This window comes from Podarcis liolepis, assembly GCF_965112155.1.
Source record: "Podarcis liolepis genome assembly, chromosome: 11".
Taxonomy (NCBI): Eukaryota; Metazoa; Chordata; class Lepidosauria; order Squamata; family Lacertidae; genus Podarcis; species Podarcis liolepis.
In genome coordinates, this window is record NC_139565.1 from 5749541 (window position 1) to 5821629 (window position 72089).

Here is a 72089-nt window from a genome sequence, read left to right on the forward strand (position 1 = left end):
CTGGCTGAGGGCAGGCTGAGGTTGGTGCGTAGTGTCCCATTTACCCTTCTGAACCAGCCCCCACTGGTTCTTGTCCATTGGAGGCTACTTTCTCAAGCCCCTGAGATAGCCTGACAGTTAGGCTTATTTTGGTCAGCAATGACTCAAAAACTCAATTGCATATGCTCAACAAATTGTGTGGCCCTCTTGATCAGAGGCTTTGCCCTCACCATATCCTGTATATTTGAAACTGTGGTCTGGCAACTATACATTTGGCATTGGTAGCATCTTAGATGAATGAGGAGTGTAGCCTGTTAAAATGCACTTTCCTTGCATATGCATAAAAAAAGAAATTGGAATTAGGTCCACATTTCCAATGACTGCCAACACATTCTGTGGATTAATTCCCACTAAACCTAATTGTTGGGCTGTTTCAAACTCATCTAGCACCATTCACACAAAGTACAATACGAGAACCTTTGCCAAGACCCTTTCAAATTTGGGCCATTCCCCAAAAAATATCTATTGTGGTGCCTTGGACAGCAAAGTATATCCAACATCCATCCCCCTGAGCTATTTTGGCTTATTTTGTTTGGCTTGGCAAGGCTAAAGTATAAATCATGAATCAGGAGAAAACTTGCCAATCTGTATTTGGAGGAAACCATAATGGCAGGCAGTAAAACTTGTTGTTTGTCACTGCTCATTCACTGAAAATGAATTTGTTCCTATGGTAACTGGTATTCCCATGTCCAATAGGATTAAGGTGCTGATGCAACATGACAATTAAGGACGTGAACAATGTTAAGGACATAAAACCAAGTGTGTATGTTACTGGATGGGACATTAAAAAGAAGATGTTATTACAATAATGGGAGACAAAGTAGACACCTTAATATTTTCTCTGTAAAAGTAGCAGCGACTGGTATACTCAAAAGTTGTTCCCTAAGAAGATCAAGAATACATTTTACTTGGCCTGTCAACATACAGAACATTGTTTCAAAATGATGACAACTGACTGCCCCTTTGCATAATAACAGCCAAGTTCTTTTAGGACAACTTTCCCCAGTCTGGTGTCCTTCCCAACCGCCTGGTGTTTCTGGACTGTGACTGACATCAATCCTGACCAATGGCAATGCTGGGTGGGAATAATGGGGACCTGGGAGTCCAAAATATATGGAGCATTCCAGGTGGAGAAAGATGGTTCAAAGCAGAGTTCCTGCAACATATTTCATGTCAGTTATGAAACAATTGTTGACAAGATGCAGTTTTCAGGTAGTGTCGTGCACATTAGTAATGAGATCCCTATTAAAAGACTTTAAACATTTCTCACTTTCAGTTGCGCCAATGGTAAAAAGCAGGCCTAGGTAAGCACAGCCACCCCAGGCATGAATTGGCAACGTGTTTAGTCACACTTTTTCAAGAGAGTGCCATTTTGGCACTACAAATATGTTGCTGCCTTGTCAAGGACTACCTTGAGTGTGGGGTGGTGGTAACACCATCTACAGTGGTACCTCGGGTTACAGATGCTTCAGGTTACAGACACTTCAGCTTACAGATTCCCCTAACCCAGAAATAGTACCTCGAGTTAAGAACTTTGCTTCAGGATGAAAACAGAAATTGTGCGGCAGCAGCAGGAGGCCCCATTAGCTAAAGTGGTACCTCAGGTTAAGAACAGTTTCAGGTTAAAAATGGACCTTCAGAAAGAATTAAGTTCTTACCCTGAGTTACCACTGTATAAGATCTCTTTAAGATTCTACATATGTGGCAATTAGGAAAGGAACAGGCTCACATTTCCATGCTTTTAAAAAGGTGATTTACACATGCACTTGCCCTTCACACCCAACGCAAAACACATAGACATTGTGCTCGGGTATCTTTGTGGCGTGAGAAACTGCCCACAATCTCTGGAAAACTCATTAAAATGGTTGCTTATGTTCCTCTCCAACTAAAAAGGAAAACTCTGTTTACTGCCAAGATTAGGTTGTTAGAAATTTCAGTGGATTTCTTCTTCCTCCTCCTGTTTTTGATTACTCGTAAGTTTTTGTAGCGTAAAAGTAAATTGCAGTAACTGCATAAATTCAAGGAGCTTTTCGTTTGGAGCACTGAAATTTTATCACAGGCCATTTACCTTCCTATCATCATTCCTGTATATGGAAATGGTTGAAAAAGATACAGTATGTTAATGAATCCTGCCAACTTTCAGCTCTTCTCTTTGTTTGTCCCAGCCTTCTCTATGCCAGCTTTACAATCACCTCCTGCCAGATTTGAGCTTTGAAAATTAACATATTTTGTATATGACATATGTTTGAAATTAGCAGGAAATGCAGCCAAGAGCTAGAAATTAACCACAAAAAAAGTTTTTATCAAACATTTGGGAGACAGAAAAGAATTTTGTTGGCTTCAAACATTAGGACACACTATTGTCTATTAAATTAATTCAATATGTATCACTTAGAAACTGACAGCATAATGTTGCCTGCCTGCCCGCCTGCATCTGTTCCTCTGTTTAAGATAAAATTATACATTTGTGTGCATGAGAGCTCTCTGTGGGTGTGTACACACACACACACACACACACACACACACACACACACACACACACACCATGCCTGGTGCATCTTTTCCATTTCTCTAATTACACGTGCCACATCTTAAGCACTGTCTCTGCTTGGTATAAAGCCATTTTGCAATGGTGATTCAGGTCTTGCTGCCCATCACGGTTGGTTCATTCATGAGGCAAGCTGAGACAATTGTCTTCGGTGGTGAGTGTGGGAGAGAGTGGTGAGTTGAGCCTCGCACCTCCTTGCCTGGGATTTGTCCACTGAACTTCATGGTTTTCAATTCATAGTTCATAATGAAATTTTCAAATGAATGTTAATGCATCATCCTAAGCCTGCACTATTGACAATGGGGAGAAAATAAATGCCAAGTGGAAAGGATTTTTGTTTTTTCTACAAATATTAAAATGCAACATTCTTTTTAATAATATTGGGGGGTGGGGGTGCAAATCCCTTATGCACCCAGTCTTGGAAGACGGGAACCGTCCTTAGTGGAAAGATCAGAGCACAATTTAGTGTGTGATACTGGCACGAATAAGTGCTGACAAGGGAATTCTCTGAATCCTCCTAGCACCTGAAATTTAAGCAGCATGTTTAGCAACAAATATATTTCTTCCCCTCCCAGAAGTATATAGCCACTCACTTTTCATTTTTGCTAATGTATCGCAGTGCTTGCTAATACATTATGCAAACTGTAGTTTACTTCCTGAACTTAAATGGCAAACTGATTTTTTGGCTTCCATTCATTCAGCTCCCTTTGCTGCTTAGGGAAAGTCATCTTTTCACACGGAGCCTCAGTCTAGGCAAATGCGACCACAACAGTTGCCACACACGTGCTGCATGATTCATTCGCCCAGAGCCTACATCAAATCGTTATAATTTCAGCATTACATCACGCCTGTCATTTCTGAAGCCTGTTTTCCTTTCTGGTTTTTCCTGCTCTTACCCCCAGCCAGCCTGCTAAAATATGCTGGAGTGCCTATGTTTCAATGCTCTGATTCCTGTCTTGCTATTACAGTAGATTCAAGATGGGTCTTAGGCAAGGTGTGAAAAGCAGAATAAAATTACAGAGGATGATAGCCCAGATTCATAAACAAGAATATTATTTACTCCTGCCCCAATATAGTTCATACTGAAATTATTTAAATTTGTGATTCAGATGCTGCAGTAAAATAGTGACAACCAGCTGAGGTTTTGCTAGAAATGAATAGTTATGTGCTCATTCTATGCTATGTCAGCCATAGAACTTCTCCAGCAGCTTACAGTAAGTATGTGCAGATCTCCATCAAATATCACTGAGTCTCACAGTCTGAAATTCAGTAAAAACGGACTTTCTTTTCCAGCATAGCTGTGAGGAGGCAACTGGAAGCTTTCAATTTAACCACAAGTTATTATTTTGACCCAAGCCGGAACTGTTGTTAATCTTCGCTATGGTTTAAGAAAATAAGCCAAGACAAACCATAGTTTAAAGTTGGCTTGCATCCCTAAACCATAATTAAGACTGACCGCAGTTTGTCTGGTTTGGGGTATAATGAGGCCAGTTGACATGCCTGAGGCTCATTCACATATTGCAAAGCCATAGTTTAGTGTTATACCTAAATGAAGCCAATCTGGTGATTTCCTTCACCTAAAGGGGATTTGCAGAGTCTCGCACATAGGAGTCAATTCATTAGAATAATTTAATTATTGCTATTATAAAGGACACATGAAGAGGTGAAAAATTATGGGACCATATGGCTTAACACAGCCCACATCACTAATGTGTCTGGCAGCCACACCCTCCCACAGTTCATCTATTTGGTGTGCATGAGAAGGGTCTCTACATGTATAGTAATGCACATGTGCAAAGCTCCTCCACACAGAGGGGGATCCTGAGCCAATCACGTATGTGGATAGAGCCCCTTCTCATGTGCACTGACTGCATGGGTGGTGGGGAACATGAGTGCCTGGTGTGTTGGTGGGAGATGGGACCCTCTCACACATTATTTGATTGCATGAGAGAATCATCTGCACTGGCTTTCACTGAACAAAATTCAAAATGTCTTAAACATGGACACCACTGAGAATGAGCTATAGACTATGGTGCAAGCCACACCAAAGCCGCCTCCATTTGTGAGACATTGCTGTGCTGGTATTTTCCTCAAATGCAATTGCCGCTCCGGGGAACTACAAGACTGTATCTCAGGCACAGGCAAACTCAGCCCTCCAGATGTTTTGGGACTACAACTCCCATCATCTTTAGCTAACAGGACCAGTGGTCAGGGATGATGGGAGTTGAAGTCTCAAAACATCTGGAGGGCTGAGCTTGCCTATGCCTGCTGTATCTCCTTGTTTATAATGCAGTTTCATACTGCAAGCCATTGGGAAATGCACTAAAGAGTGGGAGGTTCTTAAATCATATGTGTTGTCTTATCTTTCTTGATCTTGCAATGCTGTGCTACACATCCCTGTAGTTAGTTGCAAATTGGGCTGCTGGTGGGGGGATGTTTGAAAGGTCAATTCCTTTCTTTGATTTAGGTAAACATATGCCCACCTGCGCAGTCATTTGCACATAAAGTTAGTGTGCCTTCGCCCCCTTTTTCCTTAAAGCTGAACACATAACTATTATATAGTAAATACACATTAAATAAAGCTAATTGAAATCTCTGCCTTGTGCTTAATAGTAGGGTATTGATTGAAGTTGGACAGAGAGTGGTGTGTTACAGTGTTCTTATACTCACTTTTTGCAACTGCACCAGATAGATGATGCATGGTCAAAGACTGTTGCACATTAATCGCGACTCACCACAATTTGCAGAGCAGGCAGTATTTTCCATGTGTGATATATGACCGTACAGAACTGCGCAGAATAGGATGCATTTTAAAGGTGTAATGGGAATTGGGGGTTGCTCGTGCGTAAGTTGCCGCCACTCTCGGTGAGGTTGCCTGGATAAACCTTTCCCTGGCTGGACAGTCCTGATTCCGCGTCTGTCTCAGTCACTGGCAGAATCCGTCAGTGGGCGTTTCCTGAACTTCTTCCAACATAAAAGTTCCTTGACGGATAGTCTCTGCCTAGCCTCCCTGCGCGGAAGTCTTCTGCGCAGGGTGGGTGTGGGCAGTGGAGGACCAATGCTCTCCCCGCTGGTCTCTGGCGAAGAGTCCTGGAGCCATCCCTCCGAAACCCGCCTCTGCTTGCCTTTCTCCCTGGTGTAACGCTGATTTCCTTCCCCGGTCACTGAGTCCTCTCTTTTCCTGCTGGGACCTTCTCCGGCATCGCTCGGAAACCCTTCCACCACTCCTGACTGCGATGGCAGTTCCCTGACAAAAGGGGACACACATGCCCAAACAAGGAAGGAAGAAATCACCGATATCCCTCCAGCTCCATTTTGAAAAATGAAGGTTTCAGGGAAAGAACCCTCCTGCTAGGTGGCTATCCAGGGGTTGACAATAAAATGGAGGAGCAAACTTCATTCCCACAGACTCACTCCCACTCATAACAATATGCCATAGTTATTATAGCACATGGCTGGTTCACATGAAAATCACAACAGCGCAAGGACAATAAAATAAGTAAAATGAGACCAAAAAAATCAAGTGCTAAAGGGCTAGAACTAGTAACATTAATACATGTTGGGACCTACACCATGTGACTCATGGGTAGCAGTTAGGGAGAAATTGGGTTCAGTTTGCCTTTAAAGAACAGTCTACCTAATTCACATTTCCCCAAACAATACGAGAAGTAAAACAGTAATCCTTTAAAATTTGCACTTCTCCAAATTTTTCAGTGCACTTTTCCAGCATTTCGTCTACAAAAATGCATATACTGGGGTAAAGTTGGCATAAAAATGCATAAATTAATGAAAACAACATACAAAAATGCATTATATTAGGGGAAATTCCTTTGCAAAAATGCACAATTATACCAAATAACATACAAAACATAAGAAACTCACATTAATATGCTGATGAATTTTCATGAGGACTTTTTAAAAAATTGCAAACTGATGTGGAAATGTGGAGAACTGACTTTGATTGGAAAAATGAGAAACAGAGAGAAACCAAAATGGGCAGATTCTCTTATCCTTACTGATGAGCAAGAAAGAGGCTGCAGTACCATAAAATAATGCTAATGTTGATCATACTAGTATCATCAGCTTGTCCCAGAATGTCTTGGCTAAGGAGCAAATCTTGGCCAAGAAACAGAACCCAAGGAAACATTTTCTGCTGTACAGGTTACTGTAGCTCACAGAATCAAACCATAGGTGAATTGTCTATAGTTAAATGCATTGTGGTCTAGGATAAATGGCAATAATAGGGAGGTGCAATGGAAAAAGTGCAGCTAAGGAAGTCAAAGTGATTAGTAATCTAAGCAGTTTGGGAAGAGGAGTGGCATCTTCCAGGAAAAGCATTTTCAGCAGAATCATTCACTCACTGGCAGAGGTACCTCCTTCTTAGAAATACCTTCCTTCCTAAAAAAAGTGACATTTCTTGGAACAGTTTCAAAATGTGATGGATCAACACCAGTGCAGTGGTAGAGCTTGCTGATATTTAATGGCTACAGAGATTCTTTTTAGTGCCACCACTTCCCTAGCCAGAGAATCCTTTAGCCTGAGTAGAAGAATTTCTAATAAAATTAAGTTACAGATAGCTTACATGAATGTAGAGGCCTCTTTCTTTTATAAACCATTGACATTAGTGCCCTCTAATCTGGCATTTTTCCCAGCTCGAAAGCTGCTAATAGCACTTTATTTCTTTTGCTATTCCATTTTTTTTTTGTTCATAATATCTAGCACACTGATGTGTGGGGAAAACATTGTCCGATAAAAATGTCCTGATCTTATCTTAGCTAATGAATTAAATCTAGGGGTCACTGTGAGAATGCCATATTTAATAGAGGTCTTAAAGCACTGCACTAAATAAATACCTTTCATCTTGGTAACCCTATGACCTAAATTTTTAATTGCTGGAATAAGCGGCTTCTGCTTTAAATGGATTCGGCAGAGATGTGAAGCTGTTGTGAGGTTACTTAGTACAAACGCTCACTGATGTGCAGGCTGGAAGATCCTGGGTGCATACATAATCAATAATGCATCTTGCAAGTCTGGCAGAGTTCAATTGCCATATCTATTAGACCTTGACTTCTAGTATCGTCCTTTAAAATAATTAGCCAGCCTTTCTGGGGCAAAATGTATGGTACATTAACAAAGTGGTGGCATAGCATGCAAAAGCTGTTTACCACCGCTCCTCCAGAACCGTGACCCAATGGTCCATTGTTACTCATTGCTACGTGTAATTCCTTGTTCAGGGTGGGGGCAGGATGAAGAAATTGCAAAGTTTTCACTGCTAGTATCTTCTTCATATTATATTATTATTCATTTCATTTTATGAATCACTTCCCATGGAGCATCCCAAAGCAATTTCACAATACAATAAAAAGTAAAACAATTGCATATATAAAAACAATTGAAAATCGCTGCATATATAGAAGCAATTAAAAGAATTACTTATATTCAAACAACATCAGTTAGTTGTGGTGTGATATTTTATTTCCTAAAAATGTTTATCTCCCATCAATGGTTACCAGCCACTCTTCAGCAAACTTGAGCAGGCACATCAGGTGTCTTCCCAATATGGTGGGATTATTGTCTTTTGATAGTAATCATTTCAAGATTTGCAGCACAAATCTAAAATCGCCATATGCAAATGTTATATAAATCGATGACCACCTTTGTCCTCCCTTCCGGTGTTGCAAATTCTCTATTTGTGACACTGGCCACCCAGTATCTAAATCCCAAACAGTACTATCCTACTAATTAGCCTGGCATTGTGACGATCTAGAACAGCTCACTAACGGGGAAGGGGACTGCGCATGCCTGATATACACATGACCATTAGCTATGCTCCAGCTTGCACACATTTAGTATTAGTGTAAAAGGGCCCCGAACCAGTACAGGTGGATATGCTTAGGAGCACTTTGCACAACTGGGAACCTCGGCGCAAACAGGATTCCACTGGGACACAGAGACCTGATGTTGACGTGATGAAGCATGGCCTACAAATTAGAGGAATAAAATAACACAACTAAAAAAATAAATATAAAAAGCAATGTAAAACAATTAAGCAAAAAGGAACCAATATAAAACCAGAGTGAAAGATTGATGCAGAAACCCATTTAAACCAGCAGCAAGTTGAATACTCAGTAATGAGTCTCAGCTTGACAGCACAGCTAAACACAGATAAAAATAATTAACTTTCAAGCCGTTAATGATGGAGCCAAATATTTACATACATTAGGAGAGTTTCCACAAATATGAGGCCACCAACAAGAAGACCCTGCCTCTAGTGCCTGACAATATCATTGCTCTTCATTGTGGGCTGTGTACAGGGCCTCTGAGTGAGGCTGACCTTAAGGCGCAGGCAGGTTCATATTGCTGCAAGCAGTCCTTCAAATAACCTGCCCCCAAACCATTTTGCTTTTTAGCCCATGGAAGGTCTGTGGTTTGTATTAAACTTAGTTTAATACCCAGAGTAGATGCACTGAAATTAGTTCATTTCCGTTCATTTCACTTCTGGAAATTAATGGAAATGATGTAATTTGGATACAACTGTGTGCGCACCGAAGAGCATGTACATACCTCAAATTATTTTGAACCTTTTCAGCACCAAAGATGTCTTGCTGTAACCTCTGAGTCTTGCACAAACAGAAATCAAGGCAGAAGTTTCTTTGTGGAACAGAAAGGTAATTTTCCAACTGGACTTATATGGTGTACCACCAACAGCATTATCAAACCAGCTATAGTGTGTGCAGAGCTTCTCATTTTTATTCATGTACGCCAACCTCCTGCAAATATAGCAGAAACAGAATGTAAAAATAAGTTAATGCTCAAAGCCAAACCTGCTAAAATTAGTTAACCAAATTACATTAAACTCTCCATCTGCTTGTTACAGTATCCTGACAACGACAGCAGCAAAGCAAATTTGCTGACTGGTTTATTGAGTGTGCCACTTGTTCAAAATAGAAAATTAAAACAAAGTTCTCCCCTGCAGTACATATTATTTGTACCCTGATGCTACATTTATACAAATACTGTTTTCTTGGAATGGCTGCATATTTATTCATCATGTTTTTTCCCAAGCTGACTTCTAAAGCTTCCCCTACTCCCCACAGTAATGCCGCAATTATCATTTTAATCATAATAATTTATGTTGTTTATCGTGAACAACTATAAAACACAGCTTTCTTTCTATTTTACCTTTGGGCCCCATCAACTGATGCTGAGAAATTTCATTTCCCAAGCTGAATAGACCATCGCACCTTTATTTGTACTAAAAGCTCTGGCAAAAAAAGGGGGGGGCATTTCCTCATATACCTACAGAAAAATCTTACAAGAGTGAAACCATCAGTGAGAGAGTAGCACTCTTAGAGATACTGCTAGCTTTATATTTAAGCATTAAGGCTGTAAAGCTAGTCAAACTGACCTGGCGGTTTGAAGTTAATGGGACTTACTTTTGAGTAGGCCTGCACGTGCAACACTGTAATGTTGAATACATTAATCCTCATATTGTTTAAATAACCCTGGAAGACAATAGCCTGGATCCAGAAATGATCAAACACAATATGTGGTTGCGTGCAACTAGTGTCATGCTCTACACCAGGCCTGGCCAAACATGGCCCTCCAGCTGTTTTGGGACTACAATTCCCATCATCCCTGACCACTGGTCCTGTTAGCTAAGGATGATGGGAGTTGTATTCCCAAAACAGCTGGAGGGCCAAGTTTGGCCATGCCTGCTCTACACACTCACTCATTGTCACTTATATAAATTGATATTCCTGTTTGTTCAGAGGTGCTTCCACATTTCTCCAGTGTGGGGTTGCTGTGGGTTACATTGCATTCGTCTTTGCTTGCCTGGACTGTAGATGGTTTGCTGAACTTATCCACAGGCAGCGGCAGCCAATGCTGGAATGCATGCAGTAAAGGTAGAACTTAAGATTTGTTCCTTTTCTCCTAGTATATATGGGCAGGTGGAAATAATCATGCACACAAATCCTTAGCACTTGGGCAAAGCAGGTACTGGATTGAGAAGTCTCTCCTGGTTTCATGATCCTCAGTGTGCGTGCTGGTCCAGTGGGTTACTCAAGAGGCAAGGTCCAAGTCTGGTCCGTGGTCAAAGGTGCAACGTGGAGGCAGTCCATAGTAGCTGAAGCTGAGTGCAGGGCAGGGAGTCAGGTGAAGTCAGGGACAGGCATGCAAGCAGGGAGCCAGGGCAGGTCAGGAGCTCAGGTAAGCAGGACAGGGTTCAGGCAGGAACTAGCAACCAACAATGTTGCTCCTGCAACTTGGGACTGGGGCTGGCCGGCTTTTATCTGGCATAGGGAGGCCCCGATCCTCTGGTAACTCGCTTCTCCTGGCCTGGAGGCGAGCACTGCTCCTGCGGAAACTTAGTTCCCTCCGCCTCTCTGCCCTGAGCCTCTGTAGCTCAGGAGAGGCTGGAGGGTTACCGGACCCAGAGGCAACCTCAGCTTCCTCTGACGGGGCTGAGAGTGGAGCACCTGCAGGCAATGGGTTCTCCATCATCTCAGGAGCAAGAGCAGACTCAGCTGATGCTTGCACCTGAGGATCCAGCACAGGTGAGGACCCTTCAGGCTCATGCCCCAGCCCCGGCTCATCTGGTTCTGGAGGTGGGGAATCCTGTGCAGGCTGGGATCCCTCGGGTTCAGAATCCGTGTCTGAATCCCAGGCCATCACAGTGTGCTAGTAATAATAATAATTTATCTACTTCCATTCATCCAAATATCTCAGGGCAGTTCACAAGATAAAAATACAGGAATAAAGCACAAAATAAATAGTTAAACCTGGGGAAAACAAAAATCCTCTCTTCCATAAACATTTTTAAAAGACCATAGAATATTAATCAGCCAAAGGCCTGGTTGAGGAAGAACATTTTTGCCTGGCTCCTAAAGATGCATAATGAAGGCACCAGGGAACCCTCCCTGGGGAGAGAATTCCCCAGACAGGGAGCCACTGCAGAAAAGGCCTGTTCTCGTTTTTGACACCCTCCAGACCTCACGTGGAGGAGGCCCATGAAGAAGGGCCTCAGATCACAGCCTATGGTTTGGTTTATTTGGGGAGATGCAGTCCTTGAGGTATTGTGGCACACTAATAAATACATATTGTCAATGATTTCTGCTGGATTTGGGTTCATTGGGCATGTGAAGTGGCTCTAAATGCAAATAGATACATGCATATGGGGCCCTTCTGGGGGGGGGGTCATACACATAAGAGCACTTCACAGAACTGACACAATTACAGTGGGGTGGTGGTACTTTGGGATATACACAATAGGGTTTGTGTGGACCTCTCAGTTAATTGCCTGTTTGTCAGTCAATGGCTAAGCCAACTCTTTCAGCAACATATATTTCCATGGGAGTACATTATAGAGCAGGGACGCAGGTGGCACTGTGGGTTAAACCACAGAGTCTAGGACTTGCTGATCAGAAGGTCGGCGGTTCGAATCCCTGCGACGGGGTGAGCTCCTGTTGCTCGGTCCCTGCTCCTGCCAACCTAGCAGTTCCAAAGCACGTCAAAGTGCAAGTAGATAAATAGGTACCACTCCGGCGGGAAGGTAAACAGCGTTTCCGTGTGCTGCTATGGTTCGCCAGAAGCGGCTTAGTCATGCTGGCCACATGACCTGGAAGCTGTATGCCGGCTCCCTTGGACAATAAAGCAAGATGAGAGTTTTGTAATCTGGTGCTCTCCAGATGTTTTGAACTACAACTCCCATAAGACCAAACCAGAATGGCTGTGCTGACTAGAGCTGAAGACTTAAAAATAGAAATTGTAAGAGTTTCATTTCAATTGTGTAACCCTGAAGACAACAACGAAGTATTGAGTAGATGAGTTTAATATAATATATAATAAGTGCACCCTGAGAATCTTGTTGAAGAGGATTAGTCTTCAGGAGGGAAGAGGACCCTGATCTCTTCCCCTCTCTTACCTCTGCACATAATGATCAGCTACAGACCACTAATGAAGTTTATGAGGATTATTGCCTATAATCCCTAGTGTAAAATTACCGGTAGTTTGGTAAGCAGTTATCAATTTCCTTTGGAAAAAACCCATAGCTTTGTGGTAAAGTCTCACACACTAAAGGTTGGTTTCTCCAGACAGGGGTGGTGGGGGAAAACCTCTCTCCTGAAACCGCAGAGATTTACTGCCCATCAGTGCAGGCATGAACCAGCTAGGTGGATCTTTGGTCTGACTTGGTATAAGGCCAGGGTTCCAAAACTGTGGGTTTCATGGTTTGCCAGTTAAGAACAGTGGCTGTCAACAGTGGGCTCAGCATATTAAATGTTCATGTTGATTTTTTCAGCGCTTCTTTTAATTTTTATTGCTTCTTTTATTTCTTGTATGGTATTTATTCCTGATTGTGTTCAATATTGTATTTTATGGAATTCAAATTGTAGAGCAAAAAAAATGCAATATTAAAAAATAAAAGAAGCACTAAATATATAATTAAAAACCATACAGCATTTAGCACAACCCATTACAATTGCTACAACAGGCAGAAAAATCATTAAGTCTTGGCCCTCCCAGACTCTTGACAATTTTCAAGTGGTCCATGGTGGATGGGAGTTTGGGAACCCCTGGCATAAGTTATCTTCCTATAATGTTCCTAATTGTCTAGCAAGCTTTTCATAGCAGGATGTTGCATTGACATGAAACTACAAATTGGTGCTGATATGGTACTCCTTGTATATAATTTGGTAGGGGGGGATCCAGTATGCATCTGCACAAGGGGTTTATTTTGCTCATATGGGATCTGTTTTGAGTCAAGACTGTAATTATCCCTTGCTTATTTGGATGACAGCATTGGGAATGGAAGCAGAAGATAAAGACATTTTCCAGAGGAAGGTAGTCTCTTGCTGCAAAGGCAAAGAGTTTTGTGGTACTGCACCAAATTGATTATGGCACTAAGCTTTTGTGGGCTCCAGTCCACTTTATCAGATGCATGAAGTGGCCTCCTCAGTTGCAGGTGTGTGTGAATCTTCTGCTGAAAATAGTCTCATCCCACCAAAGCTAGCATTTGCCCTCCCTGGTATATAGAGCTATTCTGGGAACTGTTGGGAGGATCAAGAGAAAAATACATGAAGTTCCAAGAATCATATGTGGTTTCCCTTGTCTGTTGGAGAAGTATGCTGAAAGAGCCACAAATTATTATTCCAAAACCAAAGTGGGATTGCAAGTTACATTACGGGCTTCCACAAAATAATATACAATTCCATCTTAGTGCTTGTCAGAAAGCATACCAACATACAAAATGGTTTCTAAAATGGTTTTAAATACCTTGCTCAGATTTTGGTTGGGTAACAGGCAATTTCATACACAATTGCGTATTATAAGGTATTGGCCAAAATCCAAAGATTCACAAAACAATTTCTGCATGCCCTTATGGTTTCTTGAACAAGCTCTATGACATAAAGCAAACTGCTTTTGAAACTTTCAAGAGTTGCCATTCAAAGGGGATTGGGGTATCCATAATTCTACTGGGCATGTCCTAGCTGACCTCAAGCAACTCTTTGGATCTCTGCCATTGATTATAATCTAGATGGAGTTACTGTAGGTATAACTAAAACCACTGAGGCCAATGCACTTAGTGAGCTGAATTCTGTGCAGTGATTGTGATGACTGAATATATATCAACAGTCATAAAACCCTCATTTCTTGCAAACCATGGGAAATGTGCTTTTGTAAGAAAATGTCTTCATACAACCTGTATATTTTATTTACAAACAAGGTTTTGAGAGTATGTATGTGGCTATATTCTGTTTCAATTTCAAACTGAGTGCAGCTGCAGTAAATTTAGTTGTGTTAGAATATGCAAGTGGGCCTCTTTCCTTCTAAAGAAATGTACTGCCTGATCCTAACCATATTTAGTTGGAAGCAACTTGTATTAATTTCAGCAACATTTAAATCCCAATTAAGTAAAGTCAGAACTGTAGCCTTAATTTTACATTTGGACAGAGTTCTTTTTGGAGTAGCTTTATGGCAAAACAGATCGTGACCAACGTCATGCCACCTGCATAAACAACTTTCTCCGTACAGCTTGCCCTGAAAGATCTTTCCCAGGCTCCACAGAGGAGAACAATGTTGCTGTTTCCTTTCCAGTACAATAGAAGCCAATGCAGAACCGAGGAGTAAAACTCAAGGTGATAGTTTAAGCTGGACACTTATTACAAAGTCTTGGAAAGAACTTTTTTTTTGCAGAAAACAAGTTTGTGGATATGCATGTAATATTGGCAAGATAATAATATAGAAATCCCAGCACTGCTGTTTCTGCTTCAGATTGTATCAACAATTACATAGAACGCAGAAACGAACAATTGCCATACAGTAATACTTAAACAACAGCCAGAACTTCCTGTCTTACATTGTCTTGCAGTTACTTCCTACCAAAATAGAACTAAGCAATGTCATTGTTCCAAAAATGACAAACCCTCAACTGTTTGAGAAGACCTAAATCTTTTTTTGTTTAGTGTAAATTTCTTCCTCTACAGTAGTCACCAAATTTCCCTCATCCATTATCCCACCACTGAAGCTGCCAATTATTCCAATAGTTTAGAACAAGTATATAAGTAGCAGTTAATATGTTTCATACTAAGTTCTAGTGCTTTAAAAATAAGAAAAGAAGTAGTTTTTGGTTTAATATAATGTACTAATGGCTTGTATCAAATGTAGGACTAAATCACTCATTTTGTCACTCATTTCTACTAGCACAATGGAACTTTCCCCATCTCTCCTCTTCTCCCTCCCCCCTCTAAATCTGTTCTGGGGTTTCTCCCAACCCTTTGGAGCATATCTGGGGAGGGAAAAAGTTCCTTTGTGCAAGCATAAACCCTCATGGAAGAAGGGCAGTGGATGGCACCTGTATACAGGTAACTCTCAGCTTACATGGGTTATTTTCCGGGTATAACGCCTAAAGCCATGATTGTGTATAGTCAAAACACACTGGGTTCAATGGTGGGTGAGATTACCAGAGTATTTTTTCCTGGATGCCTACCTCCTTTCTGCTCCCTATTTAATGTTTTAAAAAACTTTTTTGCCAAGCACGTAAAGCTGAATGTACACAAGTTACATGTACATAAGACGCGAGCTACTTGTATTTTAGAAATTGGACCTACAACAAAATGTTGTGCTGTGCCTCCTATGTGCTGCGACACTCATGTTCTCCATACCCTGGTCTTCTTTCTACATTGCTCCTCCTTACCCCACCTTCTCCTGCCTCTTTGCTTCCTCTTCCCACATAAGCAACTGTTTTCTCATTAATTGTTTGCAAAGTGTTTCATAGAATCATAGACTTGGAAGGGACCATGAGCGTCATCTAGTCCAACCCTCTGCCACGCAGGAACCTTTTATCCAATGTGGGGCTTGAACTCCCCACCCTGAAAGTCTCATGCTTTACCGACTGAGCTATGTTGAGCAGGATATGCATGCTACACAACATGGATAACTCACTCCCACATTTGCACTGAGCTACTTTCCTCTCAAATGTTGCTCTACTTCTGTATTCTTGTAGTAAGACAGCTCCTTGCAGGCCTTGCACATCTATTTTGAGTTCTGAGTAGGCAACTCCTGGGCCCCATTGGGCAAGGCAAGTTCTTCTTATACTGTAAGCTATTTGTTCATGCCTAAATCAGTTTCTCTCTCTCTCTCTTTTTTTTTTTTTTTTTGCTTTTTAAAAATTTTTTTATTGGTTTTAATTCATTTTGTAACACAACACATTCACATCAAAGAAAGAAGAAAAACAAAACATAACTAAATAAAGACAAATTAAAATATATATATATACTCCTGACAAAAGGTAACAACAAATTGATTACATTAACTACATAACACACAACACTTACTGACTTCCCTTCATCTCGGTTTCGGAATGTGTTATAGAAATTTCCTACCTGCAGTTTCTTTTCCTAAAAACAATTTTTTTACATCACAAGTGTTATATCATGCCTACTGTGATTTTAAGTTTTTTGTTTTTTCTTAACTTCTGTTTCCATGTATGCCATAAATTTATTCCAATCTTTATTAAACTTTGTGTCTTTTTGATTTCTTATTTTCTGTGTCATTTTTGCCAATTCAAAATAATCAAGTAGTTTAGATTGCCATTCGTTTATAGTTGGGCCTAAATCAGTTTCTCTTTGAGCCCTGGGAGCAATTTGATCCAAGTGTGTTTTGTGGTCACTGACCAGGGCTAGAAAAGTGATGCCATCCTCTTCAGTGTTGGTGCTTGGATTGGGGTCAAAACACCTGATATAAGTGCTTATTTATGATTCTTAAAAAATCCCAATAGGGCGTTTTTTTTCATATATTAAAGGACTGTATTGGGCAAAATAAGCTGGGCTCCTGAGAACGTTGGTAAGATCATTTACCCCAAACCTCTGCAGCTATTGTTGTTGCACTTGGAACCATTAATAATAAGTGGGGAAAGTTGTGTTTCTGATTATGTTTCATCGTATGCCAAGGCAGCTGCTGGTGCGGTAGCAATCTGCAGCAAATTAGATGGCAGTTAAAGTGAGATTTTCCACAATCAAGAACAAAGCAGGGCCAGTTAGTATAAGGACAGCTTGTTCTTGTTGCTAATGTGCTTAAAAACTTGCTGTGCATAATTTGAAACAGCTCCTGTGTAAGGATGCTGACTTTGGTTTCTGTGGTCTAGAGCTAAATCAAAACCAAATGGAGGAGGTTGAAGAAGAAGATGACAAATTAGATACTGACATCTTCTGCTCTGGCTACAGGGATTATTCTTCTTTTTCATTCTGACTATTGATTTAAAAGTTAATTTCCCACAATATTAAAATACTTAATGGAAGACAGATGACTGAAACCTGGAATCCCCAGCCAGCTAGTTGCTGAAGGAAATCTCAGACAAACTACCCTGTACATCCAATACAAATTATTTAAAGATGTAATAAACTGTTATGGAAAAAGTTGTTGAGCGCCTCCTTAATGCTTGGTTGAATGAAACACTGAGAGCTTCAAGCGAAACATTTCTCCATCCACCAACTGGACATAATGAAAGCAATATGCAGCCCAAAGACTGGCACTCTTTGACCTGATACTTTTCTCACTCAACAAGGCAGTAGAGTCAATGTCAATGGTATGGAAGCATGGCTCTTTTCTGCAGGACCTACAGCTCTGTGCTGTCCTTATCTTCAAAGGTATAAGAGGAGAGATGGAGAACCTATGGTCCTCCAGATGTTGTTGGACTTCACCTCTCATCAGCCCTGGCCACCATAGTCAATGGTCAGGAAAAATGGAAGTTGCAGTTCAACATATTCTGCATCTTTTGTGTACAGAAAGATTACACAAACAAATGCACACAAACAGTCCTTCAGATGCACGCTGCAGCTGTTGGGAGCCAATTTTCTATTATACACTCCCAAGCCACCATGTTACTAGACTGATGATTGTATAAGAGTCTTATTACTGTCGTTGCATATATTGGTAATAACTTCTTGGGTTGATGGGTTGATGAAGGGCTGCCTTTTAAGCTGGTCTAGAATATCTCATCTGAATGCACCAGGTTAGCAGTTTGGCCCTCAAAATATAAGGGTTGATTTTCAGCTTATCAGTCTTATACACACAGGTTTAAAACTGTATTTGCATGCAAAAACAATATTGCCCAACTCAAGATACTTCAATAAAGCTTCATTGCTCAAAGGCAGCCTTTGCTTTTCCCATCCTGATGCCTACCAGATATTTTGGCCTACGATTCCCATTGGCTCCAGCCAGCATGACCAGGAACCTCAATGGTCATCTGCCAAGGCAGGAAATGCACTGCTGCAGAATCCCTGTTAGGTGTCTAGCCACCCCCTATGTAAAACCACTAATGAATGGAAGTCCACTGTCTTCTAAAGCACTCTGCTGCTCCACTCTCAAACAGTTTGAAACATTTTTCATATTTCTTGTAATTCGAACCATTGGCTCTGGTCCTACCTCTGGAGAAACAGGAAACACCCCCTCCCCGCCCACATCTATGTGGCAACTTTTCAAATATTTGAAGTTGGCTAGTGTATCACCTTTCACTCATTTGCTCTTCAGGCTTAAACATGCCAAACTCCCTCCTCTCACAAGAAAATTCACAAGAACTTCCTTGTCACTCTCTTATGGACACACCCCAATTTGCCAATATCTTTCTTAAGGTGAACACAGCACTCAAGCTAAGTTCTGAATAACGTAATCGAGCTTGAAGGCAGCACAGAAGACCATAATCCTTTTACTAATGCTTTTGCAATTTTGGTCACATGTTTCACTTCCCTTTTCAGAAATACACAAACCACCAACCACAAAATCTACACTTGCCTGATACAAATAACAATTTTGATGGGATCCGCTTCTTTTTTATGAAGAGGACCCAAGATCACAGATCATTTCTCTTCTCAGTGAAATGCTGCCCCTTTCTGATATACTGGACAAACCTGACAGCATCAGCTATGGAATCTGTGGCACCTGTCATCTAGAATGGAAGAAATTTCAATGCAAGTATTATTGAAAGTCTGGTGTTTGAATTCTCACTTTCCCTAAGACAAAGAACTTTTTCAAGTTTGGATAAGCTGAATGAAGTCAGAGAATTAACCACAGTATACACTTTCTTCATCCCGTTGTGGATTATCTGTCCACAGCTGTGCCACAATAATGCATCTTTTTCACTCATGAGACCTTCAGAGCAACATAACATTTGCTGGTATCATGTCTCAAGGACCAAATTAGCAAAAACGAATTCTCTGAACCACCATTAATAATTCAGAAATAAAATTTACGAGAGACTCATTACAACAGGAGTGAGGAAACATTTTCAGCCCAGTGACCACATTCCCTTCTAGGCAGCCCCCTCAAGGCCCACATGCTAATGGCGGGCAGAGCCAGAGGCCAAAATGGGTGGGGGAACAAACATAAATGTTACCTTTGTACAGTGGAATAGTTTCAACATTTGTTCACGCACCTCTTTCTACACCCCACAGAGAGGCAAGCGGGAAGTCTCACCGTGGTCCAAGGACACATTCTAGTCAAGCGAAAACACTTGTGCTGCAAAGCCTAGCCAGGAAGGGTTTTGGCCAGACGCCTTGGGGGCCACATTCACCCCCAAGTCTGATGTTCCTCACCCCCGATTTAGGAACAAAAACGGGACCTGAAGGAAAATGTTTCTGTGTTCAGTTCTCCTGTCCAGGATGCTGCAATCCCCATCCCACCCTTTTTTCCTTCTTAAGCGCAAAATATGGTCTGAAGCTCAACAACAACAAAAACGAAGATCATGGCCACTGGTCCCATCACCTCCTGGGAAATAGAAGGGGAAGAAATGGAGGCAGTGAGAGATTTTACTTTCTTGGGCTCCATGATCACTGCAGATGGTGACACCAGCCACGAAATTAAAAGATGCCTGCTTTTTCGGAGAAAAGCAATGACAAACCTAGACAGCATCTTAAAAAATAGAGACATCACCTTGCCAACAAAGGTACGTATAGTAAAGCTATGGTTTTCCCAGTCGTGATGTATGGAAGTGAGAGCTGGACCATAAAGAAGGCTGATCGCCGAATAATTGATGCTTTTGAATTATGGTGCTGGAGGAGACTCTTGAGAGTCCCATGGACTGCAAGAAGATCAAGCCTCTCCATTCTTAAGGAAACCAGCCCTGAGGGCTCACTGGAAGGACAGATCGTGAAGCTGAGGCTCCAATACTTTGGCCACCTCATGAGAAGAGAAGACTCCCTGGAAAAGACCCTGATGTTGGGAAAGATGGAGGGCACAAGGAGAAGGGGATGACAGAGGACGAGATGGTTGGACAGTGTTCTCGAAGCTACTAACATGAGTTTGACCAAACTGCGGGAGGCAGTGGAAGACAGTAGTTCCCGGCATGCTCTGGTCCCTGGGGTCACAAAGAGTCGGACACGACTAAAAGACTAAACACAACAAAGCACTGAACATTCTCAGTGTTTTTAAGGTTTAAGGTTTTAGGGTTCTCCCTGAGCATAATCAAGCCTCAAATTTTCTCCTAATTGATTCATTTACTGTAAGCTTTTCTCCCTCTCTCATAGCACTAGAGCTCATGCTCTTTAAAGAAGAGCAATTTGCCATTTCTCTAAAGTGATGGTCACTTTGGTATCAGATATAAAAAGTGTCATGGCTATGGTGGGAGCTGAGATTACACATGCAGAATCAATTTCCAAAAAGCTCTTGTTCGTGGTTCTTCCTGTTTTAGCCATGTGCTTATGAAAGATAACAGCTTCTAAAGAAGTGTGACACTTTAGTACAGTTCTTAATACTTCATAAATATTATGGTGCAATTAGCTGGCATTTAAAAGACTGTATGGTGTCAAGTTGGATCTCAATGAAGGCTAGTGTTAAGCATATGTGATACAACTTAACTTTTCACTCTTTGAATTCTTTCTCAGTCCAGGATGAGCGGTTGGCTGAAAGTGCTTTCATCATATTATTACTGCAGTGCTGTGGCATAAAACATTAATTGTGTAATAGCACTATAAATTATTGAAAACTGACCCCCTTTCCCCCAAACCTGAAAAACTATGAATGAATACTGAATGACGGCAGTGTCTCCAAAACCAAGGGAGAGGAGAGACTTAGGGATTGAATGTCTCGCCGAGTGAAATTGACTTTGCCAGCATGAGTCTTAAGAGCCACACCAGCCAAACTAAGCAAAAGCAACCCATTAACATTGAGAGAGACCCTGGAGTGGATACAAAAGAGCACCACATTTATTCCACCTCTCAAAAGATTAGCACAGCAGTCACTGTAGCTACAGTGTGGTTTTGTGGTTACGCTTGCCCTGCACTCCAGTACACAGCAGGGTGTTCAAAGAACTCCTGCCCACCCTGGTTTTTAACATACCAACTTCTACCCTATTTCTGACATCTTGGCAACCTTATGTCAAGTTCAGTGTGGAATGGCCTATCACTGAGAGTGTAGAGCCACGGAGCAGTTAGAGAGCTGAGGAGAGAAAGGTTCGGTGCCCTGGCAGTCAAAGCTACTTGTCATTTACCTGTCCCAGAAACTTTCTAAAATCTCGGTACAGTGGTACCTCAGGTTAAGAACTTAATTTGTTCTGGAGGTCCGTTCTTAACCTGAAACTGTTCTTAACGTGAGGTACCACTTTAGCTAATGAGGCCTCCCATTGCTGCTGCGCCACCGCCACACAATTTCTGTTCTCATCCTGAAGCAAAGTTCTTAACCCGAGGTACTATTTCTGGGTCAGTGGAGTCTGCAACCTGAAGTGTCTGTAACCTGAAGCATATGTAATCAGAGGTAACACTGTAATTGTGTGTGTGTGTGAGAGAGAGAGAGAGAGAGAGAGAGGGAGGGAAGGAGAGAGGGAGAGAGAAGGCAAGTTTAAATGAAATCTCCCACAAATTCAGAATTTAAATTGGAATTAGCTTTCCGATATTTGTTGTGGAGCTAAAGGTACAAAAATGACAATTACATTGCATAGGGTGAAATGTATAAGAGCCCCAAGTTATTGGGAATGGGAAGGCAGATCCCTGGGTGTTCAGCTTAGCAGCAATGTAGCTAGCTTGCATTGAGCATGGGCAGATAGGAGGGCTTCAGGGAGGAGAAAGAGCTTGCCCACTAACTTCTGCAAAGGTCATGTGAATCCAACCTCATGCACTAGTGGAATGGGTCTTTCCTGTCCTCTCCTTCCTCCCAACTACCAGAATATATTGGGGGGGGGGGGTATGTGGAGTGGCCAACGGAAGATGTGGTCCCATTCCATGCGCACATACTATGTTTCCCTCCCCCCCCAAAAAAAAATCCTTTCACTGTCACTAATGAGAGGACCAATGTTGGAAAATCCTGTGAGAAGCTGTTTATATGATCACTTTTGTCCATGAGATTTTCTCATGTCTGAGATAGAAAGAGGTGCTATGAAGCAGAAAGTAGCAGACTTTTCCAGCTCTGGATAAGCTGTGGACAAGTATGTGGCCTGCTCAGCTGAACTGAGGCTACAGAAATGACTTTCCTGCAATCATTTCAAGCCCAGCATGATGGCCTCTTCCAGGAGTGAGGACCCCCCCTTCCTTCTATGGAAACTTCTGCTGGTACATCCAACATTCCTCAGATGAAAAATAGGGACTTTTCTCACCCCCACTAGGGCTGCCATATTTTGCCGTATTTTCCCGGACATTACCGGGATCTCAAAGGCGGAACTGACATCTGGGGAGACAAAGGTGGCATCTTTGTCAAGTCAATTGGAAAATCACGGGGTTTGGGGGCATTTTTGAAGAAGAAGAAAAAAGGCTCAACAACTTTGGGTTTTCCTAAAAAAAAAAGAAAAAAAAAGAAAAAAAAAGGTCAACCACCTTTAGGCTGTCCTGGCAACAAATAAGTGAAACTCCCCAGCCATTGGATGGGGCTGAGGTTTAATATGCCAATTATTGCAGCGGAAGCAGGAGGAGAGCGAGAAGAGACTCTGATGCTTGGGCTAAATGGAGAATAAGGCACTAAGTGGGATATCAAAAGCCATCTAATTACAAGTTATTAAATTGCAGTTAAATCAGAAAGTAATTATTCTTTTTTTAAAAAAATAATAATCTGAGCTTCATTATATTTGTGACATAGCTGTATCGTGTTCCCAGTCTTTGCAAGTCCTTCATTTTCCTACTTTGCATCGGCCCTTTAATGAAACCCACATCAGTTGCATTTGAAACATGAAATGTAAAAGAAGCATCCAAATTAATTATGCAGCTCTCGGCTCTGTACCAGACAGTGAGCTGCAATCATTCTTTGACTTCTAGAAAGGACAGGGACATATAATACCTTTTAAAATGCTTTCCAAAGAAAAAAGAGAGAGAAGTCCTGTTACAAAACATTATTGTACCTCAGCAGATGGTTTGAAGAGATGCCTTTTTTATTTAAAAATGGGGGGGGGGGGAGACTGTTTCCTTTCATATGCTGACTTGAGTGATTTTAGTTCTTATTACTGTCATCTGTTAGCGGCAGGGGAAAAAATTGAAAGCATGTGATTTTCCATACGGCAGGAACATCAGCACGAAGCCAATCTCAGAGGCACACAAGTTTAATTTACTGTGTAAAAATATGCAGTAGAATGAAGCCCGCTGACTCTTAGGCTCCTCATTTCAAACGACTTCATTTCTGTGCTGAAATCCTCTATGGCTCTTAGTCATATTGTGCCTCAAATAAATAAAGCCACGAATTGAAGAGTTGATCAAAGGTGGGCTGATTGAAAGGCCTGCCTGGAAAGTCAGATGTAGCGCCGGTGCTCTGCTAGCTCCACTTGAAGGTTCAAAAGGCTCTTCCTTCCTCGCAGGGCTGCAGTAATATTTTGCTTCTGTCCTAGGGCACGGACATTTATCTCAGTGGGTGGGAACTAGCAAATTGTCTTCATTCGCCGCTTGAAAGGTGTGCTGAAGCTTGATGAAGAACCAATGCCCTTTTGCCCCAAAGATTTTGTTCCAGCTGTCCTGGCCTTATTTAGGACCCTAGTACGCCCTCACTCACTTGGCAGAGCCAGTTAACCACATTCTTTTGATCTGCACAATTGGCACCTACAGATCTAAAGCAGTGTGGATCCCAATTCCGAAAAAATGAAACAAAACCAGATACTTGCAAATCTAGGGGTAGAGCTGTCGAGGTGCAAGTGCTGAATTTGATTTGGTTTAATATTAACAATAACAACAAACATCACCAGTCCAGCCATGAGGCTGGTGAGACTACTGTTTTAGGTGGCAGAAGCTGCTTGGCAGCACCCGCATTGTCCCACCTGCCCCGACACCTCCACCAACAACGTAGAAGCACTGCTACTATTGGTGCCAATTTTGGGCACCCCAACTTGGTGTGATCTTGCCCCAAACCAGCACTGGTGGGAGTGCTGCTTCTCCACCAGTGGCAGATGAGACAGGGTATGTGGTGGTGGCAGAACAGGAGGCAGCAGGAGCCAGAGAGGGGGTGGAAGGAGTGGCGGTCACAGTAGGCCAAGGCTGACAGCAAAACATTAAAAACAACATTCCCACCAATGTAATAATATTTTTTAAAAAACCCACAATAACATTTAAGTACCTAAAAAGTACCTTACAAATTGCTACAGAGCCTACTTATCCAACAGATCACTGAGTTCTGCAGGAGAGGGCATCATCATCAGATCACAGATCACATTTGTCTCCACTGACTGAACTCCAAAACGTATGTAAGCCATGATTTCCAGACTGCCTGAGGTTCATAGTTTTGTCTCATGGAAGTCTTGGAATGAACAGGATACATTATTTTTGCAGTTCAGTCAGCAGATCCCTTCAAAAACCATGATCAAATTTGTGTACACAGATGTACTCTCTGAATTTTTAATTGTTTTGTTGTCATTCCATTTTGAAATCCCCAAGACCCACAAGGATCTAGGACTGGGATCAATGTTTCCATGTTGCTGGTAAGTCCCAATTATTTGATTTTGTGCAGCCTATCAACATAAACTTTACTTTGATGCTTATTTTGCAGGAGCCCATGCAAAATCATGCAACTTGAGAATGAAACATTTTCATTTGACTGAATTTGACTTTTGCACAGACACCATGGAAAAACAGAGTGTGAGTGTGTGCACGTCTGCATCTGAACCACAGGCTGAAAGAGGTTGACGACCAAGGATCTTACATCCAGCAAAGCTGAATGTTGGAAGATTCAGGGCAGAGAAGAGAAACTACCGTATTTTTCGCTCTATAACACGCACCCGACCATAACACGCACATAGTTTTTAGAGGAGGAAAATCCGTAGGCATGCCACCTGTAGGCATTCCCTCCATAACACGCACAGACATTTCCCCTTACTTTTTAGGAGGAAAAAAGTGAGTGTTATGGTGCAAAAAATACGGTACTTCTTCACGCAGTCCATAGTTAAACTATGGAACTCACTCACACGAGAAAGCAGTCGTGGCCACAATCCTGGATGGCTTTAAAAGAGGATTAGACAAATACTGTGCAGGGAGGAGAAGGCTAACAGTGGCTATCAGCTATGAAAACTAAGGTCTGCCTCCCACCACCGTAGGCAGAAATGTTTCTGAGTACCAGTTTCTGGAAGCTGCAGGAGAGGAAAGTGCTTTTGCACTCCAGTACTTCTTACAGACTTCCCACAGGCCGCTGAGAGAACAAGATGCTGGACTAAATTAAGGTCACCAGATTTTTTAAAAAAGAATCCAGGGACACTTCTTTTTGTTTTGGAAAAGAGAAAAGAAAAGTTCTTTTTTTAAAAAAATTAAAAAATTAAGAAGTAATGTCTTCTCTTTTGTGGTCTCCTCTGTTGCGTGGCCTTCCTCTGGGCCCCAACCTGCTCTCTTGGAGCGCTGGCTGCCGTGGAGTAATAATAATAATAATAATAATAATAATAAATTTTATTTATATCCCGCCCTCCCCAGCCGAAGCCGGGCTCAGGGCAGCTAACAACAATAAAACAGTACAAAAGTACAACATAAACAACATTCTAAAATCATTCATTATAAAAATTAATTAATTCAAGCCACTAGCAACCATTGGGCCAGAGCTCTGCGAAGATTGCCGAGGGAGGGAGTCAGGCTGTGCCCTGGCCAAAGGCCTGGTGGAACAGCTCTGTCTTGCAGGCCCTGCGGAAGGATGTCAAATCCCGCAGGGCCCTGGTCTCTTGTGACAGAGTGTTCCACCAGATCGGAGCCACAGCCGAAAAAGCCCTGGCTCTAGTTGAGGCCAGCCTAACTTCTCTGTGGCCTGGGACCTTCAAGATGTTTTTATTTGAAGACCGTAGGTTCCTCTGTGGGGCATACCAGGAGAGGCGGTCCCGTAGGTACGAGGGTCCTAGGCCATATAGGGCTTTAAAGGTTAAAACCAGCACCTTAAACCTGATCCTGTACTCCACCAGGAGCCAGTGCAGCTGGTATAGCACCGGGTGAATGTGATCTCACAGCGAAGACCTCGTAAGGAGTCTCGCTGCAGCATTCTGCACCCGCTGGAGTTTCTGGGTCAGTCTCAAGGGCAGCCCCACGTAGAGCGAGTTACAATAATCCAGTCTGGAGGTGACCGTCGCGTGGATCACAGTGGCTAGGTCAGGGCGAGAGAGGTAAGGAGCCAACTGCTTAGCTTGGCGGAGATGGAAAAATGCCGCCTTTGTTATAGCTGCAATCTGCGCCTCCATGGAAAGGGAGGTGTCGAAGATTACACCCAAACTCTTAACGGACGGTGCTGGCACTAATTGCGCCCCCGCAAGATATGGGAGTTGCCCCCCCAATCCCATATCGCCCCGTCCCAGCCACAGGACCTCTGTCTTCGAAGGATTTAGCTTCAACCGGCTCCCACGTAACCATCCAGCCACAGCTTCCAAACATCTGGTCAGTGTGTCTGGGGCCGAGTCAGGATGGCCATCCATCAACAGATAGAGTTGGGTGTCATCGGCATACTGATGACAACCCAGCCCAAAACTCCGAACAAGCTGGGCGAGGGGGCGCATAAAGATGTTGAAAAGCATCGGGGAGAGTATCGCACCCTGAGGTACTCCACACACCAAGGAGTGGCGCGATGACAATTCCCCCCCAAGCGCCACCCTCTGTCCCCGACCAGAGAGAAACGAGCGCAGCCATTGAAGGACTGTGCCCTGGATCCCCACGTCGGCAAGGCGGTGGTTCAGAACTTCGTGATCGACCATGTCGAAAGCTGCTGATAGATCTAGAAGAATCAGCAGCCCCGACGCGCCTCGATCCAGCTGTCTACGAAGGTCATCTGTTAGGGCGACCAGAGCCGTCTCGGTCCCATGACCAGCGCGGAAGCCGGACTGGAATGGATCCAGAGCCGATGTTTCATCCAGAAACCCACCAAGCTGTTCAGCAACCGCTCTCTCAATCACCTTACCCAGGAACGGAAGATTCGAAACCGGGCGGTAATTGGATAGATCTAAAGGATCTAATGATGTTTTCTTTAAGAGCGGGCGCACCACTGCCTCCTTCAGTTCCCCTGGGAATGTCCCCGTGCCAAGGGACAAATTGATGATATCCCCCAGGAGGGCCCGCACCTCGTCTGGACACGCTCTAATCAGCCAAGACGGGCATGGGTCGAGAGGACAGGTGGTGGGCTTTCCAGCTCGGAGGAGTCTGTCCACATCGGCTGGGGATATCTGGTCGAAGTGGTCCAATACTGGACCCGAGGACAGTCGAGGGGCCTCCAGTTCCTTTATTGTATCCAAATTGGCAGGGAGGTCATGGCGGAGCGACAAGACCTTCTCCGCAAAAAAGCTCGCAAATGCCTCACAGCCGTGTGTCAATTTGTTATTTAAATTTGGCTGTCCCTCAAGGGACGTTAAAGACCTGATTATACTAAATAATTGCGCTGGGCGAGAGCTAGCGGATGCAATGGAGGCCGAGAAGTATGACTTCTTAGCAGCCTTCACCGCCATCTCATAGGTTTTCATAAAAGCCCTAAAAGATGTTCTTGAGGCTCCGTCACGGGCACCCCGCCATACTCGCTCTAGCCGTCTGAGGTCCCGCTTCATTTTCCGGAGCTCCTCGGTAAACCAGGGAGCCCGGTTTCTGCGGGGTCGCAGAGGGCGCTTAGGTGCGATCTCATCGATGGCTGCCAGGAGCTGGGCATTCCAGCCCTCAACAAGCTCAGTCAATGAGTCGCCAGGGGGAGCAAGGTCCCGCAAGGCTTGGCGGAATCTCTCAGGGTCCATCAGCCTCTGCGGGCGAGCCCAAATTGGCTCGCCACCTAAGCAGGGTGGGGGTGGAAAGTCAATCCTGGCTTTCAGAGCGTAGTGATCAGACCATGGCACCTTCGTCGAAGGAGACATGATCACATCTATACCGACGCCAAAGATCAAATCCAGCGTGTGGCCTGCTTGATGTGTGGGGCCCGAAACAAACTGGGAGAGCCCTAGTGTCGCCATGGAAGACACCAGGTCCAGAGCCTGTGAGGAGGGAGTGGCATCAGCATGGATGTTGAAGTCCCCCAATACCAATAGGTTAGGGAACTCCAAGGCCCAGCCGGCCACCGCCTCCAATAGGGCTGACAGGGTGGCTGCTGGTGCGCTAGGTGGCTGGTACACCAGCCAGACAGCCAAGCTCTCCTCGGAGCCCCACACTAGGCCAACACATTCGATGCCGGGGATCGATGGCGATGGTAGAGCCCTGAAAGGACAATCTTCCCGGATTAATAATGCCACCCCTCCCCCCGGCCCACAGTCCGCGACTGGTGGAGGACAGAGAAACCCGGGGGCGACATCTCTCGTAAGGTAACTGTTGCCCCTTCGCGCACCCAGGTCTCCGTCACACAAGCCAGGTCGACCCCCTGCGAGATAAAGAAATCTCGCAGGGTGGCGGTTTTATTGCCTATAGACCTGGCATTGCACAGCACCAGTGACGGAGGTGAGTAATCCTTGCTCACCCTACCCTCGTCCCTCGGGATGGGGCGCAGATTGGAAAGGGTACGAGCATATCCATATCTCGATCCCCTTCGCCTGATACCCTTCCGAGTAGGCTCGGATCAGGCCTGGGCTCAGCCATGTGTCCTTGCCCTCCCAGTGCTCTTCTCCCTCTCGTATTCAAATGGCACGGCAAGGTCAGGGCTCCCTTCTTTTTTCTCCTTCCTCTCTCTCTCTCTCTCTTCCTTCTCCTCTCCTCCTCCCTGCGTCGGCCCTGGAGCGCCACTGGGCAGTCAGCTGGGTGGCTGGGTGCTCTTGCTCCCAGCTCGATTTGGGTCACAGGGGGGTCAGCGGTTCCCCCAGTTGACACGGTGGGTGTCCCCAGTTCCCCCTTGGCAGTGACGGCGGTGGCAGCAGTCTCAGCAGCCCAGAGCCAGCCTGGTAGCGCAGTTGGCTCTGGCTGGCTTCAGGAGCTGCTCGCTGCCATGGCATCCACCATTTTGCCTCACCAGTAGTCCCCATACGATGTGTCTTGTGCCGTTGAACCAATCACACAACATTCATTCCCTACTAATAAATCTACAGCACTTAAAATATACATCTGGGGACTGTAAATCTGATTTGTAAATCTGGGGACTGTCCCCGGGAAATGGGGACGTCTGGTAACCATAGAGAAAATGGGCCATTTACCTGGTCCAGCACAATCATCTTATGTTCTATTTTGTCATACCCTGACTGTGGACTTCCTGTATGCATCTTGTTGGCTACTGTGGGAAAGATGCTGGTCTGATCCAGCACAGCAATTACAAAGCAGAGTTAAAGGGAAGAGCGTATTTTCATTTACACTGCAATAGGCTAGCTGTAGGTTGGAACTAACATGAGCCAACAAAGGTGGAAGAACTCTAGAGCTGCCAACTGGACACTGGCAAAATAAGGAACACGCTGTTAGAGGATGCAAAAGAGTCTTGCAATTAAATCAGATCTTTTGAAGGCACTTGCCTTTTATTACTCAAGCACTTAAGCTTTCCTTTCAGGGATTAATTTTTTCCCCCTGGTTTTAGTAGAGCCAAATTAATTATTTTACTGCTTATCTTCAATCTACACCTCAAGGTCAGTGAATGTCTGTCAGCATTCAGCTGGGTAAATGATCCTTTATTCATAAGACTGCAACCCTGCTGAAGCCTTTTCTTAGGATGTCTAGTCTATTAATCCGGTTGCTAATTGACTCTTTAATGATGCAGTGAGAAAGCAAAGAAAATCTGAAGTTCTGAAAGGACACTGAGAAAAGCACGGCGGCTAAGCCAGCCTCACTACACAGTGATGGAATAGATTTCTATAAAAAGAAAATCAAGAGGCTCAAAGCGGATGGAAAGCTTCTAAGCAAGTGTGCATTCTTCTCAGCTCTCAGAGCCAGTTTCCACATCTGATTTTTGAAGACTCAGGGAAATGTTCTGTGTTTACAGGGTTAAATGCGATGTGATCAAATGGTAACACCTTTTGTCACCTCTTATGGAACTAGACAAGAGAATTAGAGCTGCACATTACTCAGTTACTCAATGCATGGACCAGGGTATGCAAAGTCAGAAACAGCATCGGTCTGCAAAATGTGCCGTGTGGCCCAACCTCAACCCAGCTCTTAAAACTATAATAGGAAAATGACCTTTTTTGCTTCAATTAAGTATTTGAAACATACAACATGCAGACATAAACATAGTTTATAGGGGGTGTAATATATTTGATACTGATGAACCCTCAAGAATACAAGCAACAATGTGAGCCGTAGTTTTAATTGCAGAGATGTATAACCAATATAGGGACGCGGGTGGCGCTGTGGGTTAAACCACAGAGCCTAGGACTTGCCGATCAGAAGGTCGGTGGTTTGAATCCCCGCGACGGGGTGAGCTCCCGTTGCTCGGTCCCTGCTCCTGCCAACCTAGCAGTTCGAAAGCAACTCAAAGTGCGAGTAGATAAATAGGTACCACTCTGGCGGGAAGGTAAACGGCGTTTCCAAGCGCTGCTCTGGTTCGCCAGAAGCGGCTCAGTCATGCTGGCCACATGACCTGGAAGCTGTACGCCGGCTCTCTCAGCCAATAAAGCGAGATGAGCGTCGCAACCCCAGAGTCGGCCACGACTTATCTCTATTCACTTTTTTCATGCCACACATAATTTTATAAGCTTCTCTCGTGCTGCCTCTTACTTGCCTTTTCTCTAAACTAAAAAACTTCATCTCTATCATTTTGGTGTCCCTTTTCTGAACCTTTCCCAACTCTTCAAAATCCTTTTTGAGGTGAGGCAGTATCACTAGGATATGCCTAAGTTATTCCGTACGTTAAGAGTAGTGCCTTTGGCTTCTTGAACTACATGATTTGTTCAGTTAAAGGGTTGAGCTGACATGCTTCTGTTTGAAAACACAATTAATTCAGAGCAACAAGTTGGATATTCCGGTTGCTTTTGACTACTTTTATAGAAGTGCTATCTAATTTATTCCTCCACTTCTGGAAATTTACATTGATTAGAATGCCCATTTGATTTAAAAAGATTCCCCTCTTCTACTTTCTCACTTGCATGAATGACATTCACAAGTGACACATTCCAGGCTAAAAGGAAGTTTTGACAGTCAGTTGGGAGGGGAGGGGGCCTTTTAATGTGACTTAAAACCTGGGAGTGCTAACATGCCATGTTATGCGACAAAGGCATTCTTTGTACAGTTGGCCATTCATTTGCTAGAGCTATGACACACTATGAGGATTGTGTTATAAACGATGCTGAAGAATCTATGGAAGGATTAAACAGCGTTCCTTCCATACCACCCACAGTTTCCACCACTCATTGTTGCACAGAAGAAAGGGAAAGGAAACCAACAGAAACCAATTATATGTCTGGGACAGATCAAACTGGTCCTTCCTTTGAATCCAGCTTGCTAGCTTCTACTGCCTACTATTTGTTCCTGCGTCCGCTTCTGTAGTGCCATTCTATTAAAACCCAGACCGCTGCCACCACCCCACCCCATAAGTGACTACTATTACTTCCATTTTAAAAGCCAGAGCCCACACAGTTGCTTCCCCCCCCTTGCAGGATGCTAGTAATGGTAAGGCACTGACACAGTTAAACCACCCGCAAACACTCCACAAATATTTGTTTATTGGAAAGTAAAATGTGGAGAGGGCTCCAGGACTGAAATGTGTCTCATTAACAAGAGGCTTGAAAGTGCTGTGGTTGAACTCTGGCAAAGGCTCCTAGTAGTACAATACTGAAGTGTTTGGGAAGTCATCAACCAGTCCTTTTAAGATCAAAAACACATGATATAACCACAAGCTGCACTTTATGAAATCTGAAACTGTAGCATGAAGAGTGGCCTAATTTAATCCATGTGGTCCTCTGCGTTTGAAGTTAATAGACCTATTCTTGCTGTGTGGGAATGCAATATGGCCTTTAATGAAATGATAGCCATGCCTTGCCAAATCATTTATCCTTGGGGACTAATTCTATTTGTACTTACGCTAGAGATAATTCATGGATTCCATAAGGTCTTCTTGTCTCTCTCACACACATTATGAAGAGATAATGAATTTCAGTCTTCAAAAATTTTCCTACCTTCAGGGGTAATGGTAAGAGCAGAATCTGATTGGGCCCACATGTGTACCACAGTTCTTAGCAAAGAGGGGCAAAACAAAGTCACAGGCCAGGAGAGAACCTTGCATTTCAGCCACACCACCAGCTTTTTGTTCCTCTACTACTATTCAAGTAAGCAACCTCATAAAAGTGTTTATAAATTCTGTTTAATTGGCTGGCTTTATGTTGTTTTCTCATCCCCCACCACCCCCGCAATCCCAGTATCTTTTCCCCTTGAGAATCTCATGGCTCAGGAACACAGCAGATAATTAGATTACCAGCTCAGGTATTTGAGCTTTACAGCAGACCTCACAAACCATATACTGTGGCTTTTTAAGAGACCTAATTCAAACAGTAAAAAGCCTCTGCACAGTCTGTTTCTTTTACCCATCCATAACCAGACTTTTATTTAGATAAGCCAGACCTGCATAACATGTGACCCATTGTGCTGAAACACGTCCTGTATGACGGCTTCTGGTTCATTGCATCAGAAGCGGTTTAGCCCTGCTGGCCCCATGACCCGGAAAGCTGTCTGTGGGCAAATGCTGGCTTCCTTGGCCAGAAAGTGAGATGAGCGCCGCAACCCCATAGTCGCCTTTGACTGGACTTAACCATCAGGGGTCCTTTACCTTTACCTTAACTTATGACAGCTCACCATACATGACCTCTCCTTTTTGCTTCTGGCCTGGCCGTGTCTTCCTGGTCACATTGCTTCAGCACTTTCAAGATATTTACGTCTCTTTTCAAGCCTTTATTCATGCCCTCTAGACATCATATGGGTACATGTGATTAAAGATGGAATAAAATTTCATACTCCAACAGATGTTCAAAGAAACATAATCAGTGTGATCACTCACGAAAGATGCGGCTAAGAGACTGACACCTTTATCCAGCAAATGCAGATCAGGTGCAGAGTTACAGGTGGTGTACATCCATATGGAAAGCATCTGGGGCCTGATTCAAATAAGTTGTGCTAGCAGAAACCAGTGCAACAAGTCCTGCTAGTGTAATGGGACTTCCCCTCCTCTTCTCCCACTGTGTAAATCTGGTTGGGAGAGCCACTGGAACAGGGCAAGAAGAATTGCTTACACTAATGCAATGAAGGCTTTTGTACAACGCTGATTTCCACCTCCAGTGTGATCATCCATATTCACTCTTTTGAATTCCTAATCATGCCTAGAGTGTTCTTTAGATGCCTATATCTGGATCATATGCAAGTCAATCACTCTAAGATATATGGAAGTGAGTTCCTCAAGAAGCAATGGAACTCACTTCTGACTGAATATACTTAGGAACTGATTGTTAATCTCTTACAAAAGGCTTCTCAGACCAGTGACTTTTACTCAGAGTATATCCATTGCAATTCATGGACTTGAGTTCATTATGCCCATTAATTTCAATTGGTCTACTCTGGGTACAAGTTCACTGACTACAACTCCAGGTGCGTTTTGGTTTTGTGGCCCACGTTGCCTTAAAAAGACAAATTTTACTTGCAGCCAAGAGAATTGTTTGCAGAGTTGTTTTGTTGTATCATGCACATAGTATCCTAAGATGGCACTGCAGTAAAAAAATGAAAACAAACCCTGATAATATACTGTACAATGCGATCAGTGGTGATGACATACATAGCCAGATGCTCAACACCTACAACTTCAATTTCACACTGATTCAGATTGCAGTGTAGCATAAGAAAATAAGAGGAACCTGTCTTGATCAGACCAAACCCGCACCTAGTCTAGTATTCCATTTCCAACAGGTGCCAACCAAATGCTCAAAAGCAGGAAATGAGGGCAATATACGTAGATCCCCCCCCCACTGTTGTTGTCCAGTGACTCCACTACAATTCTATTCAATATTTTCATATGGCTCAAGTGGAAAATTCATACAAAGGAAATCAAAATGCAATAATAATTAGGAAATGTCCAGCAAATAGCAATCTTGAGTCCTTGCTATGTAAATATTCTTGTATGTTTTCTCCACTTTTTCAGAGAGAAAAAGTTAAGACTGAGGTTAATTAACACTTCCTCACGTACACTTTCTAGCCTTCTCTACTGAAAACTTCCTGTCATGTTTCCACTAGTTCCTAGGCCATTAATTGGCTGGGGATTTTCCCCCCTTTAGTTAAGTCAAAATCAACATCCTTTCATACTGACTGTCAACATATAACAGCCTTTGGCCTGCAGTGAATCCAACCTGAAGGACACAAATGCAAATATTTCTGGTAGGGTGTTACCTAAAGTCCACTCTCAGCTAATATAATAAATAAAACCAGGATTTTCTACATCCTTGTTCCCTTCCTAAAGCCACATTTCTTTGAAATCTTGTAAATATTAGAACATATGAAATCACTAAATTCAGCTTTCGCTGCAGGAAATCTACCCTTCATTAGATATTATGGCCTCTACATAATGACTTGCCCCCATCACAGCCAAGAGAGCATTGTGGGACCCAAAACACAGTGTTTTCATGCCAGTGCATGAACTCTTCCAGGAACAAACTGATGCTAGCATGAAAGCTGTCTATACTGGCACCCGAGTGTGATGTCTGGCACAAGATAAAATTGTTCTAATTTTGACATAGTTGTGCACAAGCCAGTCTTGTTGGCTTCAAGTAAAACCTCTCTGAAAGTACGGTAATTGTGCATAAGATTGCTGTAATTACCCTGTACCCTGAGAAAAAAAATGGGGACAAACTATGTACTTCCACATACACACTCCCTTTGTGTGTGTATGTGAACACATGAGGTTCGTTTTTAAACATAATTCAAACCTTGTATTTGATACACTGCATGCATACAACTGAATTTGTGTTTTGGATCATTATTCATTACACAGGAAGTCCTCAACTTATGTGGTTGTTACGTTCTCAGGATCATGCCTAAAGCCAAAATTGCATATAGACAAAACACATTAGGTGCAATGGTGAGTTGGATTGCCAAAATATTTTCTCCCAGATGCCCACCCACTTTCTGCCTCCTTTCTTTTTAATTTTTGCTCAGTGCGCACAATTTAAATGCACACAAATTGTGGGCTTATTGCACAGATTTATGGCGTGACCACATTTTGGGACAATTTGTACTGTTCTGGTCACCACACTTCAAAAAAGAGGCTATTATAGAGCTGAAATGGTGTAGAAAAGGACAAACAAATTTGCCAAAGAGCTAGACCAACTCCTCTATGAGGAAAAGTTACATTGTTTTGGGCTTTATAGTTTAGGAAAATGGTAAAGGGGGACATGACAGGAGTGAATACAATTAAGTTTAGTGTGGAGAAGAGATGGGGAAGTTTTTCTCCCTTTCTCTCATAATCCTAGAACCTGGGGTCATCCAATGCAATGGAATGGTGGGAGATTTAGGACAGGTGAGAAGAAGAACCTCTCTGTGAAGGCATAGCTAAATTCTCCACCACAAGGAGAAGTGGTGGTCTCCACTTTGGATCGTTTAAGAATGAGATTAGACCAATTCATGGAAGATAAACTACTAGTCATAAAGGATATAGCTGTGAACATGAGCAGAGTAGTTGTTGTTGCTTTCATGTTCCGCTTGTGGCAGGCTTCCCATAGGCATCTTGCTTGGCCACTGTGAAATCACAATGTTGGACTAGATAGGCCCTTGATCTCAACCAGCGGGGCTTTTCTTGTGTCCTTATGCCAGCACTTTCCCATTAGGAGCTGTGCAAGTACTGTAAAGCCAATCTAGCAGCGTCTGCTAGTTCAGGCATGTCCAAAGCCCATTTAGGAGGCCTAATCCAGGCCACCAATTGATTTAATCCTTCCCAGGGTAAAATCCTAAAAAAGGTCAGCAACTTTGGTCGGCCCTCACGCATGTTCACTTCATCAAATCTGGCCCTCTTTGAAAAAAGTTTGGGCACCCCTGTGCTAGTTAGTTAATTAGCAGCGCCATTTTTTACCCCGCATTTCCTCCAATGACTGCAAAGTTCTCAATCTCTACATTTTATCATCACAGCCATTTTCAGAAGTAGGCACAATGATTTGCCCAAAGGTACTCAGTGAGCTGGGTACACACACTGGCTTCCACATTTTTATATCTGAGTCAATTGAATACTGGGTGGGGGTGCCATGAATGACAAATACAATAAAGCTAAAGAAAATTACCAAAGGCAGCAATTCTATACAGTCCTACACCCCATGGAAGTCAGTGGGACTTTCTTCTGAGTGGAAAACTATAGATCACACTATTATTCCCTCAAGCAATGTGTCTTCAAACAGCCTAGCTGTATGTATAAATTGCTTTGAAGAGGGGCATGTAAGTGAGGTGGCAAAAGGTGCTTAAGAGTAGTACTGAGTGCCCAGGATCCTAGTACTTGAGAACAATTCAACATTGAAAATAGGCTCTTGTGTCCCTCCAAGTCCCTTAATATGTCTGCAATACATAATCAGCTGTACAAGTTAAAACTGAAGGATATTTGCAGTTGTTAAATGGAAACAAGGTATGACAACATGACTTAAAAAAAAAAAAGTATTGCTCAATTTATAGAGCAACTGTAGACCTCTTCAGTTAATAGGAGGTTTTTTTAATAGTAATATGGGAAAGAGACTACAGATATTTAAGAGAAAGAAATTTAGAATCAAAGGAAGTAAACTGTAATGAGACATTCTGCATTTCACTTAAACATCTGTAAAATTACCTAAAGGAATGGATTGAGCTGAAAAAGAAACTTTAACTGATGTTAAATCTAGGAAACCAGTGGCCCTCCAGATATTCTTGAATTATAACTCCCTTAACCCCTCACCCTTTGGCCTGCTGGCTGGCACTGATGGATCCCTCAACATCTCAAGGGCATCAAATTGGTGATTCTTCCTCTACACCAGTGTTCCCCAACCTTGGGCCTCCAGCTGTTTTTGGACTACAACTCCCATCATCCCTCGCTAGCAAGACCAGTGGTCAAGGATGATGGGAATTGTAGTCCAAAAACAGCTGGAGGCCCAAGGTTGGGGAACACTGCTCTACACCATGAGACAATTGTTATCAACCCATAAAGCACTATTTAGCTGGTGGCCATGCTGTTCTTAGCAGGAATGAGAGCCATTATTGCCTCTGGGCAACACCCAGGGATGCATGAGCCCACGAGTCCCCTTACCCTTCTCTCCTCTGCAGCCCCTGTACGACCCACCCAAATTTGCTCCAGAAGGGCTGCAGCGTGGACGGGGAATCCCTTCCACCAAAGTGCCTATTCCAGTGCTGGATTTTACCCTCTGTTATGAGAATGTGGAAGTGGAACCTAAATGCCAAATCGTAAACATACAGGAGATGTCAAAGCAGGCCCTGATCCAACTCATGTGAGGTGCCCTTTATTTCCTGCTGGCTTCTCATAATAAGAGAGCCCTGTTGGCACTGGCAGCTTCAAAAGTTCAAGCCAATTTTAAACCTTTTCAGTTGCATGATGAATCATTTTGATTTTATTGTTATTGTGTATATATTACTTTGCTGCTGCTGTTGTTATTTATACCCCACTTTCCCCCCCGACAGTAACTCAAGGCAGCTTACAGATAAAAATATAGAAAAAATTCCAATATTTAAGAAAACAATTAAATATTGATTAAATTAAAAGTACACGTGCATCTATTAAAAGCATATAGATAATTACAATAAAAGCAGCACAGTACCCCAAAGCAAAAAAAAACCAAACCTATTACCACTCCTTTAATTATTTGTTCTCCATTGTGACCCATGGTTGAAACAGTAAAGATTAATTGACAGACTGACTTTGCTCACTTACACAAGAGTAAGCTTGATCAATCTCAGCAGGAGTTATTTCAGGGTAAACATTAGATAACCAATTACAAAGCATGTTTACACTTTAGGCTTCCACAGTCCTATGAACCTGATGCTATTATCACACATGCATATCACAAATCAATCCTGCAAATGATTTCCCATCATACACAGAAACGGCATTCTAATTGAAGAAGAAGGTATGGTTTTGTGCTCTTTTCAGATGAAATTTAGCTGAGATTCCTGCATTGCAAGGGTTTGGACTACATGACCCTCGGGGTGCCTTGCAACTCCACAATTCTATGATATTATTATATTATTGGAGTTTCTGCAAATGAACTGCATGATCTGGACCTTGTGTAGAGTAGAAATGAATTTGCTCTCCACCAAAAGAATGAGTTTCAAAGCTTTACTGCAAAACAGTCTAAAAATAGTTACAAATAAACATTACAGAATGTTTGTTTGGCTCCCTTCTTGACACTTAACACTGAATCACAAAATACAAAGTAAGACATTGCTCTCAGACAGCAATAGGGTTCCCATAGTTCAAAAAGTAAAAACCAGGACACCCCAAAGTTGTTGAGCTTTTCTTTTTCTTACAAAAAACGCCCAGATTTCCTATGGAAACATATGGAGCTTCAAGGACTGTCAACGATTCTGAGTTCCTGCTTGGGTTTCTGGGATGAGTCATCAATTAGTCTAAACCCTCAAATGGAAGCACCCAACATTTCTTTGCCACGATTGCTAGAGACAAACCTCTCTTGCCTAATGCAAACATATCTGCATAGCATTTTAAATACAATGCAATGTAACCAAATCATTTTATGGATATTAAACATATATCTTTATCACATTATAGCACATTATTTCATACTGACTCCTTGTGGGTCATCATTCAGTGTTAAGTGTCAAGAGGTGAACCAAACAAACATATGACCAGAATTATGTATCAGAGGCAATCTAGAGCTTTATTTGATGGTGGAGACGTGTGTGTGTGTGTGTGCGTGCATATTAAAATAAAATAGAAAATTAGCTTCCAGTTTTATTTACAAGTATTCCAATCATTTTCTGTTCACCCACACAAATAAAGGCTTAACTACGGAGACCCCAAGATTTTAATAACCGCATGCCACAGGAGCTGCTTTTAAAATAAGTGTGCATCCCTTCCTCCCCCACAACAAAGACTCTGTGAGGTGAGTGAGGCTGAGAGACTTCAGAGAAGTGTGACTGGCCCAAGGTCACCCAGCAGCTGCATGTGGAGGAGCAGAGAAGCGAACCTAGTTCCCCAGATTATGAGACTACCGCTCTTAACCACTACACCACGCTGACAGAGGAAGGAGGGAGAAGAGGAAGGAGGGGGTTTCTGGACCAATCCAGGCAGCACAATGCTTTGGACAAGCCATGGTCAAAGTGATTAGAATTACAGCTTAAGACAATGAAATGAGCCACCAGTAATGAACACTTATAAAAGGCCCAACATAATGTAATGTTGGCTGTTTTGCAATGCTATGACAGCAGGGTTTATAGGCCCTGCTTGGCCCAAGTGCCATGAAGCTTCTGCCCTCTCAGAATTCATCAGTGGCCAGCAATACTAAAATATGTTTTGTTTATTTTATTTGTAATTTTTTTAAAAAAATTAAAAAATCAATAAAGGAAGCATTTTATTAAAAAAAAACCCTATAACCCCAAAATGTTATTTCCTTCCTTTTTACACAACAGTTCTACCCCAACCTCAGCTTACTTAAAGAGTATGGTAGCAGGAATCTGCCTTTGATTCTACTTATGGGTGTTCCTGCCGCTTGCTTTTGTGAGAGCTGGAACGTGCAATCTATTTCAATTTGTACAGATTTGCTAAAATGCCTTTAAAGGTTTCCATGAACAAGTAGATTGTCTGGACTTTGTTCTATACGCCTGCTTTAACATTCACTTCTATATCTGAGTATTTTCTTTCTTACTTTTCAGCCCAATTTCCGCGACTCAAAACCCTGAAAATGGTAATAGTGGCAATTATGTCATTGAGAATGTGGCTCAGCTCTCAGGTTACGGTTTCACACCTGGGTGTCATTATTCTCTTCCATATCAATTCATTATTTAAGGACTTATTATTTGAAAGGACTCACCATGCTCTGGCAATTAGAGTCACAGAGATTCAGTCTGCATTAAGCGTATTTATTTTGCTTTCCTAGCTTATCATGCCAGAATCATTAATGCCATTTAGTGTAATGGTCACCGACCACTTCTGAACTGCCAATACTGTCCACTTTCCATATAAACCACAATTTTAAAAAGCATACGATTAAGTGCATATGTGTTTCTCACAGGTACCAAACACAAAAGGTGCAATACAGCTCAGTTGAAATGCATGGGACTTATGCCATTGTCCTCAATGGGATGCAGATTGCATCAGGAAAAGGTTGTGTAGGAACAATGTAATAAAAGAGTTCTGAAGAATATTGCCTTATTAATACGTGGCACATATTTTCCTTTCTTTCTTTCCTTTCTTCCTTATTGAAGTAAACATGGTGCAATCTGAAAATGGATGGGCTTTCATTGTTGTATGAAGCATTGGAAATAGATCCATGCTGTTTTTTTAAAAAAAGGAATCATGTTCTTTCAGTCTTCATAAAACAGAATAAAGTGATTTAATTAGGATAGCTGTATATCCTCTCAAACCATAGATATCCTAATAAGGGCTGGACAAAATTGACAAGGGTCGTTTCTCAGGCGTTCCAGCCAACTTGAAATTAGCTGTTTCATTTCAGAAATATTTATCTTTGGTGAGGTAAAATGACTTTAGGACCCAAAGAACTGGGGGTGGCCACCATTTTGCTTCTCAAAGAAAGTCCTCTTCTACAGTGCCTTTTGAATTTTGAGGAATTGGCTGCTTCTTTTGCCATTGACTGGAGAGACTGCTGCTATTCTGGACAGCAGTTGAATGTCTACAGGAAAAACAAAACACTTTTACAGAGTGGGTGGATCATTCCTGCGCCAGCTCATTTTATTTGAGAAGCACGGCGCTTAATCACCCTTACAAAAGAAAAGTAGTGACTGATGGAGGCTTGTACAAAATGTAAAGAACCAAAGTTCCATTTTATGCAACCCCATTTTTGATTATTTTAAACAAATATTAAACAATGTCTTGAAAAAATCCTTCAAATTATATATTCAAAAGTTTAAAAAACATCCCACACAGGTGTGTTTTCTTGGGGGGGGGACATTGAGTGCAGCCCTTGCATATCTAATCAAACATAAGCCCCATGAGTACAGTGGCATTTACATCCAAGTAAACCTATTGCAAAATTGGTGGAAAGGTCTCGAGAAAAGAAGTCAGGATAAGGTGATTTCACAGAATGATTTATTCTTGAATTACCGAGTCAATTTCTTGATTTAGTTATTGGTCATGTCACTAATGCTAATCCTAATTAGGTATCTGAAGAAGTGTGCATGCACACGAAAGCTCATACCAAGAACTAACTTAGTTGGTCTTTAAGGTGCTACTGGAAGGAATTTTTTTATTTATCCTAATTAGATAAGTTAGTTCAAAAATTATTTAGTACTTATGCCAGCAGCACAGAGCAATGACACAGCTTCTGGGAGCCAGAACTATGCCTAGGCTGAGTACACAAAGTTTTGCAGGAATCCCTCCATTGTCTACCTGGTCTGCTGGCTGATGCAACCATTTCATCTCACTTGCTGGGATAATGTTGATGGGAGTAGCAGGCAGATCATACATGCTGTGACTCTGACCTGCATATGTCAGAGCATTCCAGCTCCTGAGCTGGGCTGGGGCCAAGCAGTGACCATTTCACTTTCTTCATTCTGTTTTCCCAGAAATGATTTCTTGTTCACACAGACATTCACTCCACAAATTACTGGTTTGTACAACAGGTGGGAGAGGGAGAAGTTAGCTGTCAGATGTCATTCAATAGCAGGGAGGAAAATAGAAAAGCAAATTAGTGGTAGAGTACCAGTTTTGCATGCAGGAAAAAATGTCCTTTTTAAAAATTAGCCCGGCACTCAGACAAGAAGAACCACTGCAAGCTTCTGCAGGAGCCTCTGCCATCCTTACTATTCCAGAATACCTCAGGCCATGGCGTATGCTGCTTTTGGGCCTAGAAAAATTAAGATGGAGGCTACAGCTGCTTCGCTCAGTACTTCTCTGCTTTGTTGAGTGTCACCCACCCCTTGGTTATGCCATTGAACCTGCTATTGCTGCTGCCTGGCCTATTAAAACTCACGGGGGGGTTTACAGACAGTGAAGATGGGGTGCAACACTTAGAGATGGGAGGAAAAATTGATTCAGGTAGCATTTAAAGGCAAATCTACTTAAAACACAGTGCAAACCGAAACACAGCCATCCATAGAAATTTGCACTTCTCTAGGTTTTGCAATGCAGTTCTACAGTCAAATAATGTATACTGCGATGTGTGCATAAAAAAAAATGTACTGTATATATAAGTGATAAACTACCAAAATGCCTTATACTGAGGAAACTTGATTTACAAAAATGTGTGTGTTGGTCCAAATTGCATAAACCAATGTGTATATCAGGAGAAATTTGCACTAGAATGCGGGTGGGTTTTCCTAAGGCCTTAAAAAAAAATCACAAACTGATGTGGAAATGTGGAAAACTGGCCTTAAGATTAAAAAAAAGAGAAACTGAGTAAAACCAAAACAGATAGATACACTCTTCCCTAACAACACTCTCCCTAGTGTTTAGCAAAAAGATTTTTTTAGAGAGGTGTCTTATCATGTGTTGTTGTTGCTGCTGCTGCTGCTGCTGCTAATTGAATTTACACACCACCCTATACTCAGAGGTCTCAGGGCGGTTCACAGAACAAAATCAAAATATAAAACCACAAAATATATAATCAAAATAAAAACAACCCCTCAATAACTTCCCTCCCAGAAAAAGCCACCAACATTTTGAAAGGGCATAGTATGTTGTTGTTTGAATAATTGTGTACAACTTATAAAAGAAATGGCTAGAAAAAATGTCTAAATCTTCACATTTCAAGTGGGAAGCTACGTTTATTCACTAAAGATATTCAAGAATCCCCCCCCCCCGATGTGTTGGGGTTTTTTTGTAATTTGTTTGTTTTGCCCATAATTATTTGAAGTATTTAGATTAAGTTAATTGCACTTGAACATCTAGCTGAATTTTGTGGGATTTCTTTCCGTAAATAAGCATGGTTACATTAATTAAATATAAGCAGCTGTCTTTAGTTTTCAAACCAAAAACTGAGTACTACTTTAAAAATTAGGAATACATGATAGCTACAGTTACAGTGCTTCAATTCTGTTTATTATTATAATTCAATCACCCCAATTCATTTTTTTTCTGAAGAAAAGATGCGTTCTTGAATTTCTAAGGTGACGATTCCACAGGCTGAATAAGAAAGTTGGAGAAGAATGTATCAAATCATCTCTGCCAGGCAAGGGACTATGCCCTTCTTTCAGTATGGTAGGCAGAGACCCCAAAAATCTTGCAGGTAACACCCGCGTATCTTGACTTAAAGTCCCCCATGATATTCTTGCGAGGAAGCCGGTAAAATGTGCATTGAACAAGGTAACGGTTAGGTGGATTTGTGGTTGGTTGACTGACTGAACCCGAAGAGTACTCATTAATGGTTCCTCGTCATCCTGGGGGAAAAGTGACAAATGGGGTGCTGCAGGGTTCTGTTCTGGCCCCATTGTTGTTCAACGTCTTTATAAATTACTTGGACAAAGGAACTGAGGGGATGCACATCAAATTTGCAGATGACACTAAACTGGGAGGGGTAGCTAATGCTGCAGACGATAGAATTGGGATTCAGGACGACCTTAACAGATTGGAGAACTAGGCACAAACTCACAAAATGAATTTCAATTGGGACAAATGTAAGGTTCTGCACTTAGGCAGGAAGAACCAGATGCACTAATAGAAGATGGAGGGCATCTGGCTTACTAGTAAAGGTAAAGGTAAAGGGACCATTAGGTCCAGTCGCGGACGACTCTGGGGTTGCGGCGCTCATCTCGCTTTATTGGCCAAGGGAGCCGGCGTACAGCTTCCGGGTCGTGTGGCCAGCATGACTAAGCCGCCTCTGGCGAACCAGAGCAGCACACGAAAACACTGTTTACCTTCCCGCTGAAGTGGTACCTATTTATCTACTTGCACTTGGGGGTGCTTTCGAACTGCTAGGTTGGCAGGAGGCCACCACATGCAGCTGCTGGGTGACCTTGGGCCAGTCACACTTCTTTGAAGTCTCTCAGCCCCACTCACCTCACAGAGTGTTTGTTGTGGGGGAGGAAGGGAAAGGAGAATGTTAGCCGCTTTGAGACTCCTTAAAAGGGAGTGAAAGGCGGGATATCAAATCCAAACTCTTCTTCTTCTTCTACATGCAAAAAGGATCTAGGGGTCTTAGTGGACCACGAGCTTAACATGGGTAACGCAGCAGCAAAAATAGCTAATGCAACAGAAGTATAGTGTCAAGATCAAGGGAAGCTATTTCACAGTGGAACGGACTCCTTCGGGAGGTGGGGGACTCTCCTTCATTGGAGGGTTCTAAGCAGAGGTTGATTCACCATCTGTCATGGATACTTTAGTTGAGATTCCTGCATTGCAGAGGGTTGAAGACCTTTCGGGGTCCATTCCAACTCTCCGATTCTATGATAAAAGAGGATTCGGGTCCTGACAAGAATGCAGCATGATTGGCTGTGACCCACCCACCTCGTCTAATAAGCAGAACCTAGGACACGGGTGGCGCTGTGGGTTAAACCACTGAGCGTCTTGGGCTTGCTGATCAGAAGGTCAGTGGTTCGAATCCCTGTGACGGGGTGAGCTCCCGTTGCTCGGTCCCAGCTCCTGCCAACCTAGCAGTTCGAAAGCACGTCAAAGTGCAAGTAGATAAATAGGTACCACTCTGGCAGGAAGGTAAACGGTGTTTCCGTGCGCTGCTCTGGTTCGCCAGAAGCGGCTTAGTCCTGCTGGCCACATGACTGGCTGTACGCTGGCTCCCTCGGCCTGTAAAGCGAGATGAGCGCTGCAACCCCAGAGTCATTCGTGACTGGACCTAACGGTCAGGGGTCCCTTTACCTAGGACCAGCTGGTGCAGGGTTCCATTTATTAGATGAGGTGGGTAGCCATAGAAAGACTCACCTCCTTCCATGCCCTAGGAAGAGCAAGGCAAGAAGCTGATGCTGTCTGTATTCTTATGATGGCAGAATGTAAATGCAGTTATTTGTCAAAGGATTTGTGCTATTTTGCAAGCCATTCCACCTGCCGAACTATTGCTAATTGTGACACAGATCACTGAAAACACCAAATCCTTATTATTTATTGTTGTTTGTCATTTGTTGTCTAGTCTTGATAAGGAAAAGAAATGAAAAAGATGGTATAAATGAAGTTATCTAAAAGTAGCAAATCTTACCTAGCTGAATGGGTTTTGCCGTTCTGAAAGGGATTAAATGTTAGCTGATTTGGGCGCACTCTTCTGAATGATTGTTCAGTGGCAACTGAGATCAAAGTATCTTGAAAACAACGCTGCTTCTTTTAAATCAAGCAGTAAACATGGGAGAGATGGAGAGAAGGCCCACGTGTTTTGACGCAAGGAAAGCACAGACTCCAAGCTATTAATAAAACATTGGACAGCACCTATAAATAATTGACATTGTCATCTAGCTGTTTCTTGGTTATTCGTTGGTTGAGAGTTGGTCTTTTATATTGGTGCTATCTAATCTTGTTACATCACTTGCACTTCTCAACTCAAACATTAATATGTTTGCTTCTGACATGTGATACAGCCTGACTTCTCAGAGATATCACACACCGCTGAACTGCTCCAGTCAAGAGCAATGTAATTGTCATTGGCAGACAGAAATATTACAGCCAGACAGAAGAGTGTAAATAATGAAAAGGCGAATCTTCAATAAAGCACAAAGAAATCACCATAATTAGAGAGAGATCTTTTCAACCACAGCCACTGTACATCATTCCTGAATTAGAACAGCAATACACTAAATGGAAAGGCCCTGTTCATTACGCCAGCACCTGCACTCTTTTGATTATATATCGCAAAGCTCCAGAGCAGGTGTGTGGGTCACCGAGAAGAAATTTGGTAGATTACATATATGCATTTTAGTATTCTCCTTTTAATGCTAGTTTTAAACACCTGTAGAGGTGGGTGGCACTGCAATTTAGCTGAGAGTATAATACAGTCATATATAGCAAGACTAAGCACACCTAATTGCCATATTTTAATGATGTACAGACAATCTAAGGGCACAATTAACCAGCAGGATGCAGTCATAAAAAGGAAAGCTGAAAAGAGGTGATGAAATATAAATGCTTGGAGATTAAACCTACAATAAATTTGTGATAAAAAATGATTGTGCATCAACTGACAACACAAGCGTATATAACACTAACAAGCCTTAATAGCAGGGAAATTAAAATCTCAAATGCTACATTCGCTGGTCTCTCAAAGCATACAACAGCAAAAGGCATACAATCTATCACTGGTAATGGTTTGGAACCATTTATAACTAGCATTTGGGAGAATATACCCAACTTCTAACATCTAACCACTCAGCTGATTGCAAGTTTTCAGCATGACTTGTAAATTGGCAAGGGGCAGAAAGTGACAAACGAAAATACTTGTTAAAAAAGGCAATGGTAAAATATATATTTTTTTAAAAATGAGGAGGCGAGGGAGGAGTAAGGAAAAGGTTATTCCTAGCAGGTGGTGGTTCATATTCTTGCTCTTTGGTTGCTCAATCCACTAATTATGACTGAGGAAGTCCTGCCATTTTAAATTATTATTTCTAGAGATTTATAGCTTTACTTTCAAACTTGCCTCTTGGATAAAAAAAACAAAACAAAAAAAACCCTCTTTCACATTCTCAGTGAAAGGCAAGTGAGCTCTCTCTTTATGAGGACTAGTTTGAAGAGGCATTTGAGGAGATGCCATAGGAATGAAAAGGGGGGCATTATTAATTTCACCTGTCTTAAATGTTGCTAATCTCTCTCTTGGCTGGAGGGCAGGGTATGGTTGTCTGATAAAAGAATCTTGCCTGAGAAAAATTGGACCACAATGATTATATTCCAGTCAATTCTGCCACGAAGGGTTTGGAGGAGATGGAAAACCCAGAAGAGCTTTGAGGATAGGGTCTGGGAATCAGCAGCCTGGGATCCATTGATCAGTTTGGTAAGTACATATTGCTTGCACTGGTCTCAAGTCTTCCCATTCCCATCTCTCAAAAGACAATTCTCAGACATCATTGTATTGTAATCTATCTTGTTGTTGAGAATAATCTGTGAGGGGATCAACTGTCAAATCAAGTGGAACTTGAAATGGTGCTTCCAGTATTTTCCAGGTGTTAAAATGCTATGGATGGAGATTGTTGAAAGGGATGTATAGGAAGAACCAATAGGTCACACAGAAAGAGCCAGCAAGACACTGTAGTTGTCCATGGATACAGCTGGGAATGCATGTGTCTAATACATCACCATCACAAGCAACTAATCAGAGCTGTATTCAGATAATGGATTTCACTTCCCCAAGCTGGAAGTGACAAGGGGACCCTTTTGGCTACAGGTCATTAAAGCCACTTTGAAGGTGCACTTGAACATCCTTCCAGGTTGTCAATAGTGCCGGACGATCCTCGTGCTGTCACTTTTGCATTTGGTAAGGAATCGGGTTTAGAAGTAGTCAGAAGGGGTTCCAGTGCTCCTGAAAAACGGAAGAGCTTCAGAAGAGCTTATTTTCTGGCTTTGCACATCCAAAACAAGTCCTGCAATGGGCAAAGAGAGCTTGCAATGCTGTGGCTGGGCAGATTTTGCCGATATTTGTGCTGTTATCACCTGGAAGATCAAGGTCATCTGAATAATTGATCAAATTTGCAGTCGGTACTTATGCTATAGAGCATGGGTCGGCAAACTAAGGTCCGTGGGCTGGATCAGGCCCAATTGCCTTCGGGATCCGGCCCACAGACGGTCCAGGAAATTGCCACGTGAATCACCAGCACGCGTGTTCCTTCCCTCTCCCTCACACGATGACGGTGCCTCCACCCTCCCTCCTCCTGGCTTCTCCCCGCCCTGCCTAGAGGAGGAAGGGGGCTAGGCTTTGTTGGTGCCAGCAGCAGCAGTACTTGAGTGGCCGCCATTTTAAGCAGCCCCTCTCTTTGGTGCCCTTTCGCGCACTAATCGTTCCTCCACTGCCGCCAGCCCCTGCTGCTTGCAAGACACAGGTAAGCAGCCATCAGGGCTCCTGGTGCTCTTGCATCATTCCCCCCTCCCCCCAAAAAATATAGTCCAGCCCCCCACAAGGTCCAAGGGACAGTGGACTGACCCCCCTGCTGAAAAAGTTTGCTGACCCCTGCTATAGAGGAACTATTTCAAAGGATCCAAGGGGAAATCCCTGGTGCTTTCTTGAGTAGAAATTCCTTGCAGGGAAGTTAAAAGGAAACAAAGCCTGAGGAACTCAGGGGAAATTTACAGGGCAGGAGTGAATGGGAAAAGCATGAAAATAAGGAGAATTCTGATTACGCACATGCTCAGATCTTTGAAAAGCAAACCCTTTCCCTCCCTAAATCCCTCAAAGACTGATTCCCAAACTCAATTTCATATTAGCCTCTTATACCATGTGGCTGAACCACAAGAACTTGAGGGTGGGTAGGATGATACTGAGGCAGAGTGTCGGTGTGCATTCAGTGGAGAGAAATCCTCACCCTGGCTCTAGATTAAAAAAAGAACTGCTTTCCTACAATATGCAACATGCTTTACACTGGAAGTTGCTATATTATCTAATTATCACATGTTTTAACTTAGGGTTACCAGAGGTCCCCAGTTCCTGGGCACAGTCCCCGGATTTGCAAATCTGTCCCCGGGAAACGTGGCGGCGGCAGCCTCAGCAGTCCGGAGCCAGCCTGGTAGCGCAGTTGGCTCTGGCTGGCTTCAGGAGCTGCTCGCTGCCATAGTGCCCGCCATTTTCCTCGCCGGAAGTCCCCATCTGCTGTGTCTTGGGCGATCTCCTGCCCCCTTCCCCCTTTGTTTTGACTGATTGGGGGAGGCTCAGGAGTCACGGGCGAAAGAAGGGCTTTGAACCTTTATACAATATGCATGTGTGCTTGGGCCCAGGGTCTTTTACCTCACCATCCCCACTACTGACTCCCTGGTGCTACTCAGCTTCCCCCCCCCCAAAAAAAAAGGGAAAAAAAGGTGTCCCCAGATCCAGATTCATTGAAAAAAATCTGGTAACCATATTTTAACTCCCACCTTTCCCCAACATACTCAAGAGTGGCACTCAACATTTCCCTGTTTCTGTCACAAGAGTCATGTAAAGTAGGTTAAAATGAGAGACACAAGTTACCCGGTAAGCTTCACGAGGGTTCAAACTTGGGGATTTGAATCTGGGTCCCAGATTAACTCTTTTAGCTAAAAACACCATGGAACTCCTAAGTTTTGCCACCACGTCACAAGGCTCATCTGTCAAATGTGAGCTGTCCCTACAGTCTGTCAGGATGCCGCCAGCGGCTCACGGCTGGCTGCCCAGGAAAGTATAAAGAGAAGGAATTTTTTCTTAGTGTCCTTTTTTATTTCATTATTTACAGAGATAGCTTATAGAACCTAGCCTCTTGGATAATGGCATTGTCCCGAGTGAATCTCCACCCTGCTCCCGTCTCTCCCACTTCCTCATTTGCCACTTCTGCAGGTGCTGCTATGTGCCCTCTCTGTCTTTGAGCTCTTTGCTCTCCTACTTTTAAGGCTTGCCGGGTTCTGGGAGATGGAGGGTCTTGGATGCTTTCTAATGACAATGCGGCAGCTAGGTGTTGCCCTGGCTCTCCCATGATTTCCCAGCTTTCCCCTTCATCTACCTCTGAGCTGCAACCTCTCTCAAAGCCCTGTTGTAAATCTATACTGTCTTCCTCTTCCTCCTCCCAGCCCAGTCCCTGACACAGCCTCTGAGGAATGATGGACATGAAAGTGAAATGTAGAATGGGTGTGTGTCAGAAGGTACATGGAATTTCTCAAGTTACCCCCTTACGTTATAAAGTTTCTTCTTTTAGTATTTCACTCAGGTCATGGTAAATGTTGCAGCTACTTATGCCCCTCCAAAAAGCTTATCCAGGGGTTCAGGGAGCCCTCGTGAACAAAACTTTCAGTTTGTACACTTTATTTAAGGACCAAAGCTATGAACGTAACCCAGCATTCTGGGTCATGCACACTCCCTTTCCCCTCATCAAATGCTTTTGCCTGGCTCTGAAGTGTCCTTGAGTTGTAATAATGCCCCCTTGCTTTCCTGGATTTCTGCAGAATGGGAGTGTGTGTGTACTTTTGCATTGCCTGAAAGGTAGGTCTGGATACAACCACTTCTATCTCTGGCCCAGTCCATCAGTGGCATGTGGTCCCCACAAGAGATTGGATAGCTTGGACTGGAAAAGGTTCCAAATCTTTGCCTTATTAGACATTTTTGTTGTTAAATATACAAAAATCCATTTTCAACTCTTTGTTAAGAAATTCAGCAAAACAGTACAGTATACTTCTTATTCAATAAACCCAACTTCCTCACTTTTTAAAGCATGCTTTTTAAACAGTAAAGCATTCTTGGCACACTGCATTTGTCTGCACTTTGAATCAAACTAACAGTATCAAACAAGTACTTAGCAGATATTTTTATGGACAAACGATAACCACTAATGGGTTGTACCTGGTGTTACTTTATTTTAATACACTATTGAATCTTTTAGAATATATTATATGGTTGCTGGTCATGATACTACACTCTAGAATACTCCACATCACCCTAAAAGCTCATAACATGTCATGTTTCCAGAGACACCCATATCTTACAGTTTATGCAAAATACTATTTTAATGCAACAGGTTTTTATTTTTTAATAAATCTCTGCCACAACCAGGAAATTGGAATACAATGCAGCCTCAGTAGAAGCTTTTCTGCCTGGCCTTTTACAACTGATTTCATTCTCATTCTGCAAACATAGAAGAGGAGCGCTCTCTCTTTCATACATCTCATGATGTAGAAATTATCTATAGTTTTTAAAGATCTCTTTCAGTACACAGCAACCAGCCATGACCAGCCTATCCAGTTGATGAATGAGATGTTTGTGCTAATAATCAGCACTGAGGAGGCTTAGCCAACAGCCTGCTACTAGTCATTCCCTACATAGGGGAGGCACTTTAGCTGTGGACCCAAAAGCCATTTCCCCAAATCTGAGAAATGTATTGTGGTGGCTAAGTAGCAGGAAAATGCACGGGCAGGGCCAAGACTCAGGTACTCTAATGACTTGGACTGCCTTCGGACAGGGAAAATGGCCACAATCTACAGATGTAATCCATTGCTTCCTAAATCATCCAGTTTATGCGATAGAGACTTAATTCAGCTGGATTTGTATTTTCAAAACTGCAACCCATCCTCGACTTAAGTGCACAGGAGCACCATTTACATTCCTTAGGATAAAGGTAAAGGTACTCCTGACCGTCAGGTCCAGTCGCGGATGACTCGGGGGTTGCGCGCTCATCTCGCTCTATAGGCCGAGGGAGCCGGTGTTTGTCCGCAGACAGCTTCCGGGTCATGTGGCCAGCATGACTAAGCCGCTTTTGGCGAACCAGAGCAGCGCACGGAAACGCTGTTTACCGTCCCTTCCGGAGTGGTACCTATTTATCTACTTGCACTTTGATGTGCTTTCGAACTGCTAGGTTGGCAGGAGCAGGGACCGAGCAACGGGAGCTCACCCTGTCGTGGGGATTCGAGCCGCAGACCTTCTGATCAGCAAGCCCTAGGCTCTGTGGTTTAGACCACAGCACCACCCATGTCCCATTCCTTAGGATACTCTGGAATAAATAGGTTGTTCATTGCAGCCAAGACTTATATGCTTAAATATAACTGACATTTGTTCCTTTATGGCAGGAGTAGCTTAGCTGTGGCCCTCTAGATGTCACTGGGCTCTGAATCCCATCAGCTCCAGCCAGCATAGCCAATGGTCAGAGTTGATGCGAGTTGTAGCCTGGCAACATCTGGAGGACCACAGGTTACCCAGTTCTGCTTTCTACACGCACGCACACACACACACACACACACACACACACGCCTATAAACATGGCATGAGTTTGTGAATTAGATAATGACCACAATCCAGACCATACAACAAACTCCATATGCCCAATGGAGCATCTGATTTAATTTCTTTCTCGTCAGCAGCTAGGTTTGCACCACATGGGAAGCCAATTTTTGACAAACTTTGAGTGCAATTTCCATTGCAACAAGGAGTGAGGCTCTTTGTTCAAGAAGAAATTTCAAAGTCTCCCTGTGTGCCCAAGGAACCACTGCTGTCTCTAAAGTTGCTCTCTGGTTTGTGGCCCAAACCTACAATCCTGCCATAGTGCCATGCAGTTCCTAAGACTTTCGTGTAAAGTTTCTCACCACGTTTATTCTTACACACCAACATACTGCAAATTTTAAAATGTGAAAACTATTCAGTGAGAAAGAGCAGTTTGCACAAATGCTAAATAGATAACATGCAAATATATGCAAATAATATTTTGGGAAGCTGGATCTGACAGCCCAATATGGAAAATATAGCTTGTCACAGCCTCTCTGCATATGCAGCAAGAACAGAGCTTATTATGAACCATATCATCACTAGAATGTTTCCTTGAAGGATTTGATTATACCGTATTACCAATTATCATAGTGATTACCATAGCAAGGACTGCTTCTCATCTTGCTTTTGACAGAAATAGTGTGTTAAAACATCTAGTTCTATATTGAAGAGAAGAGATGTTATCGCCAAAGCCGTATCTTAGATTTTACACCCCGCCCCCAATATGGCCCACAGCCTTAAGACCAATGCTTTTTTCTAGGGGTAATCAAGGGTACATAGTACTGACATATATTTTTTTCTAGAAGAAAAGCACTAGTTAAAAGTGTGGCACTTACTCTAACAATTTCATGGTGAGTACCAGCGAGTACCAGCCCAGCTTCAGCTGGGGAGGGCGGGATATAAATAAAATATTGTTGTTGTTGTTGTTGTTGAAGAAAAGCACTGCTTCAGACATAAGACAGTCTTCCCCACTCTCCCCCAAACTCCAAATAGCTTCTGCATCCCAATGCCAAATAGTCATAGAATCCTAGAGTTGGAAGAGACCACAAGGGCCATCGAGTCCAACCCCCTGCCAAGCAGGAAACACCATCAGAGCACTCCTGACATATGGTTGTCAAGCCTCTGCTTAAAGACCTCCAAAGTAGGAGACTCCACCACACTCCTTGGCAGAAAATTCCACTGTCGAACAGCTCTTACTGTCAGGAAGTTCTTCCTAATGTTTAGGTGGAATCTTCTTTCTTGTAGTTTGAATCCATTGCTCCGTGTCCGCTTCTCTGGAGCAGCAGAAAACAACCTTTCTCCCTCCTCTATGTGACATCATTTTATATATTTGAACATGGCTATCATATCACCCCTAAACCTCCTCTTCTCCAGGCTAAACATGCCCAGCTCCCTTAGCCGTTCCTCATAAGGCATCGTTTCCAAGCCTTTGACCATTTTGGTTGCCCTCCTCTGGACACGTTCCAGTTTGTCAGTGTCCTTCTTGAACTGTGGTGCCCAGAACTGGACACAGTACTCCAGGTGAGGTCTGACCAGAGCAGAATACAGTGGCACTATTACTTCCCTTGATCTAGATGCTATACTCCTATTGATGCAGCCCAGAATTGCATTGGCTTTTTTAGCTGCCGCGTCACACTGTTGGCTCATGTCAAGTTTGTGGTCAACCAAGACTCCTAGATCCTTTTCACATGTACTTCTCTCAAGCCAGGTGTCACCCATCTTGTATTTGTGCCTCTCATTTTTTTTGCCCAAGTGCAATACTTTACATTTCTCCCTGTTAAAATTCATCTTGTTTGTCAAGAGATACCACTGTGCCTGAACTTAAAGGAGAGATGGGGAATTGGGTCCATCCAGCAGGCTGAGTCCTTACTCCACAGGCCGACTTTGGCAGGAGAGTGGGGCTGCCCACCTGTCTATCGCCTGACGTCATAAGCCTTAAAGAATAGTTGCCCAAAACAGATGGAAATGAGAAGTCTGAAGACATTCAGCAGGGCAAGCAAGCACACCAGAGAGTGCACCAGGCAAGTAAGCTCAAAGCTCACAACTACCAGATAGAGTTCCTGACAAAGAACTGCCCAATAGTTACACTATCCAGTAAGAACAGGCATGGGGGCACTTCCTATTAACGGGGAATCGAGACATATTGAAGCACATCCACACAGCTGGCCATGATTATCTAGGGAATCCTTAACTGGCAGATATTTTTTTTATCTCCTTTTTTGTATTCAGCTTAATTAAAATGTCCTCAGTTCTCTGCTCCCAAATCACATGCTCCCAGGTACAAAGTAGCTTCAAATAAAGAGTACAGAGTAGCTTAAGAGCGGTATAGCATGCTTTTAAAGTCTTCTGCATTGCCACATCCCTATCACAGACTTAGAATTAGGAACTGAGGCACAGAAAAAGACACACAAACACACACACTCAAAAGCAAAGACAGCCTGCTGTCAGCATTTCCCAGGAAGACGTACATTCACAAGGGTCCTGGAACAGTCTCAAAATTAGACACCAAGGCTCAGTATAAGCAGACTTCTGGAGGGCAGGGGTGAAGCCGAACATGCCTACCAATGTGGCATTTGAAGCCCTGGTTTCATGTTTCAACTGAGCCCCCAGATGTTACACACATTAGGATACCAGCAGGTATCTCCCCAGGCCCACAGTTCTTTGTCCTGCTATTAGTGTAGCTAGCACCCAAGAGCCCCATTTAAATGGGAAGTCAGCCACATGGTGCAGCCTGTGAGGTTGGCATTTTTCACTTGCCCAGGTGGAGCATTGATATGGGGCACCAAAACCTTGACTGGACACATCCAGGTGGTGGACCTGTAAGAAAGTGAGGGTATTTTGGGATATGATATATGGTGAGATAAAAAAGATGTTCAAAGTGATTATACAAAAACACTGTGAAGCTTTTCTCTTAGGGATTATAGGGACAGAAGTTCTAAAAATATGATTAAACAGTTTATGTATGTAATGACAGCAGCTAGGATTCTCTATGCACAAAAATGGAAGGAAGAATGGATAAATAAAGTGATGGACTATGTGGAATTGGCAAAACAACAGCAAAAATAAGAGAACCTATCAAGGATTGCTTTGTGGAACAATGGAAACCTTTTTCTAAATATTTAAAGAAATATTATAATATGATGAATTTGTGAGCAGGATTTGAACTATGAGCAACGGAAGGAATTAGAGATTATTGTATGGTGGTTATGATAAAAGAGAGAGAAGATAAGGTGCAGCCAGGGGGAGAAATTAAAAACACCATGGAAAATGGGGGGGGGGGGAGAGAGAGAGAGTTGAAGAAATCCAAAGAAAAATTATGATGTTTTGCAGTGTACATGTGAAATGTAATAAAATATAATAAATGGAAGATTGGACCATCCAGGTTCTCTGGATGCCAGAGTAAGGGGCCAAGGGCTTCTTCCATTTAGGGGGATATTCTTTCTAAAAAGCTGTTGACTTTTCAATTTCTCAGGGCTGATTAAGTTTCCCAGTCAGCAACTGTTCATCCAGCAGCTTTGTGCAACGCGAGCAGAAGCATGGAGTCTTCTAAAAACACCTGGGATGGTATCACCCATAGGCCATTGCATTTTGCAGTGTGGAGTGGGGTGGAGAGAGAGAGAGAGAGAGAGAGCTCTTGCTTCTCGTTTTTCTCTCTTCTTTATGTTCCATCTTCCCCTTTTGACCTCTACCTTTTCTAAAGATCACAACTCTTGTTACCTTTTTATAGCATGTGAACACTCCCCCGCTCCTCCAAAGCAAACCCAAGAGAGGAAACACGACTTGACCCCGGAGCTGATTTAGAGCTGTGCTTCAGGCATCACAGCTGGCTTGGTCCTCCAGCTTCAGACACAGGTCTGGAATACTTTACCCTTTGATAGGCTCTTTGCTTTTGACTTCACAGAACAAAGGGAGCACAACTGAAAGCTTCCCTTTACCCATAAGCCCTGCTACTACCCTGACAATGTTCAATGGGAAATAAGTTTCTTTCTTTCTTTCTTGATAAAGAGGGGGAATAGGAAATGTCCCATGAGGCAGCGGGTGGTGGTAGGGAGGTTTCAGGTAACAATGATATTGTTTCTATGGTAAACTAAGAAAATAACAGGCTGTAACACAGCTTAAAACCAACAGTTTCCTGGCAATTTACTGGGTTAATCAGGTCAAAGTAGCCCATCACCCAGAACTTCATTAAATAGCATCTTTACCATTAAAAAACAAAACCAAACTCAATTGGAGGCAGAGTCAGGGAAGATGACTCTGGCACAAGCAAGCAGCCACAGCAACCTACTTTGTGTGTTGACTTTCTGTTTGCGAGATATATAGTCAGCATTTCTAATGAATCTGCTGGAAGCGGCTGGAATATTATGATTTATAGCACCTTCCCACTCTCTATCATAGCATTTTATTAGATGGATGGGAAGCCAGTAGTAATGAGGTTAGGAATGAGAAAACATCCATCAAGCTCAGCTACGTCTTCTCTGGAAAGGCAACACGCTATCTCGTATGTCACAGGCAGTGATCTGGGTCACGATGATATAAAATGCGTGATTAAAACCAAGCATTTGACACCAGATAATAGGCATCTAGTTAAAAAATAGCTCCAGTGTTCCCGACTTTTAATTAAGCCCCACTCGTAAATATGCGCCATGGTAAATATACAGCAGAATGGGGCTTGTTTATATTCCCCCACATAACAATTACCTCCAGAACGGACCCTTTATTTTACTACATGATGTTATTAGGCAGGAGAGGGTCGAAAATGCAAACGTTAAGTCAGTGATGTCAAGCAAGCACACACAATGATTCCCTGCTCTCCCTCCCACTCCTGAGCCCCATCTTTACAGTTATCAATCTAAAATAAAACACCCTTAATCATCCTCAACAATCCTTCACTTTGCTTCTGATTGCATCTGTAATGACAAGAAGAACGCAGGCCTCTTAAAGGCCTCGCAGTCGAGTGCTATAAATATATTCATGTAATATGCGGTTCGGTTTCCCTCTCCCCCTTTTTCCACGGGATTCATTTCCATGTTTCTTTTAAAAGGGTTAACACTCTGTACGTGTTTGCAGAAATGTCAAGGCCTCAGTCTAAGTGGGCTTAATTGCTTTCAATAGGATTTACTCACAGATGAGATTTTGAGGTTGGGTTCCACCAGTTTCCATTGCCTTCAATGGGCTGGTATAGAGGTATGGTTGAGAGTGTGTGCTAGAAACCAGAGTGTCCCCAATTAAATCACACTTTAGCCACAAACTTGCTGGCTGGCCATTATTTATGTATTTGCTCCTTTTCCTCTTCTTCCCCCGGTTGCTTTACTGCAGGACTATTATATGATCACCTATGTAAGATTACTGAGACAATATAGGGAATGTTTTGAGCACTCAGGGAAAAAGTGGTGGGTGGGTGGATGGGTATAGCAAGTGCTTCAGAGTGTAAATAATTTCCCTGCCCTCTGCCCAGTTTTCTCATTTTAGCTATTCTCTGCTATTCAATTTTAAAAAATAAAAATTATTTCCCCCCAAAACTCTCCTCCAAAATGCACCAATATTTGGAATCCAGTGCCCAGATTTGGAATTTAGTGAATGTGCCATGGGTCCCACTCACAAAATGCCTGTTGTGGGGGGCAAGCCATAAATCAAAATAGTTGCCATTCCCAAAAGAGCAGAAAGAGAGATAGCACCACAAAAAGGTGCAAGCATGTCCCCAGGACCACATCAGTGGAAGCAAAATGCCATAGCTTGCAAGTGTCCTGGAAAAACTAGGACATCCCATTTTTATTGTGAGAGAACAGTGGCCATTTTGGTTGCTGTGATCTTGTGCTATTTCATGGCATGATTTCCCCCTGAAAAGCACTTTTTTTCAGGGCCGCGATCTTGCACAGAGCCCCCAAAACATGCATTTTGGGGCACTGTGCCTAAAAAAAAGCATGGGGGGTGGAGAACCATGATGTGAAATCGTATGAGGTCATGGCAGCCCAAGTGGCCTCCGCGCTCTCCCAATAAAATTTGGAAGGTGGTTTCCAAGAAGATGGCATTCCATATTTTGGCTTCAAAGTGTTGCAGGGTATGAAATGCACCAACCCTTTAGCAGCTCTCCTCTGTTCAGAACGAAATGGATGGAGGGTATCGGGTCCTGGTAGCCAATGAAATGTGGACATACCTGAGGGTTCAGTCAGGGCCAGATTTAGGTTTGATGAGGCCCTAAGCTACTGAAGGTAATGGGGCCCTTTATATGTCCAGCTGTCCTTTGTCAACAACAAATTGTCGCTGTTTTTTGTGTTGAATATATGCTATATAGTAATTTATGGACCTAATAGGTATCTAAAGCTATTTGCACATGTTGCCGTGCAACCAGTCCATGCAGAATGTATTACGTACCGCTCTGGATACGTAACTTTCTGGTTACGAACCCGGGCAAACCCGGAAGTGTATACTTCTGGGCTTTGCCCCGCGCGTATGTGCAGAAGTGCTCAATTACATGTGCAGAAGTGGTGCCTCTGCCTACCAACTTTTCAGGGTGCAGATGGCCCTCTGGAACGAATTTAATTCATATCCGGAGGGTCCACTGTATATAGAAATGAGCAAACCAGTGATATTTTAGGGAGCAGGCTAGCAGGTGGGGCCCATTACTTACATCGTAGGAGCCTACACAACACAAAACACTGTTGCTGTATGTTGGTTTAGTTTTATTTTTTTTTATCTTATATTTTGGAAATGTACATCCAGGTTTTTTCCTTAATTTTTTTTGGGGGGGGGCAAGAGAGTGGGGCTGTAATTTATAGCTTGTGTAGCTTATAAGTAAATCCAGCATTGGGTTCAATGTAGGAGAGGGCAAATCAGTGTAAACAGGAACTGAGGAGGAAGAACGGTCCCTTGTGCACTGAGGATTTTGAGGAGACCTTTTGAGGGCACCACAGGAGGCATGCTGGCACCAAGGTGATCACAGTGATGACTCCAAGGCTTCAGATGGAACCCACTGACTAAAAGCAGCAAAGATGGCGCCTTCTTAGGCCTCACTCCCTAACAAACTACTGATGCCAATTACTGATTTTATTGGCCATAAGGAATAAATTTTGACTAAGTGTTGCCAAATTGCATATAGTAGCTGTCTCTGTGTATTTTTAAATTGCTTTGGTGTTATCCAGTTTGTTATTTGTTAAGTGCTTTTCTCTAGCAGAAAAGGAGGGAAGTGGTGAGAAGATATCTGTTAGAGGAAATGTACTTTAAAAAACAACTAGAGAAGACTATACACACATACACACACACTCACATGTTATATTGTAATTTAATGATGATAGACTAACAAAAATGAAATCCACCGGCAAGCATATACTTGTCGTGTTGCCAGGTGCTAGTTGCAAGTCCTTCAGTGCAATTATTTTAAATACCTATTTTAAATTATAGTAATAACTGTAACTGACAACTGAACAGTTGAACAAGTTACAGCAGTGCCTGATTATTATGCTTTCCGTTGCTTAGACAAGAGGCAAAAGCAGCCGCTGGCCTGATGGATATGTTACAGTGGGTGAATACTCTGACCTCGTCTCATCAGTCATTTCCAGGGTAAACTAGGCTGTGTTTATCATGTCAGACTCACAGGAGTCCTCAATGTCACTTCCAACAGCCACGCAAAAGGAAATGCTGCTGTCTGTGAAACAGGAGGTGGGGAGGAATCAAGAAGAAAGAAAGCCAATGTCATCGTGGACTTATTAGCTCTGCAGAAAAGGAATTTGATTCATAAATACAAGGAAACATCATAGGGAGTTTCACAGAGCAACCTCCACATCCAGTGGCCTGTGCCAAATTGCTGTGGCCGGAACATAACATGGGAGGAGCAGCTTTTAATAAAACCTCCCTGCCCCTCCCATTGACAACGACAGCTACAGGGCTGCAGTAGCTCCAGGCCTATTTGGGGAAGGTTATGCGGGACTGAGGCATTTAGCATCTCGCAGATCCACGGCTTCCCACAACGAACCACTGACATGCCCCAGTTCTACCTTCACTGCCAGACCAGCTGTGGTGGCAGAACTTGCCAACGATGAACTTGTTTACTATTTACTTGTTAAGAAGTAACTCAGCTGAGGCAAATAAGATTGCCATTTGGTCCAACACCACTTCTGAGATATGGACATTTGCCCCATGTATATCTCAAGGTATGCGTGACATTCACAAGTGCAACATTATGCCTAATAACACTAGACTTAGTTCTTCTTCCTCAGTTCTACTGTTAAACCATAGGTTTTGCAGATTAAATACTGTGATTTACGGTATTAAAAACTATGACTTGCAGTTTTCTAGGTGTCTTATTAGAAGTGGTTTATTACATTCATATTCGTCTAGGGTTTATAGACTTACTGAAGGGCTTTTCTCCAGCCAGTTAGCCAAATAGATCACTGACCTTCTAAGAGGAGCTAGATATACAATCTCTATGCATGTTGAAACCAACTAACCTGTTCACAAGACAAGCTGGGCAGGGGGATTTCTTCATTCATCTAAGGAGGAGGCCTCTAGCCCAGGACATCACTCTGTTCCCATGGATATCTGGCTGGCCACTGTGGGAACAGAATGGTGAACTAAATAGGCCTTTGGTTGAATCCAGCTGAGCTATTGTGTCTCCCATGCTACTTAAACATCCATAGTGAAAGAGGTCACTTGGAAATTTGGAATGTATTGTCCCTACCATGTGGATGACAGAGAGCTGTATTTCTCTATTTCATCCCAGTCCAGGGAGGCTGGGGATATTCTCAGCTGATGATCTGAATCACTAAAGCACTGAATATACAGTACTAGCATGGAAGGCATTGCTGTACGTAACCTGAGTAGGGGCTGCACTCCTCCAATGGCTGCATGTGTGCAGGGGCTCCATGTACTCAAGACACTCAGCTGCAACCAGGGCACTCAGTGGCATAAGTGTCGTGGTCGTATGGTGCCCCTACACATGAGCAGCTGCTCATATATTAAAAGTGTGGGGGTGGGAGAAGAGTTGGTGGAAGAAGATTGGAGGAAATTTAAAACTTATTTGCAGAAATATTGTAAAATTTTTGAATGCTGATGACATTGAAATGAATTGAAGGGGTTCTAGCAACAAGGTAAAATGTAAGATGGGATTAATAATAGATAAACTAATAGGACATGAATTTGCTGAACCAACTTCTAAAAGGGATACAAAAATGGGAGACGTGAGGAAGTCAGGAAAATAAGTTAACTAAAGATGAGAAATTAAGAAAGAGGGAATTTTTGTTTTTCTTTTGTATGTGTTTTTTCTTTTTCTTTCTTTGTGTTTAATGTCTGTATTTTTGTATTTTGTAATTTTGTATCTTTTTCGTTTTTGTATTTTTCTAAACTTTTCTATTGATAAAACCTAATAAAATATTATAATAAATAAATAAATAAAAGTGTGGGGGTGCCTGCAAAAAAACCAAACACATATAACAGACAAGCTGGAAGAAGGAGACACGAAACTGGGGACTAGGTAAAAGCATGGTCCTGTTTCAATGGCCTACATAAGACTATTCAGTGCTTTTTTCCTAAAAAAAATGTTTAGGAATACTCTCAGTTTTCCTACTCATATTGAAATACTGCCCCTCAGTGAGGCCAAACTTAGATTCACAAAATGTTTAGGGGTATACGTATCCCAGCGTCCCCCCAGAAAAAAGCACTGAGAATACTGAATGAATAGGGTTTCATAATTGGTTTGATGTGGTCAAGTAAAAGGAAGTTTAGACAAGACCAAAGTATTTTTAGTCAGCAATGGTGATCTGCCAATGGGAATACAATGTTTTGGGCAGGACTGCACTCCTACGATCCAGGGGCTCCTGGAACCAGCTTTGCTCCTGAGTTTTCAGGATCAGCTGTGGTCAAGAGTGCCTTTGCCAGCTGTGACTGGTGTGCCAAGTGCCTGAAGAAAGCAAATCTGGCCATGGTTACTCATCCCTTCATTACATCAAGCTGAGACCCTAGGATTGCATTGTTTGCACTGGCTTTTAATGCGTTTCTGGGCTCAATTCAAAGTCCTGGTTGTTCTGAATAGCTTAGGATCAGGATGTCTAAAGAACTGCCTCCTATTCCTACCACATGAGTCTGCTTTTGACTTGAGGTCATCTGGAGAGGTCCTGTTATGTGGCTGGCAGGAGCAACTGGACTCTGCAGTGCCTCCCAAGCAGCTGGCCCTTTGGCTGCCTCACAGATGTAGTTCCAAGTAAGGCTAAAAACACTTCTGCCCTGAGAACCATTTTGACTTGGGTGATATGTGAGGGCAAATCTTGATGTTTTAAAAATTGCTGCTTTGCATGTCTTAGATAAACAGATTTATTTTAGTTGTGTTTTACTTATTTGTTGTGTGTTGATTGTTGACTTGAACAGTTTGTGAGGGACTCATGTGCAGTCAAAAAGGCAAGATATAAAATACTTTAAATAAATAAGTAATTCAAATGGATGGCCCATTTATAACAAATGATAATTGCCCTTTTATTATCACCTCATTTCCTGCAGTTACACCTCCCTGAGGAGAAAATTACTTTTCATCTCCCATTTATTTTCCAGAACAAAATTTGCTTACAAGAATGGACAATTGAAGAGCCCAAGAAATTTTCCACTGAGAAAGCAGAACAAGAGCCGAAGCATCATTGACTGTTGCCTTTAATTCAATACTACCAGAAAGCAAGATATGTATTTTGCACACTCAGGACTTAATTTTATACAGTGTGTTTTGTGAGCTGCTGTATATTAAATTATGGTTATTTTTTACCAAATAAAACATGTTCCAAGACATATAAAACTTTTTTGCTGTAATGTAAGAGATTCATTTTTGATTATCTAAAAGTTTCCAGTCCAGCTCTCAGAACTGGAGAGGTGTGTTAAGATTTGTAATTATTACTTTTTATGTAATTGTGTGATTTCTGTAAATATAGTCAACACAGCTGCTTGCATCTTGGGGCCCTCTTTGAGAATAACTCTTGGAAGCTGCTAAGATGAGCTCCTGCACATCAACATTCACCACTGAGCTTATTTCTGTTATGATGGCAATTGCTGCAAATAAAGACTAATCAGCCATTTATTTTTATTTTTTGGGGAAAGTTGAACAGGAAGGTCTATCTTTTTCCACAAAGAGGTTTGGATACCAGAGGGAGATTGGTTTAATGGCTTCAGGCATTTCTGTGGAATGAGAATAGTTTCTCTTGGGTTGCAATATAAGACTGCATACTTGCGGTCACCTTGACCCTTGAAATGAGTGATTTACTATGTTGGCGTTTATTACACAACCATTTCAGGGGAATAAATTACAGGCTCCTATGCTGTATTAATATTATTGTGACATAGCTACTGTTGCAGCCCTTTTGTCAACATCTTCTGCACAATGCCTGCCAGGCTAGATATGGGGATACTGGCTAAATGTGCACTGATGCCATCATGAAAGGTCATCACCACCACCAGCAATTTTTACTAGTAATAGGCTGTTTACTTAGCACCAGTGTTAAGCTCAGCTCCTGCTGGGAATATGAATATGTAGGCTTTTGAATGAGAACAGGTGCTAGCAAGGAAAGATCCATATCAGCATTCATGTACAATCAAAAATAGCTATAAAGCATGTCCGTGACCTCATTTCACCGACCCGGTTTGCTTGCCAGGTTTTTCTGGGTGTGAATCTAATCTACTCATATTATGATGGCAAAAGCTGAAAATAAAGACTGACTGACTTCTGGGTGGTGTTAATGCTTTGGCATTTAAGCAACGATAATTTATAGACAGGCGCTCTGTCATCATCACTGTAGAGTAGACAGTCTATATTCAGCAACCGGTTGGCTTTTCCCTGTTCTAAATTTTTCTAACATGGCAAGAAGGGACCAGTCTAGGAGGGTGGATCAGTTTTAGCTATGATGGCATGGACTCTGCCCATAAACACGAAGGAGCAGCTCACCCACTGGAAGGGGCACTGCTGTTGTCCCTGCACAGCCCTGACCTCGCCACTACCTCACCCTTCGCCCTCCTGGTACACAGCGGCAATGCCCCCGGCAGCAGACTAGCTGCCTCACTGGGCAAGCGACTTCTGCACTTACACAGCAATAGAACTGTTAGCTTTTCTTTCATTTGCTTACAACATTTTTATGCCACCCAATTACAGTACGCTCCCTGGGAGGTGCAAAACTTTTTTTTTTTTTAGAAAACAGCAACAGTGAACCATAAAATATATAATATATAACATCAAATTTAAAACCAGCTTAAACAACATCAGAATAAACCAGGCTGCAACCAGCAGTGCCCAAGGTCTAAAGCACAGACATGTTTTTAAAATTGAAAAGCTGGGGGAAATCACAGAATTGCGGAGTTGGAAGGGCCAGGCATTGAAAACACCACAAGGTAAACCACTTAGAGGTTTTATTATGATCAAGCAATATATAGATTTTGATAAATAAATAACTAGGTGCTGTGTGAGCTTCTCAGGAGGGCGTTCCACATCTGGGACACCCATACTGCTCTTTAATAGCCACCTGCCTCAACAAATCTGGTGGGGCACCTAGAGAGCCTCTGAAGATGACCTTTGGGTTTGTCACAGGATTCCTGCTTATTCATATTTGCCTTAAAATGTGACAATTACTTTAAAGAGGTATCTACCATACTCCCTTGCCCTAGTTCTCTTCCCGCTTCTAAGCCAATAGCCAGCAACCCTGATCTTATCCTTCCCATTTATTTGAAGGCTTTATAGATGACTTAATCCAAAACCTTCTCTCCTCATCAGGACCTCCCTGCTTCTTGTGGGCAACTACAGAGCTGCTGTGTTCTTTCCATGTCTTCTACGGCTGTGCTTAAGCCTGTCTTCCAATTTCCCAAAACTCTTCTTCCCCTGCTAAAGAAACTTCAATTTTTCTGCCACTTTCTGTAACAATTTATTTGTAATTTTGGTGGGTGCTGGTTTCAACTTACCTTATTGTTGTGAGGTATATGTGGGTGATGTGTCTGTGCAGTTTACTCAGATGTCTGCACTTCCTGATTTGAAAAGCCCTCATGATGTCTTCCCCTGAGTGTGTTTTTTCAAAAAAATGTATTATTTTCCATTTATATAAGCAAACAAACAAACAAACAAACAAACAAACATAAATCTTAAGTATAATAGTTCCATTCTTCTTTACATTGTTGGGTGACTTCCTCGACTCCCCCAGGCTGAGTTTCAATGTATATCATTGTAACAATTTTCCAAAACTATTTTCACATGTAATTTACTTCATCCGTTAACATCTTTCTTTCCTTCCATTTTAACTTTAAACATATTATTCAATAACATCACTTACGGTATTTAAATCCTAGGCCAATCTGGTACTTGCAAGTATTTCTATTTAAATTATCTTAGCATATTTAGTTAAATAGTCTTTAAATTTCTTCCATTCCTCCTGGTACTCCTCCTCCTTCTGGTCACGGACTCTTCCGGTCAGGTCGGCTAGCTCCAAAAAATCCATCATCTTCATCTGCCATTCCTCCACTGTTGGTACTTCTTGTGATTTCCAATTTTTGGCCAGCAAAATTCTAGCAGCAGTTGTGGCATACAAAAACAATCTAGCATCTTTATTGGGCAGTTCCAAACCTAGTCTTCCTCTGAGTTTTAAATGAAGTACAAGAAGCCAAGGAAGACAGCTACAGATTGCCTGTGATTGGTTTACTCACAGAAGTTCTTCCTTTTACTATCTATCTATATCTATCTATCTATCTATCTATCTATCTATCTATCTATCATCTATCTATATCTATCTATCTATCTATCTATCTATCTATCATCTATCATCTATCATCTATCTATATCTATCATCTATCTATCTATCATCTATATCTATCTATCTATCTATCTATCTATCTATCTATCTATCTATCTATCTATCTGTATATCATCATCTATCTCCATATCCATACTGATTTCTTTAAAATTAAAAGAACACTCCATTTTTACAAAAAAAATGAGAAACAGCTATCCGGCACACTATGGGCAGCCTCTCATAGCATAACCTCTTCTTTTGCTTTCCAGAAATCCAGCCCAAGATCTCCCCCATTTGAAAATGTTTGAATACAATCGCTTTTCTCACTAATTACTGGATAATGTTGCTGTTGTCTTTAAAAAGAGGAGACATTTTTAGGCACAGCACTACTACAGAGCAAATCTGCCTCCTGTAATTTCAGGTTTGTTGACCTGTCTACTTACTCTGTTTGCAGGGCTGTGCTTACCATTTTATTTTCTTTACAAATGACCCTTTAACCAATCAAAAATCCAGGGGTGAGGGGAGCTCAATCTTCACCGATGGTTGTTGGAGCCACATATGTCAGTTTGGCAACTTTTTCTTTACCTTCAGCACTTTGCTCTTCTCCTCTGAGTATGCTTTGTTTCCTGTTGGGGAATCATGACTCTCCAACTTCCATCATTCCTGACTATTACATATGCTTCAGTTTATATATATTGGAGGATGGAGAACTTGTGGCCTTCTGCATGTTGTTGGACTCCAACTTCCATCATCTTTGACCATCAGCCATACTAACTTAGGCTGATGGGACTTGAATTGCAGGCAGTTGGACTAGATGACCCTCAATATACCTTCCATCTCTATGATTTCATGTAGGTGGGTTGGTTATAAGAAAACAATGTTAGATCAGACTAGTGGTCCTTCAACTCCAACCTGCGATTTCCTACAGTATCCTGCTATATGGGAAGCCGGGAAGCTGTTGCTCCAAAGCAACGGGCAATTGCAGCCTTTTGGCTTCTGAGCCTGAAGGCTGCATGTGGCCATCATGTGGAGTAGTCATCAAAGGAAGGGGTGCTACTTCCACACCTAACATTTCTTGTAGCATGTCTGTGCAGAACTGTGGCCACATTCACAACAATGCAGATGACAGTACAACCTCTTCTTTTGTCGTTCATCACCACTTCAGTTAAGTGTTACTGTCCTGACAAAACTTCTCTCAGTGCCACGGCATTCACTTCCTCAGCACAGAAAAGTTAAACAGTGGAGTACGTTGGGGCATAAGCTCTTCAACCATTGAGATATTGAATTCTGATCTTTAATAAACCAACACTGATTTGCCGCACTGCTCCTGTTTGCTTAGTTAAGCTCCACTGGCATAAGAAAAGGTTCACATAATTTAATCAGATTGCCTTTTTCATTTTATTTTTATTAATGCAGAAAGCAGGCGCTGAGCACCATGATTACTTGCTGTTCTCACAACTAGAACATTCTTTCCCTATCAAACTAGCGATGGATGGGGCGGGGAGCAACGAAGTGCACAGGGCTTTAAATAAATAGTTGAAGTTGCATCTCCTCCCACACAGACCTGCCCTGGGTGTTAAGATTTGCAAGGAAAGCCCTGCTGGCAATACTCCTGAAATGTGAAGTTTGTGGGGTTGTTGTATGGAAGAGGGCCTTCTCTGTGGTGGGCCCCAGGTTGTGAAAATAACTCCCTTCTGAGATGCACTTGGCTCTATCTATGCATGCTTCTTGACAATGGTCAATATGTATCTTTTTTGCCATGCAAAAAGCCAGAGGCTTTTATTTATTTATTTAGAAGCACTACATCCTCCAACCATAGAGGTACAGCATAGCAGACATGGCTAGTAGCCATGAGTAGTCCTCTCCTCATAGAATCATAGAATCATAGAGTTGGAAGAGACTACAAGGGCCATCGTGACCAACCCCCTGCCAAGCAGGAAACACCATCAGAGCACTCCTGACATATGGTTGTCAAGCCTCTGCTTAAAGACCTCCAAAGAAGGAGACTCCACCACACTCCTTGGCAGCAAATTCCACTGTCAAACAGCTCTTACTGTCAGGAAGTTCTTCCTAATGTTTAGGTGGAATCTTCTTTCTTGTAGTTTGGATCCATTGCTCCGTCTCCGCTTCTCTGGAGCAGCAGAAAACAACCTTTCTCCCTCCTCTATGTGACATCCTTTTATATATTTGAACATGGCTATCATATCACCCCTTAACCTCCTCTTCTCCAGGCTAAACATGCCCAGCTCCCTTAGCCGTTCCTCATAAGGCATCGTTTCCAGGCCTTTGACCATTTTGGTTGCCCTCCTCTGGACATGTTCCAGTTTGTCAGTGTCCTTCTTGAACTGTGGTGCCCAGAACTGGACACAGTACTCCAGGTGAGGTCTGACCAGAGCAGAATACAGTGGCACTATTACTTCCCTTGATCTAGATGCTATACTCCTATTGATGCAGCCCAGAATTGCATTGGCTTTTTTAGCTGCCGCGTCACACTGTTGGCTCATGTCAAGTTTGTGGTGAACCAAGACTCCTAGATCCTTTTCACATGTACTGCTCTCAAGCCAGGTGTCACCCATCTTGTATTTGTGCCTCTCATTTTTTTTGCCCAAGTGCAATACTTTACATTTCTCCCTGTTAAAATTCATCTTGTTTGTTTTTGCCCAGTTCTCTAATCTGTCAAGGTCGTTTTGAAGTGTGATCCTGTCCTCTGGGGTGTTAGCCACCCCTCCCAGTTTGGTGTCATCTGCAAATTTGATCAGGATGCCCTTGAGTCCATCATCCAAGTCGTTGATAAAGATGTTGAATAAGACCGGGCCCAAGACAGAACCCTGTGGCACCCCACTAGTCACTCTTCTCCATGATGTCTTGTGCCCTACCTTGGAGCTATGACCTGTCTCTTAAAGTTGGCATTGATAGAATAGGATCTGTCTGGAAGGGAGCAGGGAAATGAGCTCTAGGCAGGGGCAATGTGCAGAGAGAGGTGAGCAGAGGTTTGGGAGGGGAGTTGGGGAGGGGAAGTCAGGGCAAAGGGTTTCTTCCCCTCTGCCCACTGAGCTTCTTCAGCTTTTCCCAAGCAGAGTTCTCCAGATGTCTCTCCCCCCTTATCTCCCCCCATTTCACTGAGTCTGCACAAGACGTACTGCTCTCTGTCTCAAGTCGTTAATGACATTTTACAGAGTCGCTGTAAATAATTCAGTTCCAACGTTAATAATGCACACCAGCGGAAGAAAGGAATTAAAAGGGATAGCCAAAAGGGAGAAGGTAAGTGTTCAATGAGGATAAGAAACAAAGCTGAGAGATAAAGGAAAGCTTCCCCCTGACAGCAGGATCACCAAAGAAACAGAATCAAGAGAATGAAACTGCCAGATGGAGGGGGAAAGTGCCATTGCTTTCTCTATGGAAGAAAATCCAAGAGAGATTGCATAGCCTTAAGTTCATTCATTCAGTGTGGGCTGTATGCCTATATGCATGTGTGGGTGTGTGGGTGTGCACAGTGGGTGTGGGTAAAAAAGGTATCAAGAAAGCATACCTGGAAATGAAGTAGTTGGCCAGTGGATTACGGATACAGAATCATCTGTGGGCTAAACTGGGGCCCTTTTTAGTGACAATGCTTTAAGTTGTGTGAATATTTCACAATGGCAAGTAGAAGCCGTTGGGATGGACAGAACTGGGACGATGCAGTGCAATGAGGAGGAGTTTATCCCCACCCCACAGTCCTGGCAAAAATTCACCCAAAGCTACCATTTGCATTAGGGACGCGGGTGGCGCTGTGGGTTAAACCACAGAGCCTAGGACTTGCCGATCAGAAGGTCGGCGGTTCGAATCCCCGTGACGGGGTGAGCTCCCGTTGCTCGGTCCCTGCTCCTGCCAACCTAGCAGTTCGAAAGCCCATCAAACTGCAAGTAGATAAATAGGTACCGCTCTGGCGGGAAGGTAAACGGCGTTTCCATGTGCTGCTCTGGTTCTCCAGAAGTGGCTTAGTCATGCTGGCCACATGACCCAGAAGCTGTACTCCGGCTCCCTCGGCCAATAAAGTGAGATGAGCGTCGCAACCCCAGAGTCGGTCACAACTGGACCTAATGGTCAGGGGTCCCTTTACCTTTACCTACCATTTGCATTAGGAGAGAGTCTCCCACTGATGCCCGTGGGAGCTTCCGTTCTGATGCAAATAAGAACTCTGGAAAATGGGATTTCCACTGAGAATTACGATAAGCGCTAGAGGAAAAGGTTTGACCCTACTTCTCCACCTCCAGCAGATCCAGCCCTGAACAGCCCCCCACTCTCCATGACTGCTGTTTGTGACTGTAAAACCATTCACTCAATTTAAAGCAACGCATTTCACAACACATGTAGCTGAGCCCTCTCTGTGATCCCAGTTCTAATACATCGAAAGTATTTCTGCTCCTTAGAAAATATTTTGAACTCTTACATGCACTCTAGTCAACCCCAACATAAATGCCTTCATTTAGAAATACAGTGTATAAATTGGTAACATCAAATAGTTTCATACCACTGTAAGGGTAGTTTGCAAACTGACATTGCACACATAAAATATAAATACAGTGGTACCTTGGTTTTCGAACATCTCCGTTGACAAACGTTTCAGTTTTCGAACGCTGTAAACCCAGAAGTAAATGCTTCGGCTTTCAAACAAACCTCAGAAGATGAACATGCCACATGGCTTCCGTATTGAGTTTTCCACATTGAGTTTTCTGTATTAAGGCTTATGTTTTGAGTTTTCGAACGCTTCAGTACTTGAACGGTCTTCAGGAATGGATTATGTTTGAAAACCAAGGTACCACTATATTAGTTTGTTTAAGGAAATAATTTCCAGCCAGTATGAGCATATCTATCAGCAGACATAGGTCTCGTTTGCCCATAATGCTAAGTCATGGTTTATCTAACAAATCATGAGTTAACCATGAGTTATCCCAGAAATGATCAAATCATGCCTTGTTTCTTTAAAATTTGGTTTGCTTTCCAACTCCTCTTGCCTCCTGCTTTTGTGGCTTGGTGAGTGGTCTGAGGTGGGATGGCCAAGCAAACCATGGTTAACGAAAAGTGATTGGTTCACACATGACACCAAGCCATAGTAAAAACAAAGCAAGGTTTGTAAGCCAACAATAACCCATCGTTGCAGATAATGGTTTGTTGGCAGGAAACAAGCCATAGTTAAGCTGCTAAACAGGGTTCATGCATAAGTCAATTAATCCACAGTTTAATAAAGCATGTATTAGCATTATATGTGAACCAGTCCACATACTAATGCCATTACTTAGATGTGTTTGTTTTTAAGTAACCTGTACCTTAATGGCTTCTTAGATGTTATTCCCATGGATTTCAATGGGACTCGCTCCCAGAAAAGTGTACATAGGATCATTGTATTAAAGCAGCTGCGTAATTTCTTTATTGCTACTTTATGTGACTCAGTAGGACACAGTCAGTGCATTTGTGCTTATAGGCTCAATTCATTTTCCCAAACAGAACAGTATTGAGTTTTCTCCAAACTCTGCTCTGAACATCCATTAGCAATTAGCATAAGCCATTATGTCAAACAAATATTTAATTTAGCATCCTTCCTGTTGGATAGCTCTTTTTCCCACACACACGAAGCCTTCTTTAAACATCCTAGGCACAAATATTCTTTGTTGGGAATTTTTAGATGTCACTGCCTTTTCCCCCCTGAGGAAAATTTCTGTACTGCATCACATGTGAACTCATGACAATATGATGTGAAATGATCTAGTCCCTTAATTCCTCAGTTGTCTGGCTGGAGAAGCTGATTCCTCAGTTGCATATGTTTCTGGCGAATAAAACTTAGAGCAGGAATGAGGGATCTCTGGCCCTACAGATGTTTTTTGGATAACTCCCATCAGCCTCAGCCACCCAGGTCAACAATAAGGGATCATGGGAGGTGGAATCCAAGAACATCTGAGCGGCCACAAGTTCTCCATCTCTGATGGAGCCTGGCTTCACTATACTTGCAACACAGAGGTAGCCATGT

The 72089-nt window shown here is 42.7% G+C and overlaps 2 long non-coding RNA genes across 2 annotated transcripts; one reads left to right on the forward strand and one right to left on the reverse strand.

Moving 5' to 3' along the window:
- Positions 1-6691: 6691 nt before the first annotated feature.
- LOC310688567 lies at positions 6692-17656 on the reverse strand. The gene is made up of 3 exons (XR_014517041.1): positions 17628-17656; positions 9152-9357; positions 6692-6985 (listed from the first exon to the last, which is right to left on the reverse strand). It is a non-coding gene; the product is annotated as an uncharacterized lncRNA (long non-coding RNA).
- Positions 17657-24787: 7131 nt separating this feature from the next.
- On the forward strand, positions 24788-47543 carry LOC310688534. The gene is made up of 3 exons (XR_014517016.1): positions 24788-24962; positions 35351-35437; positions 47337-47543. It is a non-coding gene; the product is annotated as an uncharacterized lncRNA (long non-coding RNA).
- The last annotated feature ends 24546 nt before the right edge of the window (positions 47544-72089 follow it).